Source organism: Nerophis lumbriciformis, linkage group LG18 (genome assembly GCF_033978685.3).
Source record: "Nerophis lumbriciformis linkage group LG18, RoL_Nlum_v2.1, whole genome shotgun sequence".
NCBI lineage: Eukaryota > Metazoa > Chordata > Actinopteri > Syngnathiformes > Syngnathidae > Nerophis > Nerophis lumbriciformis.
Genome location: NC_084565.2, coordinates 8,953,491 through 9,025,579, shown reverse-complemented (window position 1 = coordinate 9,025,579; position 72,089 = coordinate 8,953,491). Strand labels below are relative to the sequence as shown.

General features: G+C 39.1%; 2 protein-coding genes across 3 annotated transcripts; one reads left to right on the top strand and one right to left on the bottom strand.

Annotated features, from left to right (window-relative positions):
* The first annotated feature begins 2,419 nt into the window (after positions 1-2,419).
* On the top strand, positions 2,420-12,683 carry LOC133617575 (tribbles homolog 3-like). The gene is made up of 4 exons (XM_061977617.1): positions 2,420-2,768; positions 5,475-5,738; positions 5,821-6,113; positions 11,722-12,683. Exons 2-4 carry the CDS (start codon positions 5,475-5,477, stop codon positions 12,194-12,196), a joined length of 1,032 nt encoding a protein of 343 aa, XP_061833601.1. The 5' UTR covers positions 2,420-2,768; the 3' UTR covers positions 12,197-12,683.
* Positions 12,684-15,175: 2,492 nt separating this feature from the next.
* Positions 15,176-66,043, bottom strand: atrip (ATR interacting protein). 2 transcript variants are annotated; one of them, XM_061977614.1, is made up of 18 exons: positions 65,760-66,043; positions 61,928-62,205; positions 56,851-56,933; positions 52,850-53,011; positions 52,682-52,794; positions 51,574-51,731; positions 51,396-51,494; positions 46,907-47,045; positions 46,655-46,825; positions 44,007-44,232; positions 43,880-43,930; positions 43,155-43,339; positions 42,758-42,894; positions 39,859-39,950; positions 38,101-38,184; positions 32,345-32,426; positions 32,086-32,280; positions 15,176-15,358 (listed from the first exon to the last, which is right to left on the bottom strand). In XM_061977614.1, exons 2-18 carry the CDS (start codon positions 62,184-62,186, stop codon positions 15,336-15,338), a joined length of 2,259 nt encoding a protein of 752 aa, XP_061833598.1. In that variant the 5' UTR covers positions 62,187-62,205; positions 65,760-66,043; the 3' UTR covers positions 15,176-15,335. The 2 variants fall into 2 exon arrangements, with proteins under 2 accessions (XP_061833598.1, XP_061833599.1); XM_061977615.1 differs by having other exon boundaries at positions 51,396-51,491.
* Positions 66,044-72,089: the final 6,046 nt, after the last annotated feature.

Here is a 72,089-nt window from a genome sequence, read left to right as displayed (position 1 = left end):
CATTTATTTATTTATCATTTATATATATATGAATATGTGTGATATATATGTATATATATGACTACATGTATATATACATATATATGAATATATGTACATATGAATACACGGCATACATATACATATGAATATATGTGTATGTATACATATATATGTATATATAAATATATGTATATGTGTGTATATATATAGGTATATATAAATATACGTATATAAATATTTGTATACATACATATATGTATGAATATATGTATATATACACATATATATGAATATATGTGTATATTTACACATATAAATATACATACCATAGATATAAATATATGTATATATGTATAAATATACATACATATATACATAAATATGAATATATATATCCATATATTTATATATATATATATATATATATATATATATATATATATATATATATATATATATATATATATATATATACAGAGCCGGCCCAAGGCATAAGCGTACTAAGCGCTTGCTTAGGGTCCCGCGGCCACCAGGGGGCCCCCAAAAGCAATTAACAAAAAATTCTTATTTATTTTTTTGCATGTACGAGTCTGACTGATGATTTCTAAATTATCAAAGATATATTATTGTACAAAAACACAATTTTAGGTCAACAGAGTGCTGCTGCTGATCTAGGCCTGTGAGTGATGAATCAGGTGAGGAAAAGACTGTCACCTTACAGTATACATTTCATTTCTTAGTATAAACATTACACCTGAAGGGAAACTAATATAGTCAAAGTATCTCATTAATATATGTGCCTATATGTATTTCATCTTAGGTCCATCTCCATCCTCTACAGTGCTCTCTCACACACCTCCATCCTCTGTGCCTACTGTCCCCTCCATGTCTGAAACCACAGCTGATTTATCTAGTAAGTTAACTGCAAAACACCCTTTATAATTGCTCATTGTACTGCAGAACATTCTGAGATTAATAATTATGTCCAACAGTGCAATTTAATGACCTTATAGGTCCTTCTTTTTTAGTCATTGTCTTTCTTTGGTCACTTCCTCAGCAACTTCCACCACAACGTCCCCTTCACACCATGGACCATCATCAGCTCCGCCAGTTGACCCAGCTGAGTGGCCTTCTTTCCTCTCAGATTCAGACAGGACTGAGCAGGTGATCAGAGGACCACTGTCTATTAAGGAGAACTTTTCATTCCCCAAACGGCATGATGGCCGAAATTTTCATTATCATTATACGTACAGACAGCTAGTAAATGGGAAAAAAAAGTCAAGCGTAGCTGGCTGACTTATTCAAGAAGTAAAGATGCAGTCTGTTGCTTTTGCTGCAAATTATTTTCCAAAAAGTCCTTAAAAGTGGCAGCCGAGGGACAGCGGGATTGGGTCAACATAGGTGCACTGCTGAAACAGCATGAAAACAGTGAAGATCATTGTAGCAACATGGTGATATGGAAGGAATTTGCCTTGCGTCTTTCAAAGGGGAAAACTATTGATGAATTTAACTTCAGTAGACTGCGCTCTCTTTGTACAAAGTAAACATTAAATATGAACAATTAACTAAAAATATAAACTAGTAATTAAAGACTAATATGTACAAGACTGATGAGACAAGATGACACTTTTACTGTAAATACAAAGCTTTATCACTTGGACTATTCAACCCCAGGCCACTCTTGTAGCTGAATGTTTTCTACATTTTAAGATTAGGAACCATATGTGGCACTCTGGACATCATTCATTGGTATTATTTATGTTCTTAACTGGGCCACCCCCATATCTTTATAAATGACATGTCATTTGTAAAGACATGCCAGGCTGACAATAGGATAATGTAAACAATACTGCCAGAGCCGCAATTAGTTTATAGTAGGTGTGTGAATGATCAACAATCAATATTATTGGCAGAAATAGAGGGCCCCAAAATCAAATTTTGCTTAGGGCCCCATGGAGGCTTGGGCCGGCACTGTATATATATATATATACATCCATATATATATATATATACATACATATATAAATATAGGTATATATTTATACACACATATATACACAAATATATGTTTTGTAACATAACTGTCAATAAAATTAAAGTGCATGGCTCCGGCACCCCCCGGGACCCCAAAAAGGACAATCGGTAGAAAATGGATATATGACTTCCACCCTTTCGAGGCCCCCGGGACTAAATCTTTATATTGTGACGGTTTTGAAAATGAAACATTTCTAAACGCTTTAACTTTTCCGTGTGGCCCTCAGTGGAAAAAGTTAGGACACCCTCGTAATAGTACTGCTTTTATTTGTTTGTTATTTTTGTACAACGTATTCACGGGAATAATTGCAGCAACTTCATGAATGTGACGTCTAAAGTCAACTGTACATTCTTCATGTCGTCTGACGAGCGATCGGCTCAGGATTGCAACATCTAAGCCCCGCCCCCTCCGTGACGTCACACCGGAGGAAACCAAACAAAGGCGACGTGACGCCTCATGAGTCGCACTCGCGGCGCCTGAAAAGTTCCGGACGGACTCCAAAACCCGACCGACACAAGTCAAGTCAGTACGGTTGGCGGTTTTTTTCACTCTCTTCGACGCCTCCGAATGCGAAAAAGCCAATTTGTCTCGTTGCGTCAGCTTTGTTTTCCGCCGTCTCCCCGCCGCTTTACGCAACCGAGAAGGAGCCGTCACCGCCGGCCAGTGGAGTCCACAGTGGCCGCTAGCAGAGCTGCTATGGCCGCTTGTTAGGCGTCACGTCCTCGCTGATTCGTCTTCGGGAATCTGCAAGGTAAGACTTTTTAAAAACTTTTAACACCCCAAAAAACATTGGAAATACTTAAAAAAAAAAAGAGTAACAATGTTCCTCAAATGAAAGTTTTTGTCCAATGGACTCAAACTGAAAGCGTTTTTGTCGAAAGTGTTGGACCGACCAGAAACTACTTTTTGACCAAAGTAAAACAACGGGAGGTTTATTTCACTCAAAACAATAACACGCAAATACTTTTTTTTTTTTGGTGAGTAACTTTTTTGCAGAACAACAAATAAAATAAAAAAACCTCACATTTTGTGTTGTGTTCCACTAACTTATCACATTTGTTGTCATTGTGAAAGAGATTGTTTGTGTTTGCCGGGATGTTGTAACCATGGCGACGCTGTGGTGACTCAGGTTGTTTCACCATACCACTGTTGGCCAACACCGAGGAGGAAGAAGGGGTGGGTTTATTATTTAAATGTAGCGCACACGTGTTGGCGTGTGTGACCTGGCGCCCGTGCGGGATATTTTAAAACAGTTAAAAAGTGTAGAAGCGTTGTGCTCTGATGCAACCATCTGAAAGCGCGTGTCATCTTACAGGAAGTTGCATCATGGAGCCTATAGACAACGCTAACATGTCACGGGGGCGCATGTGGGGCACGCCTTACTGTACGCATATATATATATATATATACACATCCATCCATTTTCTAACGCTTATTCACTTTCGGGGTCGCTGGAGCCTATCTCAGCTACAATCGGGCGGAAGGCGGGGTACACCCTGGACAAGTTGCCACCTCATTGCAGGGCCAACACAGATAGACAGACAACATTCACACACTAGGGAGCATTTAGTGTTGCCAATCAACCTATCCCAAGGTGCATGTCTTTGGAGGTGGGAGGGGCCTATCCCCAGGTGCATGTCTTTTCAGGTGGGAGGGGCCTATCCCCAGGTGCATGTCTTTGGAGGTGGGAGGAAGCCGGAGGGAACCCACGCAGTCACAGGGAGAACATGCAAACTCCACACAGAAAGGTCCCGAGCCCGGGATTGAACCCAAGAGTACTCAGGACCTTCGTATTGTGAGGCAGACGCACTAACCCCTCTTCCACCGTGCTGCCCGCATATATATATATATATATATATATATATATATATATATATATATATATATGTATATATGTATATGTGCGAGGGCGGGCGAACATCATTTTGCATTTTCCTGCAAACACAGTTGAGTTCAGATCGCACACGCTCGGGACTTCGGTGGGCCGAGCCCCACCGGCTGGCCCCCCGTTACACTCACCCCCTCATCCGGGTTTCGGCACCACTGTAACCCAGGTGGTTGGAGGCCATTGGTGTCTTCAGGGAGTGAGGTTTACCAACGTGCTCCTAGCCCCCCCCCCGTTACACTCGCCACCCTAAACGTCACTCTGATCCGGGTCACGGCACCACTGTAACCCGGGTGGTTCAACCCCCAGCCTTTATCCCATTCTGCACAAGCACGCGTGAGGGACGAGTGTGCTGACCACCGAGCTAAAAGCCCTTGAAGTCTTCAGGGAGTGAGGTTGACCAACGTGCACCTGGCGCAGCCACACTGGCCGGCCCCTTGTTACACTCACCCCCCCTTAAAACTAATTTTCATCCGAATCACGGCACCACTGTAACCCAAGTGGTTTTAGGCAAGTGTGCTAACCACCGTGCCAAAAACCCTTGAAGTCTTCAGGGAGTGAGGTTTACCTACGTGCACCTGGCGCAGCCACACCGGCTGGCGCCCCATTACACTCACTCCTCAAATCCGGGTTTTGGCACCGCCATTATCCCATTCTGCACAAAGATATAAACCCTGGTCGTTAGCATGAGGGACGAGCGTGCTGACCACCGAGCTAAAAGCCCTTGAAGTCTTCAAGTAGTGAGATTTACTAACGTGCACCTGGTGCAGCCACACCGGCCGGGCCCTTGTTTCACTCACCCCCCTAAACCTCACTCTCATCCGGGTCACGGCACCACTGTAACCCAGGTGGTTGGAGGCGAGTGTGCTAACCACCGAGCCAAAAGCCCTTGAAGTTTTCAGGGAGTGAGGTTAACAACGTGCAGCCACACCGGCCGGCGCCCCGTTGCACGCACTCCCCAAAACCGCACTCAAATCCGGGTTTCGGCACTGCCATTATCCCATTCTGCACAAAGAGGCAAACCCTGGTCATTAGCATGACGGACAAGTGTGCTGACCACCGAGCTAAAAGCCAGTGCTACTCTTGAAGTTGTCAGGGAGTTAGGTTTACCAACATGCACCTGGTGCAGCCGACCCCTTGTTTCACTCACCCCCTAAACCTCACTTTCATCCGGGTCACGGCACCGCTGTAACCCAGGTGGTTGGAGGCGAGTATGCTAACCACCGAGCTAATAGCCCTTGAAGTCTTTAGGGGGTGAGGTTTACTAACATGCACCTGGCGCAGCAACACCGGCCGGCCCCTTGTTACACTCACTCCCCAAAACCTCACTCTCATCAGGGTTTCGGCCCCACTAATCCAGATGGTTTTATCCCATTCCACACGGGGACGTGAACCCTGGTCGTATGCGGTGGTTCAACCCCCTGCCTTTATCCCATTCTGCACAAGCACTCGTGAGGGGTGAGTGTGCTGAGCACCGAGCTAAAAGCCAGTTGAAGTTGTGAGGTGTACTAACGAGTACTAATGTCAGTCTCGGGAGAGAAAAGTGATGTCATTTGTCTGCTCCAATCACAGATGAGTGTGGGCGTGGCTCGGCAGCGCATGAAGAGGTTACTGGACAAGCCGCGTGACGCCTTACCCAAGAGCAAAAGAGTATGTCTGGCGCCACCGCCCCCCGACACCAGCCCGTCGCACCTGAAGGCCAAAAGCCCCTCCCCCAAGCCCAGCCAGAGCCAATCCAAGGTCCGCGTGGGGCCTTACTTCCTGTTTGAGCGCTTGGAAGGGGAGGAGTCGTACAGAGCGGTGCACGCCAGCACGCAGCAGGAGTACACCTGCCAGGTAACGTTGCCGCCGCTTTAGCCCGCCAAGCGTTTGCCACACTCCCCGCACTGAGCCGCCACCGCCGCCGCCATCTTTCCAGGTCCTGCCGCTGCACGGCTACCAGGAGAAGCTGGCCGCCTTCGCCCGGCTGGGTCGCCACGACAACATCTGCGGCCCACTGGACACGGTGATCGGGCCGGACGGCGCGCACGTCTTCCTGCCCGCCCACCACGGCGACATGCACGCCCACGTGCGCAGCAGCAAGCGCCTGGGCGAGGAGGAGGCGGAGCTTCTGTTCGCGCAGATGCTCAGCGCGGTGGCGCACTGCCATCGCCACGGCGTGGTCCTGCGGGACGTGAAGCTGCGCCGGTTCGTCTTCACTGACAAATTTAGGTGAGTGCCTCTTTTTTTTGTGGGTGTCGGCACTAAGACCCGCCTTCCTTCATACTTTGGACCATGTTGGATTTAAAAAGACTTCAAGCAAAGATTAATTTTAATTCATTTACATTTTTACCTCAAAATTCTGAACACAATACCCCATAATGACAAAGTGAAAGATATTTCTTAGACATTTTTGCAAACTTTGTCAAAATAAATAACAACAAAATCAGATAAGATTTTATAGTTTTTTATTTTTAATAAATTTGCAAAAAATTCTAAACATTTTCACACTCTCCTCATGGGGTGTAGAATTTTGAGGACAAAAATAATTGTTTTCTATTTTGGAATAAGGCTGTAACATAACACAATGTGGTAAAGAATTAACTCAAAACTAACAAGTGCTTTTTCTTAGTTTTTTAATTGTAATCGATTTGCAATAGTTTATAATAAAAACTATTTCACATTGTCATTATAGTGTGTGGAATTTTGAGGACAAAAATGATTTTTTTTCTATTTTGGAATAAGGCTGTAACATAACACTGTGGGAAAAGATGAACTCAACTAAGGAATCGCATCACATATTTACATAAGACTTCTTATTTTTTATTTCGTATAAATTTGCAAAAAATTATAAAAAAAATATTTTTTCCTTTTATGGAGTATTGTTTGTAGAATTTTGAGGGAATTTTTTTTTTTCTATTTTGGAATAAGGCTGTAACAACAAAAATGTGGGAAAAGATTAATTTAACAAAGATATCACATCGAATAAGTGGATGTGATTTTATAGTTTTTTATTTTTAATAAATTCGCAAAAAATTCTAAAAACATTTTGACATTCTCCTCATGGGGTGTAGAATTTTGAGGACAAAAATACTTTGTTTCTCTTTTGGAATAAGGCTGTAACATAATAAAATGTGGTAAACGATGAACTTAAACTAACAAGTGGGATTTCTTAGCTTTTTAATTTTTAATACATTTGTAATAGTTTGATAAAAAAAAACTTTCACATTGTCATGATAAGGTGTTGTTTGTGAAATTTTGAGAACGAAAATTATTTTTTTCTATTTTGGAATAAGGCTGTAACATAACACAATGTGGGAAAAGATAAACTCAACTAAGGAATCGCATCACATTTTCATTAAGCCTAATTTTTTTATTTCGAATACATTTGCAAAAAATTCTAAAAAAAATATCTTTTTCTTTATGGAGTATTGTTTGTAGAATTTTGAGGGAATTTTTTTTTTCTATTTTGGAATAAGGCTGTAACATAACAAAAATGTGGGAAGAGATTAATTTAACTAAGATATCACATCGAATAAGTAGATGTGATTTTATAGTTTTTTATTTTTAATAAATTCGCAAAAAATTCTAAAAACATTTTGACATTCTCCTCATGGGGTGTAGAATTTTGAGGACAAAAATAATTTGTTTCTCTTTTGGAATAAGGCTGTAACATAACAAAATGTGGTAAACGATGAACTTAAACTAACAAGTGTGATTTCTTAGCTTTTAAATTTTTTATACATTTGTAATAGTTTGATAAAAAAAACTTTCACATTGTCATTATAGGGTGTTTGTGGAATTTTGAGAACGAAAATTATTTTTTTCTATTTTGGAATAAGGCTGTAACATAACACAATGTGGGAAAAGATAAACTCAACTAAGGAATCGCATCACATTTTTACTAAGCCCAATTTTTTTTATTTCGAATACATTTGCAAAAAATTCTAAAAAAAATATTTTTTTCTTTATGGAGTATTGTTTGTAGAATTTTGAGGGAATTTTTTTTTTCTATTTTGGAATAAGGCTGTAACATAACAAAAATGTGGGAAGAGATTAATTTAACTAAGATATCACATCGAATAAGTAGATGTGATTTTATAGTTGTTTTTTTTTAATAAATTCGCAAAAAATTCTAAAAACATTTTGACATTCTCCTCATGGGGTGTAGAATTTTGAGGACAAAAATAATTTGTTTCTCTTTTGGAATAAGGCTGTAACATAACAAAATGTGGTAAACGATGAACTTAAACTAACAAGTGTGATTTCTTAGCTTTTACATTTTTTATACATTTGTAATAGTTTGATAAAAAAAACTTTCACATTGTCATTATAGGGTGTTTGTGGAATTTTGACAACGAAAATGATTTTTTTTCTATTTTGGAATAAGGCTGTAACATAACACAATGTGGGAAAAGATAAACTCAACTAAGGAATCGCATCACATTTTTACTAAGCCTAATTTTTTTATTTCGAATACATTTGCAAAAAATTCTAAAAAAAATATATTTTTCTTTATGGAGTATTGTTTGTAGAATTTTGAGGGAATTTTTTTTTTCTATTTTGGAATAAGGCTGTAACATAACAAAAATGTGGGAAGAGATTAATTTAACTAAGATATCACATCGAATAAGTAGATGTGATTTTATAGTTGTTTTTTTTTAATAAATTCGCAAAAAATTCTAAAAACATTTTGACATTCTCCTCATGGGGTGTAGAATTTTGAGGACAAAAATAATTTGTTTCTCTTTTGGAATAAGGCTGTAACATAACAAAATGTGGTAAACGATGAACTTAAACTAACAAGTGTGATTTCTTAGCTTTTACATTTTTTATACATTTGTAATAGTTTGATAAAAAAAACTTTCACATTGTCATTATAGGGTGTTTGTGGAATTTTGAGAATGAAAATTATTTTTTTCTATTTTGGAATAAGGCTGTAACATAACACAATGTGGGAAAAGATAAACTCAACTAAGGAATCGCATCACATTTTTACTAAGCCCAATTTTTTTTATTTCGAATACATTTGCAAAAAATTCTAAAAAAAATATTTTTTTCTTTATGGAGTATTGTTTGTAGAATTTTGAGGGAATTTTTTTTTTCTATTTTGGAATAAGGCTGTAACATAACAAAAATGTGGGAAGAGATTAATTTAACTAAGATATCACATCGAATAAGTAGATGTGATTTTATAGTTTTTTATTTTTAATAAATTCGCAAAAAATTCTAAAAACATTTTGACATTCTCCTCATGGGGTGTAGAATTTTGAGGACAAAAATAATTTGTTTCTCTTTTGGAATAAGGCTGTAACATAATAAAATGTGGTAAACGATGAACTTAAACTAACAAGTGGGATTTCTTAGCTTTTAAATTTTTAATACACTTGTAATAGTTTGATAAAAAAAAAACTTTCACATTGTCATTATAGGGTGTTGTTTGTGAAATTTTGAGAACGAAAATTATTTTGTTCTATTTTGGAATAAGGCTGTAACAACACAATGTGGGAAAAGATAAACTCAACTAAGGAATCACATCACATTTTACAAAGCCTATTTTTTTTTATTTCGAATACATTTGCAAAAAATTCTAAAAAAAATATATTTTTCTTTATGGAGTATTGTTTGTAGAATTTTGAGGGAATTTTTTTTTTTCTATTTTGGAATAAGGCTGTAACATAACAAAAATGTGGGAAAAGATTAATTTAACTAAGATATCACATCGAATAAGTAGATGTGATTTTATAGTTTTTTATTTTTAATAAATTCGCAAAAAATTCTAAAAACATTTTGACATTCTCCTCATGGGGTGTAGAATTTTGAGGACAAAAATAATTTGTTTCTCTTTTGGAATAAGGCTGTAACATAACAAAATGTGGTAAACGATGAACTTAAACTAACAAGTGTGATTTCTTAGCTTTTAAATTTTTTTATACATTTGTAATAGTTTGATAAAAAAAACTTTCACATTGTCATTATAGGGTGTTTGTGGAATTTTGACAACGAAAATGATTTTTTTTCTATTTTGGAATAAGGCTGTAACATAACACAATGTGGGAAAAGATAAACTCAACTAAGGAATCGCATCACATTTTTACTAAGCCCAATTTTTTTTATTTCGAATACATTTGCAAAAAATTCTAAAAAAAATATTTTTTTCTTTATGGAGTATTGTTTGTAGAATTTTGAGGAAAAATTATTGTTTTCTATTTTGGAATAATGCTGTAACATAACAAAAATGTGGGAAAAGATTCATTTAACTAAGAAATCACATCCACATATTCGATGTCATTTCTTAGTTAAATTAATCTTTTTTTTATTTTTAATACATTTGAAAACATTTCTAAAATGAACTTTTTCCACATTGTCAAAAACAACGAGGTAACTCATGTATTTAATCAAAAACAATTATCGTTTAATAATATGTAACACAAATAATTGTCGCATCAATCATGGTATTTATTTTCAGCTCCTTTACCTTAAATGTGGTTAGAAAGACAGGGCAGGTCATAGCCTTGTTTCATTCAATATGGGAGAAATACATTTTTTTTCCTCAAAATTCTGCACACAATACCCCATAATGACAAAGAGAAACATATTTCTGAGACATTATGTATTAAAAGTAAACAACTACAAAATCCTGGGATTTTGTAGTTGTTTATTTTTAATACATTGGCAAAACAATGTTAGAAAAAAAATCTCACATTGTCATTTTGGGGACAAAAATGAATTTATTTTCTTTTGGATTAAGGCTGTAACATAACAAAATGTGGAAAAGATCAACTCAACTAATACATTGCATCACATATGTACATGTGATATTTTTTTGTTTTTAATAAATTAGCAAACATTTCTAAAAAAATTTGTAATTGTCATTATTGGGTATTGTGTGTAGAATTTTGAGGAGAAAAATGATTTTATTCTATTTTGGAATACAGCTGTAACATGACAAAAATGTGGAAAAAGATCAACTCAACAAAAAAATCGCATCACATACAGTATTATGCACATGTGATTTCATAGTTTAAATTTAACACATTTGCTAATTTTTCTTAAAAAAATAAAATTCACATTGTCATTATGGGGTATTGTGTGTAGAAAAATGTATTTCTTCCTTTTTTGAATTAAGGCTGAAGCATTACAAAAATTTGGAAAAAGATAAACTCAACTCTAATAAATCGCATCACACATGTGGATGTGATTTCTTAGTTTTTTTGTTTTTAATACATTTGTAAACATTTCTAGAAAAAAAATTGTCGTCATGGAGTATTTATTGTGTGTAGAATTTTAAGGACAAATTAATTTATTATATTTTGGAATAAGGCTTTAACATGACAAAAATGTGGAAAAGATCAACTCAACTAATAAATCACATCACATATTAGTTCTTAATAAATAAGACTAAAAAGATTAACTTAAAGAAATTGCATCACATGCAGAATGTACATGTGATTTCTTAAGTACAATTTAACCCATTTGCAAACATTTCTAAAAAAAATCAAATTCACATTGTCATTATGGGCTATTGAGGCCAACAATGAATGTGTTCCCTTTAGGAATAAGGCTGTCACATAAGAACATGTGGAGTCAGTGTTAGAGTGAAGAGACTGACTTGTTGGCACATTTTACGCCAAAATACTCACTGACCAATAAAATAAGATAAAACAGATTTTTAAAAAAAATGAATAACGTGCATTCAAAAAAGTTCCTGTAGGACATTCGGACAAAAATAGTTCATTTGAATTCTGCAATCCAAAAGTGTGAGTAATCTTCTTAAAAAGCATTTGACATGTTTTGGTTTGTTACCTCCATGAAAAAGACTGATGTGTTCCTCCTGCAGAACCCGGGTGGCCCTCCTGGGCCTCAACGACTGCGTGGTCCTGCAGCAGGACGACGACTCCCTGATGGACAGACACGGCTGTCCCGCCTACGTGGGCCCGGAGCTGCTGGCCAGCGGCAAGGCTTCGTACTCGGGCCGGGCGGCGGACATCTGGAGCCTGGGCGTGTCCCTGTACACCATGCTGATTGGACGCTATCCCTTCCAGGACACGCGCCCCGCCGCCCTCTTCGCCAAGATCCGCCGTGGCGCCTTCAGCGTGCCCGGCTGGCTGTCCCCGCACGCCAAGTGTCTGATCGGCTGCATGCTCAGGAAGTCGCCCGCCGAGCGCCTGGGGGCCTCCGAGCTGCTGGCGCACCCGTGGTTGGGCGGCCAGGGCGCGTCGCTCCGCACGGCCCAGCGTTGCACCGGCCGAGCGGCGCCGAGGAGGCAGGAGGACGACGAGCAGGTGGTGCCGACCTTCACCAAAGAACACTAACGCTCCAGAGAAAGTTACGTCCTGGATTTACTTGACCCCCTCAAGTGCCTTCCGCTCTCTGCAGTTGTTTCAGACCAAGCTCCGCCTCCAGGGAAGGGGCGTGGCCTGAGTACAGTGGAGCCTCCAAATTCCAAACAAATTTCCAACTGCATTGGGAGTCATTTACAACTGATGAGGTCATGTGACTACCTCCGAAGGTCCGCATCAAAGCAGACGGCAAAATAAAAGGATTTAAGCGTCATCTCCTCCCGAAAGTGGCCAAAAACTGCAAGGACCAGCTCAATATGTCCGCCAAATGAATAGTCTACCTCCAAATATTCCTGCTTTATGACGTTCTTCTGTGTTGACAGTGAGCGTGGAAAGTTACTTCGCCGTCAATTAAAGTCTTATTTCATTGTTTTCCTACGGAGCCCCGAAAGGGACATGGGGCAATTTTCTTTTTTTTTTTTAGACATGTATCTCGTGCGCACGAAAAACTTTTTATAAAGTTATAAAAAAAATAAATAAATAAAAAATTATGATTTTTTTTATTTATTTTTTTATAACTTTATAAAAAGTTTCTTGTGCGCACAAGATACATGTCTAAAAAAAAAATTATACCTTTTTTTTTTTCCCCCATGTCCCTTTAGGGGCTCCGTATTTTGCCCCATTAAGGCACCAAATAAGCATGTTATTGACGAATGGAAGCAGCCAATAATGGGAGGCCTACTTGTCAACACGTAACAACTGCAGAGGAATAAACATGTTTCACTCAACTTTGCTCTTTTATTACACATTTGTTACACTTTAGTGGTCAATACGACGTGGGGAAATGTACTCGTATTTACAGCGCTTCACTTTTTTCCACATTTTACGTTACAAGCTAATTCCAAAAGGGAATACATTCGTTTTTGTCGGCACTAAGACCCGCCTTCCTTCATATATTGGACCGTGTTTGATTTAAAAACACTTAAAGCAAATATTAATTCCATAATGTCATAGCCTTATTCCAATATGGAATTCAATTACATTTTTACCTCAAAATTCTGAACACAATACCCCATAATGACAAAGTGAAAGATATTTCTTAGACATTTTTGCAAGTTTTGTAAAAATAAATAATTACAAAATCAGATAAGATTTTATAGTTTTTTTATTTTTAATAAAGTCACAAAAAATTCTAAACATTTTCACATTCTCCTCATAAGGTGTAGAATTTTGAGGAATCACATCACATATTTACATAAGACTTCTTATTTTTTATTTCGAATACATTTGCAAAAAATTATTTATGGAGTATTGTTTGTGGAATTTTGAGGGAAAATATTTTTTTTCTATTTTGGAATAAGGCTGTAACATAACAAATGTGGGGGAAAATGAATTTAACTAAGCTATCACATCGAATAAAGGGGTGTAGAATTTTGAGCACAAAAATAATTGTTTTTCTCTTTTGTAACATAACAAATGTAAAAAAATGAACTTGAACTAACAAATGTGATTTCTTAGTTTTTAATACATTTGTAATTGTTTATGATAAAAAAACTTTCACATTGTCATTATAGGGTGTTTGTGTGTGGAATTTTGAGGACGAAAATGATTTTTTTGTATTTTGGAATAAGGCTGTAACAAAACACAATGTGGGAAAAGATTAACTCAACTAAGGAATCGTATCACATATTTACATAACACGTCTTATTTTTTATTTCAAATAAATTTGCAAAAAATTCTAAAAAAAAAAAAAAAAAGTTCTTTATGGAGTATTGTTTGTAGAATTTTGAGAGAAAATAGTTTTTTTCAAAGCATTTTTGTCCTCAAAATTCTACACACAATACCCCATTGACAAGGTGAAAATGTAATTTTTTTTTACAAATGTATAAAAAATGTTTTTAAATTATATGTACGTAAGTATTCGGTCACTTTGCTCAAGACTTTGTTGATGCACCTTTTGGCAGCAAGTACATTATACGTTTTTTTGAATCCCAGCCACAAGCTCGGCACACTTATCTTTGGGGAATCTGGATGGGAAGCGTCCAAATGTACATCTCTCTCCAGAGAAGAATTCAGTTAAGCTGTACAGGAGCATCTCAAAGATGATCGCTAGAAACAGGATGCTCCTGAGCTCACTTTTGAGCTACATGGCAAAGGCTGTGAATACTTATGTATATATACTTTTATTTCTAATACATTTGCAAAAAAAAAAAAAAAAAGGTTTCGCACATTGTCATAATAATTATGTACATGTGATTACTTAGTTCTTTTATTTCTAATACATTTGCAAAAAAATCAAAAAAATAGTTTCGCACATTGTCATAATAATTATGTACATTTGATTACTTAGTTCTTTTATTTCTAATACATTTGGAAAAAATTATAAACACATTTTTTCACATTGTCATAATGGGTTATTGTGTGTAGAATTTTGAGGACAAAAATGCAATTATTTCATTTTGAAATAATAGGCTGTAACATAACAAAAATGAAGCGCTGTACATGTGCAAGAGGAAATGGATGTGTGTATGTAATCAATATTTTATTGTATTGATCAAGTTGCACTGTGCTTCCGGTCTTTTCTACGTCGCAATTCTATTTCTGACTCTGCGGTTGTCATCACTCTTTTATTGTGGCGTCACAAAAAAAAGGGGGCCAATAAGGCGTGGCCTGATACATCTTTCTTTCGGCACGGTACCAAAACGGAGTCGTGAGTATCATCCAGTACCGATACGATATCAGCACATACATACTTTTAGGGCGCGATCTAGTAATATTAGTCGAACAGAAGTGTTGTGATCACATGACATGCTGGAGCAGGTCTGGGACGGACTCCCTTGTTTTGGACTGGATTTTAGATGCAGGCCAATACTTGCTTTTTGCCGATATCGGACCGGGACGACTCCAGAGTGGATCTTTCAGGTGCTCGGGTCGCACAAGGTAAAGTCGAGGTTCACTCCAGTTTGTGGTGTACAAGGTAAGTTGGGGGATGATATCAAAAGTGGAACTGTGTATCACATTACCAGGATCGTGATGTTTTATTGTTAAATGTTCAAAGACAGTAAGCTCAGTTTTATGGCGTATCATACCGAAGTGGTATCACAACAAGTGTCCATCATGATTGCTCGCTCAATGAATCAATCAGGAGCAACAATCCGTGTCATGGCGGCCGTTAGATTTCCTCCAACACCAGCTCTGATGGATGGGAAACAGGAAAATGTTACAAAAAAGCACTTTTTAATTTAGTTTCAGTCTTTTGACGAAAATGTATTTTAGTTTTAGTCACATTTCCGTCATCGACCATATTTTCCGCACCGTAGAGTGCACTGTTATATAGCGAAGCCACACCCACTACATTTTAGAAGAAAAAAAATAGTTTTCCATATATTAGCCACCGATATATACTTTGTGAAATTAGTTATTTACACAGACATTTTAGTAATGTTTATTTATATTCCTTAATTGCTTCCAAACGGTGTCTGTTACGCGGCAGTAAAACGGCTGATCAAACAAAACAGAAGTAATGGTCATGGACCCACTAGCTAAACAGACTCAATAACTCCACGGTGACGTTTTGGTGAATTTACTGAGGAGTTAACGAAACAAACAATACAAAAAGAATGCCTTTGTAAGGTAATGATACTAACACAGACACTGGTAAACGTGTTAGCATAGTAGCTAATGCGAACGACGCTCGCTTCATTACATTATGATAGCAAGTATAAATATGCAATGAAACACTACTATGTTAGTAAGTAAGAATAGTTTTAGTTATGTTGTAAAACGTGCAAACGTTGTTGGGAGTGATGAATGAAGAATCCATTAGAGTAGAATGGAGGGATGTAGTTGCTAATGTTGCTCTGGAGAGGCAAGTCTGCTGGAGCTGTTGTCCCCGCCCGCTTCAAGATGGATGGATGTATTCTCTTTTTATTTACCATTTACACAACGTGCCAACTTCACTGCTTTTGACTTTTGTAGATCTGCGTACTTGTGTTTTAGATTTGCGTACGTGAGTTTTATATCCGTGTACGTGTGTTTTAGATCCACATACCTGTGTTTTAGAGCCACGTACGTGTTTTGGATCCGCATACGTGTGTTTTAGATCCACATACCTGTGTTTTGGATCCACATACAAGTTTTAGATCCACATACGTGTTTTAGATCCACATACGTGTGTTTTAGATCTGCATACGTGTGTTTTAGATCCACATACGTATGTTTTAGATCCACATACCTGTGTTTTAGATCCACATATGTGTTTTAGATCCACGTACGTGTGTTTTAGATCCACATACGTGTGTTTTAGATCCACGTACGTGTTTTAAAGCCACATACGTGTGTTTTAGATCCACATACCTGTGTTTTAGATCCACATACGTGTTTTGGATCCGCATACGTGTGTTTTAGATCCACATACCTGTGTTTTAGATCCACATACAAGTTTTAGATCCACATACGTGTTTTAGATCCACATACGTGTGTTTTAGATCTGCATACGTGTGTTTTGATCCACATACGTATGTTTTAGATCCACATACCTGTGTTTTAGATCCACATACGTGTTTTAGATCCACGTACGTGTGTTTTAGATCCACATACGCGTGTTTTAGATCCACGTACGTGTTTTAAAGCCACATACGTGTGTTTTAGATCCACATACCTGTGTTTTAGATCCACATACGTGTTTTAGATCCGCATACGTGTGTTTTAGATCCACATACCTGTGTTTTAGAGCCACATACGTGTGTTTTAGATCCACATACCTGTGTTTTAGATCCACATACCTGTGTTTTAGATCCACATACGTGTTTTAGATCCACATACGTGTGTTTTAGATCTGCATACCTGTGTTTTAGATCCACATACGTATGTTTTAGATCCACATACCTGTGTTTTAGATCCACATACGTGTTTTAGATCCACGTACGTGTGTTTTAGATCCACATACCTGTGTTTTAGATCCACATACCTGTGTTTTAGATCCACATACGTGTTTTAGATCCACATACGTGTGTTTTAGATCTGCATACCTGTGTTTTAGATCCACATACGTATGTTTTAGATCCACATACCTGTGTTTTAGATCCACATACGTGTTTTAGATCCACGTACGTGTGTTTTAGATCCACATACGTGTGTTTTAGATCCATGTACGTGTTTTAGAGCCACATACGTGTGTTTTAGATCCACATACCTGTGTTTTAGATCCACATACGTGTTTAAGATCCACATACGTGTGTTTTAGATCCACATACCTGTGTTTTAGATCCACATACGTGTTTAAGATCCACATACGTGTGTTTTAGATCCACGTACGTGTGTTTTAGATCCACGTACGTGTTTTAGAGCCACATACGTGTGTTTTAGATCCACATACCTGTGTTTTAGATCCACATACGTGTTTTAGATCCACGTACGTGTGTTTTAGATCCACATACGTGTGTTTTAGATCCATGTACGTGTTTTAGAGCCACATACGTGTGTTTTAGATCCACATACCTGTGTTTTAGATCCACGTACGTGTTAAAGATCCACATACCTGTGTTTTAGATCCACATACGTGTTTAAGATCCACATACGTGTGTTTTAGATCCACGTACGTGTGTTTTAGATCCACATACGTGTTTAAGATCCACATACGTGTGTTTTAGATCCACATACCTGTGTTTTAGATCCACATACGTGTTTAAGATCCACATACGTGTGTTTTAGATCCACGTACGTGTGTTTTAGATCCACGTACGTGTTTTAGAGCCACATACGTGTGTTTTAGATCCACATACCTGTGTTTTAGATCCACATACGTGTTTTAGATCCACGTACGTGTGTTTTAGATCCACATACGTGTGTTTTAGATCCATGTACGTGTTTTAGAGCCACATACGTGTGTTTTAGATCCACATACCTGTGTTTTAGATCCACGTACGTGTTAAAGATCCACATACCTGTGTTTTAGATCCACATACGTGTTTAAGATCCACATACGTGTGTTTTAGATCCACGTACGTGTGTTTTAGATCCACATACGTGTTTAAGATCCACATACGTGTGTTTTAGATCCACATACCTGTGTTTTAGATCCACATACGTGTTTAAGATCCACATACGTGTGTTTTAGATCCACGTACGTGTGTTTTAGATCCACGTACGTGTTTTAGAGCCACATACGTGTGTTTTAGATCCACATACCTGTGTTTTAGATCCACATACGTGTTTTAGATCCACGTACGTGTGTTTTAGATCCACATACGTGTGTTTTAGATCCATGTACGTGTTTTAGAGCCACATACGTGTGTTTTAGATCCACATACCTGTGTTTTAGATCCACGTACGTGTTAAAGATCCACATACCTGTGTTTTAGATCCACATACGTGTTTAAGATCCACATACGTGTGTTTTAGATCCACGTACGTGTGTTTTAGATCCGCATACGTGTGTTTTAGATCTGCATACGTGTGTTTTAGATCCACATACGTGTTTTAGATCCACATACCTGTGTTTTAGATCCACGTACGTGTGTTTTGGATCTGCATACGTGTGTTTTAGATCCATGTACGTGTTTTAGAGCCACATACGTGTGTTTTAGATCCACATACCTGTGTTTTAGATCCACATACGTGTTTAAGATCCACATACGTGTGTTTTAGATCCACATACCTGTGTTTTAGATCCACATACGTGTTTAAGATCCACATACGTGTGTTTTAGATCCACGTACGTGTGGTTTAGATCCGCATACGTGTGTTTTAGATCTGCATACGTGTGTTTTAGATCCACGTACGTGTTTTAGAGCCACATACGTGTGTTTTAGATCCACATACCTGTGTTTTAGATCCACATACGTGTTTTAGATCCACGTACGTGTGTTTTAGATCCACATACCTGTGTTTTAGATCCACATACGTGTTTAAGATCCACATACGTGTGTTTTAGATCCACGTACGTGTGTTTTAGATCCACGTACGTGTTTTAGAGCCACATACGTGTTTTAGATCCACATACCTGTGTTTTAGATCCACATACGTGTTTAAGATCCACATACGTGTGTTTTAGATCCACGTACGTGTGTTTTAGATCCACGTACGTGTTTTAGAGCCACATACGTGTGTTTTAGATCCACATACCTGTGTTTTAGATCCACATACGTGTTTTAGATCCACGTACGTGTGTTTTAGATCCACATACGTGTGTTTTAGATCCATGTACGTGTTTTAGAGCCACATACGTGTGTTTTAGATCCACATACCTGTGTTTTAGATCCACGTACGTGTTAAAGATCCACATACCTGTGTTTTAGATCCACATACGTGTTTAAGATCCACATACCTGTGTTTTAGATCCACGTACGTGTTAAAGATCCACATACCTGTGTTTTAGATCCACATACGTGTTTAAGATCCACATACGTGTGTTTTAGATCCACATACCTGTGTTTTAGATCCACATACGTGTTTAAGATCCACATACGTGTGTTTTAGATCCACGTACGTGTGTTTTAGATCCACGTACGTGTTTTAGAGCCACATACGTGTGTTTTAGATCCACATACCTGTGTTTTAGATCCACATACGTGTTTTAGATCCACGTACGTGTGTTTTAGATCCACATACGTGTGTTTTAGATCCACATACGTGTGTTTTAGATCCATGTACGTGTTTTAGAGCCACATACGTGTGTTTTAGATCCACATACCTGTGTTTTAGATCCACGTACGTGTTAAAGATCCACATACCTGTGTTTTAGATCCACATACGTGTTTAAGATCCACATACGTGTGTTTTAGATCCACGTACGTGTGTTTTAGATCCACATACGTGTTTAAGATCCACATACGTGTGTTTTAGATCCACATACCTGTGTTTTAGATCCACATACGTGTTTAAGATCCACATACGTGTGTTTTAGATCCACGTACGTGTGTTTTAGATCCACGTACGTGTTTTAGAGCCACATACGTGTGTTTTAGATCCACATACCTGTGTTTTAGATCCACATACGTGTTTTAGATCCACGTACGTGTGTTTTAGATCCACATACGTGTGTTTTAGATCCATGTACGTGTTTTAGAGCCACATACGTGTGTTTTAGATCCACATACCTGTGTTTTAGATCCACATACCTGTGTTTTAGATCCACGTACGTGTTAAAGATCCACATACCTGTGTTTTAGATCCACATACGTGTTTAAGATCCACATACGTGTGTTTTAGATCCACGTACGTGTGTTTTAGATCCACATACGTGTTTAAGATCCACATACGTGTGTTTTAGATCCACATACCTGTGTTTTAGATCCACATACGTGTTTAAGATCCACATACGTGTGTTTTAGATCCACGTACGTGTGTTTTAGATCCACGTACGTGTTTTAGAGCCACATACGTGTGTTTTAGATCCACATACCTGTGTTTTAGATCCACATACGTGTTTTAGATCCACGTACGTGTGTTTTAGATCCACATACGTGTGTTTTAGATCCATGTACGTGTTTTAGAGCCACATACGTGTGTTTTAGATCCACATACCTGTGTTTTAGATCCACGTACGTGTTAAAGATCCACATACCTGTGTTTTAGATCCACATACGTGTTTAAGATCCACATACGTGTGTTTTAGATCCACGTACGTGTGTTTTAGATCCGCATACGTGTGTTTTAGATCTGCATACGTGTGTTTTAGATCCACATACGTGTTTTAGATCCACATACCTGTGTTTTAGATCCACGTACGTGTGTTTTGGATCTGCATACGTGTGTTTTAGATCCATGTACGTGTTTTAGAGCCACATACGTGTGTTTTAGATCCACATACCTGTGTTTTAGATCCACATACGTGTTTAAGATCCACATACGTGTGTTTTAGATCCACATACCTGTGTTTTAGATCCACATACGTGTTTAAGATCCACATACGTGTGTTTTAGATCCACGTACGTGTGGTTTAGATCCGCATACGTGTGTTTTAGATCTGCATACGTGTGTTTTAGATCCACGTACGTGTTTTAGAGCCACATACGTGTGTTTTAGATCCACATACCTGTGTTTTAGATCCACATACGTGTTTTAGATCCACGTACGTGTGTTTTAGATCCACATACGTGTGTTTTAGATCCATGTACGTGTTTTAGAGCCACATACGTGTGTTTTAGATCCACATACCTGTGTTTTAGATCCACATACGTGTTTAAGATCCACATACCTGTGTTTTAGATCCACATACGTGTTTAAGATCCACATACGTGTGTTTTAGATCCACGTACGTGTGTTTTAGATCCGCATACGTGTGTTTTAGATCTGCATACGTGTGTTTTAGATCCACATACGTGTTTTAGATCCACATACCTGTGTTTTAGATCCACGTACGTGTGTTTTGGATCTGCATACGTGTGTTTTAGATCCACATACGTGTGTTTTAGATCAACATACGTGTTTTAGATCCACATACGTGTTTTGGATCCACATACGTGTGTTTTAGATCAACATACGTGTTTTAGATCCACGTACGTGTGTTTTAGATCCATGTACGTGTGTTTTGGATCTGCATACGTGTGTTTTAGATCCACATACATGTGTTTTAGATCCACGTCCGTGTGTTTTAGATCCACATACGTGTTTTAGATCCACGTACGTGTTTTAGATCCACGTACGTGTGTTTTAGATCCACGTACGTGTTTTAAATCCACATACTTGTGTTTTAGATCCACATATCTGTGTTTTAGATCCACATACGTGTGTTTTAGATCTACATACGTGTGTTTTAGATTAGTGTACGTGTTTTAAATCCGCATACGTGTGTTTTAGATCCACATACGTGTGTTTTAGATCCACATACGTGTGCTTTAGATCCACGTACCTGTGTTTTAGATCCACATACGTGTGTTTTAGATTAGTGTACGTGTTTTAAATCCGCATACGTGTGTTTTAGATCCACATACGTGTGCTTTAGATCCACATACGTGTGCTTTAGATCCGCATACGTGTGTTTTAGATCCCCATATGTGTGTTTTAGATCCACGTACCTGTGTTTTAGATCCACATACGTGTGTTTTAGATTAGTGTACGTGTGCTTTAGATCCACATACGTGTGCTTTAGATCCGCATACGTGTGTTTTAGATCCACATATGTGTGTTTTAGATCCACGTACGTGTGTTTTAGATCCACATACGTGTGTTTTAGATCCACGTACGTGTGTTTTAGATCCACATACCTGTGTTTTAGATCCACGTACAGTACGTGTGTTTTAGATCCACATATCTGTGTTTTAGATCAGTGTACCGTATTTTTCGGAGTATAAGTCGCACCAGCCGAAAATGCATAATAAAAAATTAAAAAAACATATATAAGTCGCACTGGAGCCCGGCCAACCTATGAAAAAAACTGCGACTTATAGTCCAAAAAATACTGTACGTGTTTTAAATCCGCATACGTGCGTTTTAGATCCACATATCTGTGTTTTAGATCCACATACGTGTTTTAGATCCACGTACGTGTTTTAGATCCACATACCTGTGTTTTAGATCCACGTACGTGTGTTTTGGATCTGCATACGTGTGTTTTAGATCCATGTACGTGTTTTAGAGCCACATACGTGTGTTTTAGATCCACATACCTGTGTTTTAGATCCACATACGTGTTTAAGATCCACATACGTGTGTTTTAGATCCACATACCTGTGTTTTAGATCCACATACGTGTTTAAGATCCACATACGTGTGTTTTAGATCCACGTACGTGTGGTTTAGATCCGCATACGTGTGTTTTAGATCTGCATACGTGTGTTTTAGATCCACGTACGTGTTTTAGAGCCACATACGTGTGTTTTAGATCCACATACCTGTGTTTTAGATCCACATACGTGTTTTAGATCCACGTACGTGTGTTTTAGATCCACATACGTGTGTTTTAGATCCATGTACGTGTTTTAGAGCCACATACGTGTGTTTTAGATCCACATACCTGTGTTTTAGATCCACATACGTGTTTAAGATCCACATACCTGTGTTTTAGATCCACATACGTGTTTAAGATCCACATACGTGTGTTTTAGATCCACGTACGTGTGTTTTAGATCCGCATACGTGTGTTTTAGATCTGCATACGTGTGTTTTAGATCCACATACGTGTTTTAGATCCACATACCTGTGTTTTAGATCCACGTACGTGTGTTTTGGATCTGCATACGTGTGTTTTAGATCCACATACGTGTGTTTTAGATCAACATACGTGTTTTAGATCCACATACGTGTTTTGGATCCACATACGTGTGTTTTAGATCAACATACGTGTTTTAGATCCACGTACGTGTGTTTTAGATCCATGTACGTGTGTTTTGGATCTGCATACGTGTGTTTTAGATCCACATACATGTGTTTTAGATCCACGTCCGTGTGTTTTAGATCCACATACGTGTTTTAGATCCACGTACGTGTTTTAGATCCACGTACGTGTGTTTTAGATCCACGTACGTGTTTTAAATCCACATACTTGTGTTTTAGATCCACATATCTGTGTTTTAGATCCACATACGTGTGTTTTAGATCTACATACGTGTGTTTTAGATTAGTGTACGTGTTTTAAATCCGCATACGTGTGTTTTAGATCCACATACGTGTGTTTTAGATCCACATACGTGTGCTTTAGATCCACGTACCTGTGTTTTAGATCCACATACGTGTGTTTTAGATTAGTGTACGTGTTTTAAATCCGCATACGTGTGTTTTAGATCCACATACGTGTGCTTTAGATCCACATACGTGTGCTTTAGATCCGCATACGTGTGTTTTAGATCCCCATATGTGTGTTTTAGATCCACGTACCTGTGTTTTAGATCCACATACGTGTGTTTTAGATTAGTGTACGTGTGCTTTAGATCCACATACGTGTGCTTTAGATCCGCATACGTGTGTTTTAGATCCACATATGTGTGTTTTAGATCCACGTACGTGTGTTTTAGATCCACATACGTGTGTTTTAGATCCACGTACGTGTGTTTTAGATCCACATACCTGTGTTTTAGATCCACGTACAGTACGTGTGTTTTAGATCCACATATCTGTGTTTTAGATCAGTGTACCGTATTTTTCGGAGTATAAGTCGCACCAGCCGAAAATGCATAATAAAAAATTAAAAAAACATATATAAGTCGCACTGGAGCCCGGCCAACCTATGAAAAAAACTGCGACTTATAGTCCAAAAAATACTGTACGTGTTTTAAATCCGCATACGTGCGTTTTAGATCCACATATCTGTGTTTTAGATCCACATACGTGTTTTAGATCCACGTACGTGTTTTAGATCCACATACGTGTGTTTTAGATCCACATACGTGTGTTTTAGATCCACATACCTGTGTTTTAGATCCACATATCTGTGTTTTAGATCCACAAACGTGTGTTTTAGTGTACGTATTTTAAATCCGCATACGTGTGTTTTAGATCCCCATACCTGTGTTTTAGATCCACATACCTGTGCTTTAGATCCCCATACCTGTGTTTTAGATCCACATATCTGTGCTTTAGATCCACGTACATGTGTTTTAGATCCACATACGTGTTATAGATCCACATACGTGTTTTAGATCCACATACCTGTGTTTTAGATCCACATACGTGTTTTTTAGATCCACATATCTGTGTTTTAGATCCACAAACGTGTGTTTTAGTGTACGTATTTTAAATCCGCATACGTGTGTTTTAGATCTACGTACCTGTGTTTTAGATACACATACGTGTGTTTTAGATTAGTGTACGTGTGTTTTAGATCCACATACCTGTGTTTTAGATCCACATACGTGTTTAAGATCCACATACGTGTGTTTTAGATCCACATACCTGTGTTTTAGATCCACATACGTGTTTAAGATCCACATACGTGTGTTTTAGATCCACGTACGTGTGGTTTAGATCCGCATACGTGTGTTTTAGATCTGCATACGTGTGTTTTAGATCCACGTACGTGTTTTAGAGCCACATACGTGTGTTTTAGATCCACATACCTGTGTTTTAGATCCACATACGTGTTTTAGATCCACGTACGTGTGTTTTAGATCCACATACGTGTGTTTTAGATCCATGTACGTGTTTTAGAGCCACATACGTGTGTTTTAGATCCACATACCTGTGTTTTAGATCCACATACGTGTTTAAGATCCACATACCTGTGTTTTAGATCCACATACGTGTTTAAGATCCACATACGTGTGTTTTAGATCCACGTACGTGTGTTTTAGATCCGCATACGTGTGTTTTAGATCTGCATACGTGTGTTTTAGATCCACATACGTGTTTTAGATCCACATACCTGTGTTTTAGATCCACGTACGTGTGTTTTGGATCTGCATACGTGTGTTTTAGATCCACATACGTGTGTTTTAGATCAACATACGTGTTTTAGATCCACATACGTGTTTTAGATCCACATACGTGTGTTTTAGATCAACATACGTGTTTTAGATCCACGTACGTGTGTTTTAGATCCATGTACGTGTGTTTTGGATCTGCATACGTGTGTTTTAGATCCACATACATGTGTTTTAGATCCACGTCCGTGTGTTTTAGATCCACATACGTGTTTTAGATCCACGTACGTGTTTTAGATCCACGTACGTGTGTTTTAGATCCACGTACGTGTTTTAAATCCACATACTTGTGTTTTAGATCCACATATCTGTGTTTTAGATCCACATACGTGTGTTTTAGATCTACATACGTGTGTTTTAGATTAGTGTACGTGTTTTAAATCCGCATACGTGTGTTTTAGATCCACATACGTGTGTTTTAGATCCACATACGTGTGCTTTAGATCCACGTACCTGTGTTTTAGATCCACATACGTGTGTTTTAGATTAGTGTACGTGTTTTAAATCCGCATACGTGTGTTTTAGATCCACATACGTGTGCTTTAGATCCACATACGTGTGCTTTAGATCCGCATACGTGTGTTTTAGATCCACATATGTGTGTTTTAGATCCACGTACCTGTGTTTTAGATCCACATACGTGTGTTTTAGATCCACGTACGTGTGTTTTAGATCCACATACCTGTGTTTTAGATCCACGTACAGTACGTGTGTTTTAGATCCACATACCTGTGTTTTAGATCCACATACGTGTTTTTTAGATCCACATATCTGTGTTTTAGATCCACAAACGTGTGTTTTAGTGTACGTATTTTAAATCCGCATACGTGTGTTTTAGATCTACGTACCTGTGTTTTAGATACACATACGTGTGTTTTAGATTAGTGTACGTGTGTTTTAGATTAGTGTACGTGTGCTTTAGATCCGCATACGTGTGTTTTAGATCCACATATGTGTGTTTTAGATCCACGTACCTGTGTTTTAGATCCACATACGTGTGTTTTAGATCCACATACGTGTGTTTTAGATTAGTGTACGTGTTTTAAATCCGCATACGTGTGTTTTAGATCCACATACGTGTGTTTTAGATCCACATACGTGTGCTTTAGATCCACGTACCTGTGTTTTAGATCCACATACGTGTGTTTTAGATTAGTGTACGTGTTTTAAATCCGCATACGTGTGTTTTAGATCCACATACGTGTGCTTTAGATCCACATACGTGTGCTTTAGATCCGCATACGTGTGTTTTAGATCCACATGTGTGTTTTAGATCCACGTACCTGTGTTTTAGATCCACATACGTGTGTTTTAGATCCACGTACGTGTGTTTTAGATCCACATACCTGTGTTTTAGATCCACGTACAGTACGTGTGTTTTAGATCCACATACCTGTGTTTTAGATCCACATACGTGTTTTTTAGATCCACATATCTGTGTTTTAGATCCACAAACGTGTGTTTTAGTGTACGTATTTTAAATCCGCATACGTGTGTTTTAGATCTACGTACCTGTGTTTTAGATACACATACGTGTGTTTTAGATTAGTGTACGTGTGTTTTAGATTAGTGTACGTGTGCTTTAGATCCGCATACGTGTGTTTTAGATCCACATATGTGTGTTTTAGATCCACGTACCTGTGTTTTAGATCCACATACGTGTGTTTTAGATCCACATACGTGTGTTTTAGATTAGTGTACGTGTTTTAAATCCGCATACGTGTGTTTTAGATCCACATACGTGTGTTTTAGATCCACATACGTGTGCTTTAGATCCACGTACCTGTGTTTTAGATCCACATACGTGTGTTTTAGATTAGTGTACGTGTTTTAAATCCGCATACGTGTGTTTTAGATCCACATATGTGTGCTTTAGATCCACATACGTGTGCTTTAGATCCGCATACGTGTGTTTTAGATCCACATGTGTGTTTTAGATCCACGTACCTGTGTTTTAGATCCACATACGTGTGTTTTAGATTAGTGTACGTGTGCTTTAGATCCACATACGTGTGCTTTAGATCCGCATACGTGTGTTTTAGATCCACATATGTGTGTTTTAGATCCACGTACCTGTGTTTTAGATCCACATACGTGTGTTTTAGATCCACATATGTGTGTTTTAGATCCACGTACCTGTGTTTTAGATCCACGTACCTGTGTTTTAGATCCACGTACGTGTGTTTTAGATCCACATACCTGTGTTTTAGATCCACGTACAGTACGTGTGTTTTAGATCCACATACCTGTGTTTTAGATCCACATACGTGTTTTTTAGATCCACATATCTGTGTTTTAGATCCACAAACGTGTGTTTTAGTGTACGTATTTTAAATCCGCATACGTGTGTTTTAGATCTACGTACCTGTGTTTTAGATACACATACGTGTGTTTTAGATTAGTGTACGTGTGCTTTAGATCCACATACGTGTGCTTTAGATCCGCATACGTGTGTTTTAGATGCACATATGTGTGTTTTAGATCCACGTACCTGTGTTTTAGATCCACATACGTGTGTTTTAGATCCACATACGTGTGTTTTAGATTAGTGTACGTGTTTTAAATCCGCATACGTGTGTTTTAGATCCACATACGTGTGTTTTAGATCCACATACGTGTGCTTTAGATCCACGTACCTGTGTTTTAGATCCACATACGTGTGTTTTAGATTAGTGTACGTGTTTTAAATCCGCATACGTGTGTTTTAGATCCACATACGTGTGCTTTAGATCCACATACGTGTGCTTTAGATCCGCATACGTGTGTTTTAGATCCACATATGTGTGTTTTAGATCCACGTACCTGTGTTTTAGATCCACATACGTGTGTTTTAGATTAGTGTACGTGTGCTTTAGATCCACATACGTGTGCTTTAGATCCGCATACGTGTGTTTTAGATCCACATATGTGTGTTTTAGATCCACGTACCTGTGTTTTAGATCCACATACGTGTGTTTTAGATCCACGTACGTGTGTTTTAGATCCACATACCTGTGTTTTAGATCCACGTACAGTACGTGTGTTTTAGATCCACATATCTGTTTTAGATCAGTGTACCGTATTTTTCGGAGTATAAGTCGCACCAGCCGAAAATGCATAATAAAAAATAAAAAAAACATATATAAGTCGCACTGGAGCCCGGCCAACCTATGAAAAAAACTGCGACTTATAGTCCAAAAAATACTGTACGTGTTTTAAATCCGCATACGTGTGTTTTAGATCCACATACGTGCGTTTTAGATCCACATATCTGTGTTTTAGATCCACATACGTGTTTTAGATCCACGTACGTGTTTTAGATCCACATACGTGTGTTTTAGATCCACATACGTGTGTTTTAGATCCACATACCTGTGTTTTAGATCCACATATCTGTGTTTTAGATCCACAAACGTGTGTTTTAGTGTACGTATTTTAAATCCGCATACGTGTGTTTTAGATCCCCATACCTGTGTTTTAGATCCACATACCTGTGCTTTGGATCCCCATACCTGTGTTTTAGATCCACATATCTGTGCTTTAGATCCACGTACATGTGTTTTAGATCCACATACGTGTTATAGATCCACATACGTGTTATAGATCCACATACGTGTTTTAGATCCACATACCTGTGTTTTAGATCCACATACGTGTTTTTTAGATCCACATATCTGTGTTTTAGATCCACAAACGTGTGTTTTAGTGTACGTATTTTAAATCCGCATACGTGTGTTTTAGATCTACGTACCTGTGTTTTAGATACACATACGTGTGTTTTAGATTAGTGTACGTGTGCTTTAGATCCACATACGTGTGCTTTAGATCCGCATACGTGTGTTTTAGATCCACATATGTGTTTTAGATCCACGTACCTGTGTTTTAGATCCACATACGTGTGTTTTAGATCCACATACGTGTGTTTTAGATTAGTGTACGTGTTTTAAATCCGCATACGTGTGTTTTAGATCCACATACGTGTGTTTTAGATCCACATACGTGTGCTTTAGATCCACGTACCTGTGTTTTAGATCCACATACGTGTGTTTTAGATTAGTGTACGTGTTTTAAATCCGCATACGTGTGTTTTAGATCCACATACGTGTGCTTTAGATCCGCATACGTGTGTTTTAGATCCACATATGTGTGTTTTAGATCCACGTACCTGTGTTTTAGATCCACATACGTGTGTTTTAGATTAGTGTACGTGTTTTAAATCCGCATACGTGTGTTTTAGATCCACATACGTGTGCTTTAGATCCGCATACGTGTGTTTTAGATCCACATATGTGTGTTTTAGATCCACGTACCTGTGTTTTAGATCCACATACGTGTGTTTTAGATTAGTGTACGTGTGCTTTAGATCCACATACGTGTGCTTTAGATCCGCATACGTGTGTTTTAGATCTACATATGTGTGTTTTAGATCCACGTACCTGTGTTTTAGATCCACATACGTGTGTTTTAGATCCACGTACGTGTGTTTTAGATCCACATACCTGTGTTTTAGATCCACGTACAGTACGTGTGTTTTAGATCCACATATCTGTGTTTTAGATCAGTGTACCGTATTTTTCGGAGTATAAGTCGCACCAGCCGAAAATGCATAATAAAAAATTAAAAAAACATATATAAGTCGCACTGGAGCCCGGCCAACCTATGAAAAAAACTGCGACTTATAGTCCAAAAAATACTGTACGTGTTTTAAATCCGCATACGTGTGTTTTAGATCCACATACGTGCGTTTTAGATCCACATATCTGTGTTTTAGATCCACATACGTGTTTTAGATCCACGTACGTGTTTTAGATCCACATACGTGTGTTTTAGATCCACATACGTGTGTTTTAGATCCACATACCTGTGTTTTAGATCCACATATCTGTGTTTTAGATCCACAAACGTGTGTTTTAGTGTACGTATTTTAAATCCGCATACGTGTGTTTTAGATCCACATACCTGTGTTTTAGATCCACATACCTGTGCTTTAGATCCCCATACCTGTGTTTTAGATCCACATATCTGTGCTTTAGATCCACGTACATGTGTTTTAGATCCACATACGTGTTATAGATCCACATACGTGTTATAGATCCACATACGTGTTTTAGATCCACATACCTGTGTTTTAGATCCACATACGTGTTTTTTAGATCCACATATCTGTGTTTTAGATCCACAAACGTGTGTTTTAGTGTACGTATTTTAAATCCGCATACGTGTGTTTTAGATCTACGTACCTGTGTTTTAGATCCACGTACGTGTTTTAGATCCACATACGTGTGTTTTAGATCCACATACGTGTTTTAGATCAGTGTACGTGTTTTAAATCCGCATACGTGTGTTTTAGATCCACATACCTGTGTTTTAGATCCACGTACGTGTGTTTTAGATCCACATACGTGTGTTTTAGATCCACATACGTGTTTTAGATCCACGTACGTGTTTTAGATCCACATACGTGTGTTTTAGATCCACATACGTGTTTTAGATCAGTGTACGTGTTTTAAATCCGCATACGTGTGTTTTAGATCCACATACCTGTGTTTTAGATCCACGTACGTGTGTTTTAGATCCACATACGTGTTTTAGATCCACATACGTGTGTTTTAGATCCACATACAAGTTTTAGATCCACATACCTGTGTTTTAGATCCACATACGTGTGTTTTAGATCAGTGTACGTGTTTTAAATCTGCATACCTGTGTTTTAGATACACACACCTGTGTTTTAGATCAACGTCCGTGTTTTAGATCCACATACCTGTGTTTTAGATCCACATATGTGTGTTTTAGATAAATAAATAAATGAGTTGTACTTGTATAGCGCTTTTCTACCTTCAAGGTACTCAAAGCGCTTTGACACTACTTCCACATTTATCCATTCACACACACATTCACACACTGATGGAGGGAGATGCCATGCAAGGCGCTAACCAGCACCCATCAGGAGCAAGGGTGAAGTGTCTTGCTCAGGACACAACGGACATGACGAGGTTGGTACTAGGTGGGGATTGAACCAGGGACCCTCGGGTCGCGCACGGCCATTTTCCCACTGCGCCACGCCGTCCCTACACATACCTGTGTTTTAGATCCACATACGTGTGTTTTAGATCCACATACGTGTCTTATTTTTTATCGTGCTCTGTTTGTGTTGTGTTTGCTGGGTTCTCTTATCTTTTAACCTGCCCATTGTACAGCACTTTGGCTACCCCTGTGGTAAGTTTTAAATGTGATTTATAAATGAAGTGGATTTGATTTGATTTGATTTATGCGTTCTCCACATGAGCAAAATGTAACTGTCTCTGCCTGATTCCTTGCTTTTTGTTCTGTTTAATAGATACCCGGTAGTTTGGTGCTTAAACCTGACAAAATGTGTGGTTGGATATATTCCCAACTTGTCCCACCTATCTACAAGACGAAATAAATAAGATTGTATTTTGTTTCTGTCAACATTCTTGTTGAGTAAAGTGTCAGGTAATTGTGTTATGGTCTCATTTGTTTTGATATTTATCCTCTTATTTTTGTCAGGGGAAAATATAAGCGATCAGTCAAGGAAATGAACATGCGTGTACCGTACTTCACCTTCGCTCTCGCTCAGCTGGGGGACCATCCTCAGCGTGTCCCGCAGAGCCGGGATCACCTGGTCGTACATGTGCAGCAGCGGCTGGCAGCTGTCGTAGAAGCTGGCGTGATGGTGGAGCAGCCAGTGCAGCAGCTGCACGCCTTCCCTGAGCAGGGACCACGGCGGGGAGTTGTGATCCGGGCGTGGTCCGAGGTCTGCGGAGAGGAGTTGACTTCACTGTTGGATACCAGGGGGAGGAGGCGGGGCTTGGAAACTGACCTGACGAGCTGTCCGTTGGCTCGGGAGAGTCCTGGAGGTCCATCCACTGACGATGCAAAACGATCACCACCGTCTGAACCAGCTGACACACATACACACTTGCATTTCTGATGAACGTGTGAGTGCACATACCTTTAAGTCCACTACTTATATTATAATGCTGATAAAACGTATCAGGCCCGCAAGATCAGTTTGCTAAATATAAAGGTGAGCTGCATTTTTTTATGAAATAAACTGCTGTTTTAAATGTGTCCACTGGATGTCGCAATAGCAATTCAAGTGTAATATGTTTGGAGGAGCAAAGGTGAGGCCTTTAATCCCAGGAACACCATCCCTACCGTCAAGCATGGTGGTGGTACACTGCAAAAAGTGAAATCTAAGTAAGATGAAATATCTCAAATAAGGGTGATATTTGCTTATTTTCTGTCTGATAAGATCATTCTTCTCACTAAGCAGATTTTATGTTAGAGTGTTTTACTTGTTTTAAGGGTTTTGGTCCTAAATGATGTGTCAGTAAGATATTACAGCTTGTTGCTGAGATTTGATGACCTATATTGAGTAAAACATGCTTGAAACTAGAATATCAAAGCTGTGTCATCAACACTCACAAGTATAAAACTACTTTTTTAAAGTACCGTATTTTTCGGACTATAAGTCGAGGTTTTTTTCATAGTTGGCCGTGGGTGCGACGAATACTCCGGAGCGACATATGTGTGAAATTATTAACACATTCATGTAAAATATCAAATAATATTATTTATCTCATTCGTGTGAGCGACGAAGAAAATGTCAGCAATCGTCACTCACACGCCAACCAATAAGAATTCGGCGGGGGCGAGTCATGGCAGAAGTGCATTATGGGCCATGATATGCTAACTGCTATATGCTATACGCTATTGCCGGAGCTATTAAAATGGATCACATCAACAATCGCGGTAACTTATTGTCATAGTCTTATTCCAATATGGAATTAAATTACATTTTTACCTCAAAATTCTGAACACAATACCCCATAATGACAAAGTGAAAGATATTTCTTAGACATTTTTGCAAGTTTTGTAAAAATAAATAACTACAAAATCAGATAAGATTTTATAGTTTTTTTTATTTTTAATAAAGTCACAAAAAATTCTAAACATTTTCACATTCTCCTCATAGGGTGTAGAATTTTGAGGAATCACATCACATATTTACATAAGACTTCTTATTTTTTATTTCGAATACATTTGCAAAAAATTATTTATGGAGTATTGTTTGTGGAATTTTGAGGGAAAATATTTTTTTTCTATTTTGGAATAAGGCTGTAACATAACAAATGTGGGAAAAAATTAATTTAACTAAGCTATCACATCGAATAAAGGGGTGTAGAATTTTGAGGACAAAAATAATTGTTTTTCTCTTTTGGAATAAAGCTGTAACATAACAAATGTGGTAAAAAATGAACTTAAACTAACAAATGTGATTTCTTAGTTTTTAATACATTTGTAATTGTTTATGATAAAAAAAACGTATAACTTATAAAAACTGAGAAGGACTGAACTAAAATGGCACCAAAAAGGAAATCATATACTGCAGGTTACAAGCTGGACGTAGTGACATATGCTGCAGAGAACAGCAATCGAGCAGCAGAAAGAAAGGACGCTAGTGGGACGCATACCAGAGGTGACACAGAGGAAAAAGATTTCATGGGATTTAGCGATTAGGAGTGACAGATTGTTTGGTAAACGTATAGCATGTTCTATATGTTATAGTTATTTGAATGACTCTTACCATAATATGTTACGTTAACATACCAGTTGCTTATTTATGCCTCATATAACGTACACTTATTCAGCCTGTTGTTCACTATTCTTCATTTATTTTAAATTGCCTTTCAAATGTCTATTCTTGCTGTTGGCTTTTATCAAATACATTTAACCAAAAAATGCCACTTATACTCCAGTGCGACTTATATATGGTTTTTTTCCTTCTTTATTGTGCATTTTCGGCCGGTGCGACTTATACTCCGGAGCGACTTATACTCTGAAAAATACGGTAATAATTTCTTATTTCAAGCATGAAATGTCTCATAATTAAAACAGATGACAGCCAAATGGACTTTGCTGTTTTATTTTCAATGAAACAATAGAAAATATGTACTCATATAGTAGTACAGTTGGCACAGTACAGTAAACTGACAGTTAATATTTAAACATTTAACATATGACATTTCTAACAATTTTGAACAGAAATAGATCATGCACATTCAGATAAATTCTTCAAAATTACAATTAAAACAATTTTGTCCGGGGGCCGGGCTGTATATATGCACACTAATTGACTGAAAGAACACACACTTGGCGCGATGATGTCATGTTATCCATGGAAAAATGCATTTTTAGACAATATGATTTGCCTGAGCGGCTAGGAGACCCCGAGAGTAACAAGCGCTTGCCTTGTTGCCTTTCCATTAAGAACAATAAATGAGTTTTTAGTATAAGTTTGCTGCTTTCAAGAAATGTAATGCCTAGCGCATATCATTATGTCAAGATAATGGCACTCGTATTTACTTCATTTAGGAATATTTTTCAACATATTGAGCAAAAAGGTCTATTTTTTTTTTCTACCAAGAAAAGTGCACTTGTTATTAGTGAGAATATACTTATTTTAAGGTATTTTTGGGTTCATTGAAGTTAGCTAATTTGACTTGTTTTGGAAAGTCTTGACAAGCCAAATTTTCTTGTTCTATTGGCAGATAATTTTGCTTAGTTTAAATAAAATACCCCTCATTTTTGTATTTTTTTTCATTGTTTTTGAACACTGACTTTTTGCAGTGAAGTAATTGTTGCGTTTTGGACCAGTTGTTCCTCCCAGGGAATTCAAGTCACAAGTCGCTCCCCAGCTCTTTACGACACTTAAAGCTCAGTTGAAAAACCACCAGAGACAGAATAGGTATTTTGTAATATATTTGCAAAGCTTTGCATATATATATATATATATACATTTAGACCAGTCCAGTATAGAACATTCTATCGCGCCGCCAAGATGGTCCCCCCCCACCCCCCACCCCCACCCCGACCAAAACCCCTCTCCTCTTAAGTCTCTCTTCCTCCCCCCCTGGCAGTCATGTCTCTCAAGCCAAAACAAATGCTTATTATCGCTCTCTCTAACATTCCTCACTTCAAGGTTAAGCACACAGTTTTGCAGACAACCAAAAGACCACATTTGGAAGAAAAACACTAGCTGTTTTGTAATATGACAATGAAATAAAAAGAAGTAACACTTAAATTCGGATATATGTAAATATCTGCCTCCGACATATTATTCTCTGGGCCTGTTTTGCTGCCAATGGAACTGCTGCTTTAAATGGGACAATGAAAAAGGAGGATTAGCTCCAAATTGTTCAGGACAAGCTGAAATCATCAGCCCAGAGGTTGGGTCTTGGGCGCAGTTGGGTGTTCCAACAGGACAATGACCCCAAACACACCTCAAAAGTGGTAAAAGAATGGCTAAATCAGGCTAGAATGAAGGTTTTAGAATGGCCTTCCCAAAGTCCTGACTTAAACGTGTGGACAATGCTGAAGAAACAAGTCCATGTCAGAAAAGCAACACATTTAGCTGAACTGCAGCAATTTAGTGGTCAAGTGGTCAAGCAGAAGCTTGTGGATGGCTACCAAAAGCGCCTTATTGCAGGTAAACTTGCCAAGGGACATGTAAGCAAATATTAACATTGCTGTATGTATACTTTTGACCCTCACATTTTCAGTAGAGCCATAATAAATTCATAAAAGAAGCAAACTTCATGAATGTTTTTTGTGAACAACAAGTATGTGCTCCAATCACTACATCACAAAAAAATAAGAGTTGTAGAAATGATTGGGAGCTCAACACACCCATGACATGATGTTCTTTACAAGTCTATGTAAACTTTTGACCACGACTGTACGTTTAAGTCCACTACTAATATTATGATGGTGATAAAACAGAGGTGTCATTTTTTAATGAAAGAAACTGCTGTTTTAAATGTGTCCACTGGATGTCACAATAGCAATTCAAGTGTAACCCCCGTCCCACATGAGGTGTTTAACAATGACCTATCAGCTGACTTTAAGCGCCCTCTGGATTGGCTGCCGCTACTCCAATCAGCGCAGGTGGAAGCAATCAGCTGCTCCTGTTGTGGCGGCAGTATCATTGTCAATTATCCACTCAACGGATAAAATAACGAAATGGTAAGATGCAAAGACTTAAATAAACTTGTCCAACATCTTTTTAGTTAGATTTCCATACAGCGCTAGCAATTGGTTGACTGCACGATGCGCACCCTGGACTCCATTGTAAAAATGTGTGTTTCTCCATTTGTTGTATTTGTTCTATTTTATTTTATGCTTAAATCTATGTTTCCTGGATTTGGGCTACGATGTCATTTTGATATCTGTTTTGTTCATATTGTACCGTATTTTTCGGAGTATAAGTCGCCCTGGAGTGTAAGTCGCACCGGACGAAAATGCATAATAAAGAAGGAAAAAAACATAAATAAGTCGCATTTTTTGGGGAAATGTATTTGATAAAAGCCAACAGCAAGAATAGACATTTGAAAGGCAATTTAAAATAAATCAGGCTGAATAAGTGTACGTTATATGAGGCATAAACAACCAACTGGTATGTTAACGTAACATATTATGGTAAGAGTCATTCAAATAACTATAACATATAGAACATGCTATACAATCTGTCACTCCTAATCGCTAAATCCCATGAAATCTTATACGTCTAGTCTCTTACGTGAATGAGATCAATAATATTATAATGTGTTAATCATTTCACACGTAAGTCGCTCCTGAGTATAAGTCGCACCCCCGGCCAAACTATGAAAAAAAACTGCGACTTATAGTCCGAAAAATACCGTAATTGTAATATTTGAATGATGATAAATGAACGTGTTGTGGCATTTGTGGATTTTACCAATGTGGTGGTTTGAGGAAACCGCTTGGTTGCTTTTCCAAACGCTTTTAAAGGTGAACTGCCAACGTGAGAATCCTAAACAGGAAGAGCTTAAAGTTTAATGGCTTTGTAAATAAAATTGTTAAAACAAAGTCTAAGTTCATTTTGTTCTGACTACAATACTCTTAATTCAATGACGAATAATGTAAGAACAAGAGTATAAAGAAGTCATACTGTTCCATTACCTTTGTTCATACTATCGTCACTACTCAACTGCCAAAGAACTGTAGACACCTTAATATTTGTTGCTTCCTATACTGTAATACTATTTGATCTTGCACTGGTACTGTATGTGACTACTGTACTTCTACTTGTACTGATACCTCTACCATAACTACTGTAACTTATTGTCTTGTACATCAGAGCTATTCAAATGTTTGTATTTAGTGTATTAGATTCTGCTACTAGTGTTTGGATCCCACTGTATGCAATATCTGAAGAGCATTTGACTGTGGTGTACTCTGCATGTGACCAATAAAACTTGAAACTTCTTCATGGTGTTTTTGAAACTGCACCAATTTTTTTCTTGGAATTTGAAACGAACTTGAAGTACTATGCCAAGAGGACTATTTGTAATGTGTACATTTTCAGAATGTGCTTGTTCTATTTTTGGCCAAAGTAAGACAAAGAAAAAAATCGGAAGTTGTCTTTATTTTTAAGTTTTAATGCCATACTTTTACCAGCCCGGAATAGATTTTCCTCCCCGCGGCCCCTGAGCTAAAACGAGTTTGACACCCCTGTGATAAAACCCCCAAATAGTGCTGGGCTTGACCTACCTCAGTGTAGCACTGACAGCTGCCGCACTGCCTGCTGATCCAGCTCTCTGCGGTCTGCGAGAGTCGCCTCAACAATCGAACCACCTGAACCAAAACCAACACCAAATTAAACACCTAGTCCAGGGGTCCCCTAACTACGGATCCGGCCCGCCAGCGTACAAAATCCGGCCCGCGGGAAGTCCCAAGTTAAAAAAAAAATATATTTTTTTAAAGTCTGTCCTTTCTAATTAATTTTCGACATCCCGGCCCTCGGCTAGATTTTCTTAACCCAATGCGGCCACCGAGTCAAAAAGTTTGGAGACCCCTGCGCTAGTCCTTCTATAACGTTATCAAAGTGCAGTTATCAATCACAGTTTTTCGATCATTTTAATTGAATACAGTAACACTAACAAAGAGTCCTGTCGTGGTAATTATTACTAGCGTTTATTTGTAGTACAAACGCCCGCAGCTGCTGCGAGGACGGGCCGTTCTGCCACTTACACTTAGACAAACTTTATTGATCCACAAGGGAAATTGTTTCGACACAGTAGCTCGGTTACAAAGGATGGAAAGTGTAAGGGTGGAAAGGATAATGCAGGTACAAAGTAGACTAAAAATGTAGCAATATAAAATATCACATATATGTAACATTTACATATTATATATACAGTATATAATAAATACTGATATATTATATTATTATATAATATATACCAGTGTTTTTCAACCTTTTTTGAGCCAAGGCACATTTTTTTCTTAAAAAAAATAGGGAGGCACACCACCAGCAGAAAAGGTTAAAAAATGAAACTCCACCAGGTCGTCGTGCCTTATTTTGAGTTTGTTGTTGTTTCCTGCGTGTAGTGCTTTAGTTCCTGTCTTGCGCTGTTATTTTGGTGACTTTTCCTGTTTTGTTGGTGTTCTCCTGTAGCAGCTTCATGCCTTCCTTTGACTGCTATTGCCCGTACCTGCTTTGTTTTGGCAATCAAGGCTATTTAAGTTGTGCGTACGCTATCCTTCTTTGTGGGGACATTGTTGATTGTCGTGTCATGTACGGATGTGCTTTGTGGACGCCGTCTCTGCTCCACACGCTGCAAGTTTTTGCTGTCGTCCAGCATTCTGTTTTTGTCGACTTTGTAGCTAGTTCAGTTTTACATAGCCATCCCTATGCTTCAGTGCCTTTTGTTCATTTTTGGTTTAAGCGTTACATACCTTTTTTTACCTGCACGCTGTCTCCCGCTGTGCTCTGCATATTGGGATCACGACAAACCATCCTTGACGCGTTCCGACTTCTACAAAGCAATGAACTACCTGCTGCCACCTACTGATATGGAGTATTACATGGTTACCCTGCCAAGCTCTACACAGCACAGGCACTAGACAACGGCACATTATTATGATTATTGATTTGCAAAAAATATTTTTTGGACCAATTAGGTGAAGTTGCATAGTTTTCCACGGCACACCAGACAATATCTCACGGCACACTAGTGTGCCGCAGCACAGTGGTTGAAAATCACTGATATATACAATATATAACAATTACCATGTACAATATTACAGTATATGTAACAGCCGCAGCATAAAATAGAGAGTAGATCCGACAGAAAAGATACATTATAAACAAAGAGAGGTAGCGAACATAGAAGCCATCAGGTTATAGACAGATATCAACTTGCAGCCCATGACAACGCATGCACACGGCGGTTAATTCATTTTCATTTATCGTTTGGTTAATTGACTTCCTGACTATCGGCCCAGGTCTATGTGTGTGTAGCTCACCTGCAGGTCCAACAAGATGAGCTGAGGCTGTAACGTCAGCTTGGCTGGTCTGTTTCGCACGTACTGCAGCAGCCTTAGGATCACGCAGGGCTCTGCATACAAGCGTCACATGATCACCAATTGTTGGATCCATTCACATTTATCATGAAGTAACTTTTATAACAACAGCGCTTATGCTGTGCACTCGCAATGAACCGTGGAGGCTGACAAGTGCGCACTATTTGACAGCAGCCAGCAGATGGCGCAATTGACTCACGCCTAAACCAGCGAAATCTGTGGCGTTCCACCAGAGCAGGGGTCGGCAACCCAAAACGTTGTAAGAGCCACATTGGATCAAAAATACAAAAAACAAATCTGTCTGGAGCCGCAAAAATTTAAAAGCCGTATATAAGTCTTATATTGAAGGCAACACATGACTTAAGTGTCTATATTAGCTGTAATAGCCTACTATCAAGATGACTACCGTATTTTTTGGACTATAAGTCACAGTTTTTTTCATAGTTTGGCCGGGGGTGCGACTTATACTCAGGAGCGACTTATGTGTGAAATGATGAACACATTAGCGTAAAATATCAAATAATATTATTTATCTCATTCACGTAAGAGACTAGATGTACTGTATAAGATTTCATGGGATTTAGCGATTAGGAGTGACAGATTGTTTGGTAAACGTTGAGCATGTTCTATATGTTATAGTTATTTGAATGACTCTTACCATAATATGTTACGTTAACATACCAGTTGGTTATTTATGCCTCATATAACGTACACTTATTCAGCCTGTTGTTCACTATTCTTTATTTATTTTAAATTGCCTTTCAAATGTCTATTCTTGCTGTTGGCTTTTATCAAATACATTTCCCCAAAAAATGCGACTTTTAGTCAAGTGCGACTTATATACCTATGTTTTTTTCCTTCTTTATTATGCATTTTTGGCCGGTGCGACTTATACTCCGGAGCGACTTATACTCCGAAAAATACGGTATGTGTCGCGGTCTGAAGCAAATCTTCGTTGACAGAAATGTTGAAATGTAATATTTGTTTGCCACATTTTTACAACATTAGAAACCATTAGTAAATCAGAGGCTACTCAGAATGTGAGATAACCCCTGGAAATTACTGGCTTTTAATGGCCAAAGGTATAGATGTGTGTTTCCAAGTTAAAGGAAACGGCAGGCTTCATTCTTTGAATAGATTTATTACAATCTTTGGCAAGCTAGTTAATGTTTGCTGTGGTCTGGAACAACATGGCACACAAACAACTATCTGAAATGCAGCCAATATTACATACAGATAATGTGTCATTAGAAATGCAAAAGTAAATTAAAGCTGCAAGCAGCGTTGGTCGGGCCCGCGTATTTGGCAGGTGATAGTCCTAAGTGTCCCAATACCTTTGTCCAGTTTTAGTCCCAAGTGTCCCAATACTTTTGGCAAGTTGTAGTCCTAAGTGTCCCAATACTTTTGTCAAGTTGTACGGTAGTCCCAAGTGTCCCAATACTTTTGTCCAGTTTTCGGCCTAAGTGTCCCAATACTTTTGTCCAGTTTTCGGCCTAAGTGTCCCAATACTTTTGTCCGGTGGTAGTCATAAGTGTCCCAATACTTTTGTCTAGTGTACCTACCTTGTCTGCATTGTGTAGGCACGCTGGTGCTTCCTGCTTTTAAGCAGCCATCTTAAAAAAACAGTAGCGCAGCAGCATCAGCGCAGCGGGTCTTTGAAGGGTCATAAAATCAAAACCGGAGCAGGTATTAAAACGCTGTTCTGTTATTTTATACACAAGGGTTTAATCTCTCTCCTGTGTTAGTTTGAAGCCGAAACGACAAACGCACTCAGAGGACATAGTTTTTGAAGGAAGGTGACCGGTTTTTACAAAAAATTTGTTTTGAAGGGGGAATAGCAAACTTCCTGCTGATTTTTGCTGGGGGTTGTCAATTTATGAAATGTAGGTCTAAGTGAGACCTACATAGAGGTTTTTGTTTCATGTCTCTCCGACCTTCCCAGTGGGAGTTACAGGCAGTTTTGTCAGTTATTTCATCCGAGGAGCAGTTTTTGTGCGTTTTATTAAAAAATTGCGCTAGAGCACAATTTTGAGATTTGGGGTTAGGTTTTTTTATTAAATCACAATTTTTGCCAGTCCTGATGTGTGGGTCAAATATGGTGAGTTTTGAAGCATGTTAAGTGGGTCAAATTACAGTTTAATGTGGCGGCGGAAGAATAAAGAATAAAGAATAAAACCTTACAAATTCAATAGGTCCTTATGTCCCATTGCATAAGGACTCCCTTTGGGAGTCCTTATACAATGGGCCATGCGGGCCCTAATTATATACAAAGAGGATAAAAGCAAACGATATTAAATGAGCTCAAATATAGCTACAAACGATGCATAATAATGCAATGTGTACATACAGCTAGCCTAAATAGCATGTTAGCAGTCATGCACTGACCAAATATGCCTGATTAGCACTCCAACAAGTCAATAACATCAACAAAGCTCACCTTTTAGCATAACATTTTTGGTGGACAAAATGAGACAAAGGAGGAGTGGAAGATTTTACATGTAAACAAACTGTTGCGTCACGATGGTGAGTTCAAGAACGGCCAAAATTAATAGGACAAAATGATGTTCACCAAATACTCTCATTAGTGACGCATACACACAAACATATTAAACAGTGGGATGTCTAACAATTGGGAAGGTTTGTGTCATGTTTGTCCTCAAACAAAAAACATACTAAAACAGAGAAATATTCCACCCCCCCATCTTTTTCCATTTTAAAAATGCTCCAGGGAGCCACTAGAGCGGCACTTAAAGAGCCGCAGTTTGCTGACCCCCGCACCAGAGTAATAATACCCACAAAAAAAAAAGAGCATAAATAAATCCCGATAAGAAGAGAATCTCACCGTGCTGGGAGCAGAGCTGCTGAGTCAGCGCGGCGTGGTCGCACAGGGACAGGAGGACTAAAACACACTCTGTGAGCGCACGTGGATTGAGGTCAGAGGACAAGGACGCGCACAGCGCCTGCAACACACACTGCAACCTGGGAGAGACATAAGCAACTTTATACCAAAATCTATTTCATCTTTTGACATTTTCAAATGAGCATACAGGATTAAAAAAGGCATTTGGGTCAAATGCAGAGAATCATTTGGCCACACCTCGTGTGTGTGTGACAATCATTGCTACTTTAAATCTAGAAGAGGTTATTTGAAACAACAACAGCAGCAAATGAACACTAGGCGGCCATTAGATTGGGCACACCTGCATAAACCTGACATAATGTCTGCCACAACAACGCACCGGTCGGCGTGCGTGCGCGCCGTCCTCGCCGCCAGGACTCGCACTGTCTTCAGGGCGCTGACGACCAGCTCCTCCCGGTGTGTGCTGCTGCCATCGCCGCCAACGCCGGCGCAGCAAAGGCGCAACACGGACTGCAGCAAGGCATTGTGGGAGTGAGGGACCTCTCTTGCTGTGGGTGAGCCAGCCTGGGACCAGAAGGGGAATGTTTGATGTGTCAATAAATAAATCCAATATGACAAAATGCAGACAGCAAAAATATTGGGACAGAAGGTTGATGTAAACGCCTCTATTTACTGTAATTTCCAGACTATAATCCGCTATTTTTTCCCCCCACGCTTTGTACCCTGCGGATTATAAAACGGTGCAGCTAACTCCTGGATTTTTTTTCGCTGACGGCCCTAATGCAAATAGTTTTCATTAACACATGCAAAGTCACCTCTTAACTTTTGGGGCGGCATAGCTCGGTTGGTAGAGTGGCCGTGCCAGAAATTTGAGGGTTCCAGGTTCAATCTCTGCTTCCGCATCCTAGTCACTGCCGTTGTGTCCTTGGGCAAGACACTTTACCCACCTGCTCCCAGTGCCACCCACACTGCTTTAAATGTAACTTAGATATTGGCTTTCACTATGTAAAAGCACTTTGAGTCACTAGAGAAAAAGCGCTATATAAATATAATTCACTTCACTTCACTTTTGCTTTCAGCACAGTCCTGGATGTTTTCAAATACCTGGTTTTCTGTGCTGCGTTCACTCTGCGTTGAAAGAACCGCCTGGACCACCTGCGGAGCATGAAGCATGAGGTCGTCACACATTCTGTATGGTGTCTATCACGTGCTGATGTCATGTCACACACACCTCGTCACTGTGGGCCAGCAACAGGTACAAGAGCCTGAGGGCCAAGAGTCCGACGTCTTCCAGGCTGAAGCCCGCCTCGTCCGGCCTCCCTGGTCCCGCAGCAAGGGCGCAGCTCTCCGGCAGAGCCTCTGAGGCGCCAGAGGTAACTCCTGGTACATCCAGAGCCTCACAGAGGCCAGATAAGTGCAGGTCCAGCAGAGGGAGAAGAAGCACGGCGCCAGGAGACCTATATATACACACACACACACACACCTCGTTTGCACACTCATTTTTCACGTGTGTGAGCAAACGCAAAGAACTCCCTGACTAAATAACAAGTTACAGTTCTTATTATTAGAATCAAATGACAGCAGTCATTTCCATGAGATTATTTTCTAATATTAGTGTTTTGGGCCACTTACAATGACAATTACAAAAAATATTGTTTTTCATGAGCTGTGTATTAGTATTGTATGTCTGGGTGGGGGTCCTGCTTGGGAAATCATTTCTACCCTTTCAAAAATCACATTTAGTTCCTATTAAAACATTCACACGTTGCACAATGAGATGTAAGCATGGGATCATGTGTACATTCCTGTAACTTTCTGTTTGTAAAATATATCTTTTTATTAGTATTTACTTAATATAATAACAGCATTTCATGATTAATATTTATAAATTAAGATTATTTGTTAGAATAATTGTATCTAAGTTATCACAAAACTTTGTGTTGCCATGAGTTCCCGGCGAGAAGACAAAAGCGGTCTTTGAACCTACCAAGAAGAAGGCTTGTAAAACTCCACTGTGTAGGATGGGAAGCAACATGAAGGTGTTCTGTTTCTTTGATGTGTTGTAATCAACAGAAATATATTGTCTTGACCCGAGAACTACAAAGTGAAGAGGAAGCAGGACCCGACTCCCCTCCGGGGACCTTTTCTTTGAACTGTTTTACGACCTTTTCTTTGAACTGTTTGTAATCAAAGGTGATGGCTGTTTACGACCCCCTCCCTTAGAAACAGCTGTTGCCATGTAATCAGGGAAAGTCCAAATAAAAGAGGAGGCGCACAACCTTTCGCCAGAGCGTGGTGAGACTGTACAAAGAGTACAGTCCAGACGTCTCTCCTCAGTTGAGCCAAATTTAATTCTGTCTCTGTTTAATTCCTTGCTTCTTGTCTTGTTTAATAGATGTCATCAGTGTTTGAACCTGACATTCTTAATCCCCTTAATGACAGTACAATATGCACACATTTTTTTGGTAAATCTTAGTGTAACGACCTGGAATTACAGATTATGTATGGTGTGTTGCAGTTGTCCGACTTTTTGGGTGGCTGTAAACGCATCACCGGCCAAGTTCCTTATGCGCATGTGTTGGAGCAAGTGAGAAAGAGCGAGTGGCTGCTGTTGATATGACAAAGTTGGTTTTGGTCTGGTTTGTACAGCAGAAAATGACCAGTTTTGCTACATAGAAACTTTTTTACCAATGTTTCGGTCATGTGTTTATGGCCGACAAAGAGTTTTGCTCAATAAAGTGACGTTACATTAATTGAACAGTGATGACGAAAACTTTTTTCTCTGTTGTGACTGTCAGTTACATTGAAAATCGTTGTGCGCTTGTTTTTAGATTAGATTGTCCAAACTTTTTCACTGTGGGGCATGCAAAGTAACTATATGTATAAATATGATTGCATATTATTATAATAATATAATGGATATGTAATTAATAATTATTATAATTGGTTATTAAGAGTATGTGAAAATTCAATGCTTACCTTGTTTACTTCCGTGACGACCTCCTTAAAGTTGTTTAATCAATGACAAATATCAAGCAGCTAAAATGTGCCAAACATGGATAAGTGTGGAGAGTGTTTTGCATTTTCCTCATCATCCCTTGTAATGGATTTAAAAGGGTGTAGTTTTGATTTTTTTCATGCTGATTGGATGTTTTTTTATAATATCCACAAAGTTCAATGAGTAGGATGTTATGTGTGATCATGTTTGTTGATTTTTTTGTGCTGGTTGAATTTTACTTTCTGCATCATGACTAGGGTAGGTTGTTTGGGTTGGGTCATATAAGTATATGTTGTGCACAAAGTCACATTGATGTACAATTATTTGCCATTGACTCGAGTTACTATCGTTGGCCACCACATGGTGACAAAATGGTATAAATGTCTGTAATGACAATGTCAATGAGGGATTTTTAATCACTGTTATGTTGAAATTGTTACTAGTATTGATACTGTTGTTGATAATATTCATTTTTGTTTCACTACTTTTAGGTTGTTCTGTGTCAGGTTTGTGTGTCCTCTCAATTGCTCTATTAATTGCTATTCTGGATGTTGCTGGGTCGGGTTTGGTTTTGGAAGTGGATTGCATTATTATGGTATTGTTGTGTTTCGTTTTGTTGGATTGATTAATAAAAGAAACAACTTTGTATATTATATGAAAATGCCGCGCCCGGCCAAATTTCTTATTGGAGCGCCAAATTGAAGACGCAAACGGGCCATAGTTTGGACACCCCGGTTCTGCATGTTTAAGACTGTAGTTAAATGTGCAATTTGTGGGGGGAATTTTCTAAATAAAAGATGAAGGGTGACCCAAACTTTGTCAACAGGACAAAAAAAAACGGGCAGTTCATATTGTGTGGCAAACTGAGTAAAATGCTGCACCTGTGTTCTGTGGTGTTGGCCGAGGCGCCAGCTCGACTTTGACTCAGCATGTTGAGTCCTGTGACCGCCAGACTTTGGACAGGACTGAGAGCAGCTTGGGGAACTCCGCCTCTACGCCCGCTGACGCCGGCTGCAGGAGCGTTTTGGCGAAAAGAGCCAGCAGGGAATTTGCTGGACACCAGCACAAGAAAGGATAACACGTTGGTCAGCTTGACAAAAAATGTTCTATTTAAGTTAGAAATTGCATTTCACCTGAAGTCCCAATGGGATGCAGCGGCATCTCGCTTGGCTGACGAGCAGACGTCAGTCTGGCTTATAGACAGCAGGTGAGAGAGGCAGAGGCTGCTGGGAGATAAACGCTGCTGTAGCAACAAGCCCAACAAGACGCCACCTAGGAAATCAATAGTTTTCAATAACATTGGGTGCCAGTTCTATGATTAACGACATTCCTCCATAATATTAGGCTTTTCTAGTTTTTATTTTTTTTAATTTAATTAAAAATTTTTAATTTACTTATTTTTTATTTTTTTTATAAACTGTAGCACTTTGAGGTTGTTTGCTCAATGTAAAGTGCTTTTACAAATAAAATCCATTATTATTATTATTATTAAAATAAACAACTCTGATCAAGTTTTATGTTACTTTAAAGAAAACTGGTTTTGTTTAATTAAATTCTAGCCGAAGATTTAATAAAGTCAAATACAAATAAGGCAAAAATAATACTGGATTAGATTTATATAGCGCTTTTCTACACACTAGACCAGGGGTGTCAAACTCATTTTGCCTCAGGGGCCACACGGAGGAAAATATGTTCCTAAGTGGACCGGACTGGTCAAATCACGGCATGATAACTTCAAAATAAAGACAAGTGTCATTAAATAGTTGTCCAACTTTTGTTTCAGAAATGAAAATAGAAAAAATGGTCCGAAATGTGTTTTTTGATTTGCATTTCAGAATAGGAAATAGTATGTTTTAGTCATTACATTCTCTTCAAGAATGGGAAATGAAAACAAAAAAAACGATTGGTTTATTTAAATTTTATTTTCCATCCATCCATCCATCCATCTTCTTCCGCTTATCCGAGGTCGGATCGCGGGGGCAGCAGCCTAAGCAGGGAAGCCCAGACTTCCCTCTCCCCAGCCACTTCGTCCAGCTCCTCCCGGGGGATCCCGAGGCGTTCCCAGGCCAGCCGGGAGACATAGTCTTCCCAACGTGTCCTGGGTCTTCCTCGTGGCCTCCTACCGGTCGGACATGCCCTAAACACCTCCTTAGGGAGGCGCTCGGGTGGCATCCTGACCAGATGCCCGAACCACCTCATCTGGCTCCTCTCAATGTGGAGGAGCAGCGGCTCTACTTTGAGCTCCCCCCGGATGACAGAGCTTCTCACCCTATCTCTAAGGGAGAGCCCCGCCACCCGGCGGAGGAAACTCATTTTGGCCGCTTGTACCCGTGATCTTGTCCTTTCGGTCATAACCCAAAGCTCATGACCATAGGTGAGGATGGGAACGTAGATCGACCGGTAAATTGAGAGCTTTGCCTTCCGGCTCAGCTCCTTCTTCACCAAAACGGATCGATACAGCGTCCGCATTACTGAAGACGCCGCACCGATCCGCCTGTCGATCTCACGATCCACTCTTCCCTCACTCGTGAACAAGACTCCGAGGTACTTGAACTCCTCCACTTGTGGCAAGATCTCCTCCCCAACCCGGAGATGGCACTCCACCCTTTTCCGGGCGAGAACCATGGACTCGGACTTGGAGGTGCTGATTCTCATCCCAGTCGCTTCACACTCAGCTGCGAACCGATCCAGTGAGAGCTGAAGATCCTGGCCAGATGAAGCCATCAGGACCAAATCATCTGCAAAAAGCAGAGACCTAATCCTGCAACCACCAAACCGGATCCCCTCAACGCCTTGACTGCGCCTAGAAATTCTGTCCATAAAAGTTATGAACAGAATCGGTGACAAAGGGCAGCCTTGGCGGAGTCCAACCCTCACCGGAAACGTGTCCGACTTACTGCCAGCAATGCGAACCAAGCTCTGACACTGATCATACAGGGAGCGGACCGCCACAATCAGACAGTCCGAAACCCCATACTCTCTGAGCACTCCCCACAGGACTTCCCGAGGGACACGGTCGAATGCCTTCTCCAAGTCCACAAAGCACATGTAGACTGGTTGGGCAAACTCCCATGCACCCTCAAGGACCCTGCCGAGAGTATAGAGCTGGTCCACAGTTCCACGACCAGGACGAAAACCACACTGTTCCTCCTGAATCCGAGGTTCGACTATCCGGCGTAGCCTCCTCTCCAGTACACCTGAATAGACCTTACCGGGAAGGCTGAGGAGTGTGATCCCACGATAGTTAGAACACACCCTCCGGTTCCCCTTTTTAAAGAGAGGAACCACCACCCCGGTCTGCCAATCCAGAGGTACTGCCCCCGATGTCCACGCGATGCTGCAGAGTCTTGTCAACCAAGACAGCCCTACAGCATCCAGAGCCTTAAGGAACTCCGGGCGGATCTCATCCACCCCCGGGGCCTTGCCACTGAGGAGCTTTTTAACTACCTCAGCAACCTCAGCCCCAGAAATAGGAGAGCCCACCACAGACTCCCCAGGCACTGCTTCCTCACAGGAAGACGTGTTGGTGGGATTGAGGAGGTCTTCGAAGTATTCCCTCCACCGATCCACAACTTCCGCAGTCGAGGTCAGCAGAACACCATCCGCACCATACACGGTGTTGGTAGTGCACTGCTTCCCCTTCCTGAGGCGGCGGATGGTGGTCCAGAATCGCTTCGAAGCCGTCCGGAAGTCGTTTTCCATGGCTTCCCCGAACTCCTCCCATGTCCGAGTTTTTGCCTCCGCGACCGCTGAAGCCGCACACCGCTTGGCCTGTCGGTACCTGTCCGCTGCCTCAGGAGTCCCATGAGCCAAAAGAACCCGATAGGACTCCTTCTTCAGCTTGACGGCATCCCTCACCGCCGGTGTCCACCAACGGGTTCTAGGATTACCGCCACGACAGGCACCAACTACCTTGCGGCCACAGCTCCAATCAGCCGCCTCGACAATAGAGGTGCGGAACATGGTCCACTCGGACTCAATGTCCAGCACCTCCCTCGTGACATGTTCAAAGTTCTTCCGGAGGTGGGAATTGAAACTCTCTCTGACAGGAGACTCTGCCAGACGTTCCCAGCAAACCCTCACAATGCGTTTGGGCCTGCCAGGTCTGTCCGGCATCCTCCCCCACCATCGCAGCCAACTCACCACCAGGTGGTGATCGGTAGAAAGCTCCGCCCCTCTCTTCACCCGAGTGTCCAAAACATGAGGCCGCAAATCCGATGACACAACTACAAAGTCGATCATAGAACTGCGGCCTAGGGTGTCCTGGTGCCAAGTACACATATGGACACCCTTATGCTTGAACATGGTGTTCGTTATGGACAATCCGTGACGGGCACAAAAGTCCAATAACAAAACACCACTTGGGTTCAGATCCGGGCGGCCATTCTTCCCAATCACGCCTCTCCAGGTTTCACTGTCGTTGCCAATATGAGCGTTGAAGTCCCCCAGTAGAACGAGGGAATCACCCGGGGGAGCACTCTCAAGTACTCCCTCGAGTGAATCCAAAAAGGGTGGGTACTCTGAGCTGCTGCTTGGCGCGTAAGTGCAAACAACAGTCAGGACCCGTCCCCCCACCCGAAGGCGGAGGGAAGCTACCCTCTCGTCCACCGGGTTGAACTCCAACATGCAGGCTCTGAGCCGGGGGGCAACAAGAATTGCCACCCCAGCCCGTCGCCTCTCACTGCTGGCAACGCCAGAGTGGAAGAGAGTCCAGCCCCTCTCGAGAGAACTGGTTCCAGAGCCCTTGCTGTGCGTCGAGGTGAGTCCGACTATATCCAACCGGAACTTCTCTACCTCGCGCACTAGCTCAGGCTCCTTCCCCCCCAGCGAGGTGACGTTCCACGTCCCAAGAGCTAGCTTCTGTAGCCGAGGATCGGACCGCCAAGTGCCCTGCCTTCGGCTACCGCCCAGCTCACATTGCACCCGACCTCTATGGCCCCTGCTATGGGTGGTGAGCCCATTGGAGGGGGGACCCACGTTGCCTCTTCGGGCTGTGCCCGGCCGGGCCCCATGGGGACAGGCCCGGCCACCAGGCGCTCGCCATCGTGCCCCAACTCCGGGCCTGGCTCCGGAGGGGGGCCCCGGTGACCCGCGTCCGGGCGAGGGAAATCTGAGTCTCGGTTCTTGCATTTCCATAGAAGTCTTTAAATTTTATTTTGAAAAATTAAAAATAGAAAAACAAGGCTTTTTTTGTAGTGTCAAAACGCAAAAAATAAATCTAAAAAAAAACCGGGTTTATTTTAATTTCATATTTAATATAACAAAAATGAAAAAAAAATTGTTAGCAGAAACATAAAAAAAAAACTACGACACAAACTACTAATTTCATACATAAAAACATATTGAGCAATGATCATTTAGTTTTTCTGACGCAGGATACAAGACCACACTGCTTTTTTCATGTCTGCTGACTGGTGATTTTTATTTTTGTTACATGATATATCAAATGAAAATAAAACCATATTTTAGATTCAGTTATTGCACTTAGGAAAAGATGAAAGATTTGCTTGTCCATTTTACATTTTGTGTTTCAAAATAAAATTCAACTAAACCAATGCTTGTCAATTCCCATTCATGAAAAGGAAACCAAAACATACAATGAATAACATACAACTCACTCACCTTGATGGTGCTGGTGTGCAGGTCTGACGGCCTGGAATGGGTCAGGACTGACTACTTCCTGTGTGTCAGTTGATCTCACGCACGATGGCGGTCGGTCTGCTGGAACACAGTTGCAATAAAAAAAACATGAATGGCGGTGGGTTTCAAACTCCCAAGGCCTTGACGTCACGCCACTCACCGTCCCGATGTGCCTTGCTAGTCTTGGCGGGGGTTTTGACCGGCGTGTTTCTGGATGGGACCTGAGCCGTGAACATTTCCTTGGTGATGAAACCGTGGCCTGTTGGAGAGGAGGAGCCGCTGCCACCCAGCTGGCCAAGGCCATTGAGCAATTTGGGGCTGAGCAGAGTGAGACAACGCTTTTATCAGCACAACTCTAGTAAACTAAAGACAGTGGAACCTCAACATTTGATTAGCTAAATAGCTGGACAAAATTATTTTTACACTTGCATGACAGTACCGTAATTTCGGTGCTATAATCTGCTACTTTTTTACTTTAAAACATTTTTTCCCCCCCGCTGTTGGCCATGATGCAAATAGTTTTGAAATCAAGCAATAACATTGAAAGGGTGTGTTTGTGTTATGGCGCCCTCTTTTGGATGAGTTTGCTCACTGCAGGTCCTGCTGTGCCCTTCTGTTTGGAGCTTTAAACCTGAAGTACAAGTGCTGTTCCTTCTTCTAATAATAATAATAATAATAATAATAGATTTTATTTAAAAGCACTTTCCATTGAGCACACAACCTCAAAGTGCTACAGTGTATTAAAAAAATAAAAATAAGTAAAAAGATAATAAAAACAAATAAAAATAAAAACTAGAACTAGCACGCATATATCTAAAAAAAAAGGCTTTTTTTAAAAGAAGGGGTTTTAAGCCTTTTTTAAAAGCATCCACAGTCTGTGGTGCCCTCAGGTGGTCAGGGAGAGCGTTCCACAGACTGGGAGCGGCGGAGCAGAAAGCCCGGTCTCCCATTGTTTATAGCTAGTCCTCCATAACTTTTGTGCTCATATAGATTCTTCATTCATCACTCCAAGCAACGTTTGTAAGTTTTACAATATAACTACAACAATTCTTACTTACTAAACCGTCCCATGTGTGATGTCTGCAGGAGTGTTTTCATGCACATTTGAACGTGCAATAGTAATGTAATCAAGCTAGCGTCGTTAGCATTAGCTAATATGCTAACACGTTTACAAGTGCCTGTGTTAGTATTCATAACTTACAATGGCGTTCTTTTTGTGCTGTTTTAGTTTCGTAAATTCACCAAAACGTCATTGTGTAGTTACTCACCTTTTTCTATGCAGGGGAGACGCAATCTTGTTTCGCTCGGTGCTCAGCAGTTTGCTCTTCATCTCGTTGATCTCCGATTCTTTGAACTGCAGCTCCGTCCGCAGCGACTGAACCTGCACGCAAACATTAGCCGGGCGCCCGTCCTGAGGCTCACGTGTGCTCGCTTGCCTTCTTGTTGAGTCCCTTCTCCCGCTCGCTCTGCTCCCGCTGCGTCTGCGCCTCCAGGAGGACTACGTTCTGTCTCAGGACCTCCTTCTCCTGCTGGACTCCTCTGAGGGAGTCCCTCAGGACCCGGATCTCCCCGGTTTTCAAGACTATCTCCTCCTCCAGCTGTCAAAAACCACATAACAAACACGGTTGTGTTAGAATAATGGTTTCTAAGCTGTCTTTGGAACCTACCAAGAGTAAGGCTCGTAAAACTCCACTGTGTAGGGGGGAAGCAACATGAAGGTGCTCTGTTTTCTTTCATGTATTGTAAACAAACAGAAAGATATTGTCTGACCCAAGCACTACAAAAGCGAAGAGGAAGCAGGACCAGACTCCCCTCCAGGCAACCTCTTTTTGAACTCTTTTTGGACTCTTTTACGACCTTTTCTGTGAACTGTTTACGACCTTTGTCCTTTAGAAACAGCTATGGCCATGTGGTTAGGGAAGGTCCAAATAAAAGAAAGAGGCGTGCAATCTTTTGGCAGAGCGTGATGACACTGTACAAGGGTCCAGATGTCCACGTTTCTACTCACTGAGCCAAATTGAATTCTGCCTCTGTTTGCTTCTTGTCTTGTTTAATAGATGTCATCAGTGTTTGAACCTGACAGCTGTTATTCGGGGTTTTTTCCCCACATTGATGTTAAAAATGTTCATATTCAGAACCAAAACAAGAGCAAACTGAACCAATTTTTAAAGGAAAACCGCACCTTTTGCGAGTAGAAAACACATTTATTCCTCTTTTACATGCATTCTAAATATTGAAAAACTGCTCGTACGAGGCGGCTAACAATGCAGGTAACGTGATTTATCCAGTCCGCCTACGTAGCCCTCTTAAAAACATCACAAAACCACCAACAATGCTCCTCTTACATTAGAATTAACTGGACGCAGTGAGCCCTCTTTTTTTAGTAACAACAATTAGGAGGGAAAAAAACATGAACATTGTCGATGGGCAATATGAGCCAACCAACATAGACGATGACAACAAAAAAGGACTAAGACATTTGACTTAGTTTTTCCAACTAGGAAAAAAAAATGCACTTAAAGATGTTATTTTTGCTAACAGAAATTAGTTCATTTTATTGTTTTGTTTTGATTATTTAAGATAAAGTTATTTACCTTCCAATTACAGTAGATTGTTAAACAATTAAACAGTAATGAGAAATAAAAGTTTATATTTTTTTAAATGGTTACTTGCATTATCACTATATATAATGTTTACATTATAAACACTGTATAGTTTTTATTGGTTATTTCTTCAGTTTAAGAGCATGATGTAGACAAATGCTCTGAGTCTGTCTGCATAAAGCAAAATATTTTTTAAATTATTGCACATTGTTCTAATGCACAGCCGTCAAACTCAAGGCTCGGGGGCCAGACTTGGCCCGCCACGTCATTTTATGTGGACCGCGAACGCCTAGGAAAATATATTTTCTTACTAAATGTAATAGTTACTTTCATTTTGACAGGAAAAAATACATGTACTGCATTAAATTGCATACTTTTTATGCTGTATTATTATCCAATATCCAAACATTTTGTCTTGTTAAAATAAAAATAAATACTTCAATATCTACTTTCAAAGCAAATTATCCATCAAAGTGTACGCTGTAAAAAGGACAATAGATTTTACGGTAAAAGCATATAACTGTAAATTGAAAATAACTCTACCTCAGTTTTTACTGTAAAATTCTGGCGACTAAACTGACTTTTTTTTTTTACTGTAAAATCTGCGGTTTAATGATGTATTACTGTAAATGTTAAAACGGTACCACAGTTTTTTTTAATAGTAAAAAACTGACAGCTCAGTTGCCAAAAATAAAAAAAAACAATGGTACAGTTTTTCCCTTTACAGTAATAAGTTGTAAAAAAAACATTGTAAATTGTAACGTAAAATTCTGGCAACTAAGCTGCCAGTATTTTACTGTAAAAAACAGTGGGTACTGTTTTTCCATTTACCGTAATATATTGTAGAATAAATCTGTATATTTTACAGTAAAAAACTGGCAACTCATTTCCCAGATTTTTTTACAGTGTACATAAAATATATAATAAAATGCCTAAACAAATGAATATATGGCGGCCCTCTGAGGGCAGCCATACCTGCGATGTGTGGTCCTCAGTGAAAGCAAGTTTGACAGTCCTGTTCTAATGTGTGGCACCTTGAGACATTAATATATTGACTGACAGTCTAAAAGTAACATGTCTTTCCTCTTTTGCTATTTTCGCAGTTTTATGTATTTATATGTATAAAATATAAAAAAAATCACAAATCGAATTGCAGTCTTGAGAGAGATACATTGCAATTAGGGTTATTATTTACTAAAATCGTGCAGCCCTGATTGCGAGGAAGCATGTTTAATCTGAGGAGTGAAGTTTAATTTGAATTCAGCAGCTCAAAAAATAAACATCCATCAATCCGCAACTCAGTGCACTGCAAAAAGTGAAATCTAAGTAAGATGAAATATCTCAAATAAAAAATAATAATTCTTCTCACTAAGCAGATTTTATGTTAGAGTGTTTTACTTGTTTTAAGTGTTTTGGTCCTCAATGATCTCAGTAAGATATTACAGCTTGTTGCTGAGATTTGATGACCTATTTTGAGTAAAACATGCTTGAAACTAGAATATCAAGTGTTGCAAAGCTGTGTCATCAACACTCACAAGTATACAACTACTTTTTTAAAGTCATCATTTCTTATTTCAAGCATGAAAAAAAAAATCATGACTTTGACACAATTGTGTCTCATAATTAAAACAGATGACAGCCAAATGCTGTTTTATTTTCAATGAAACGATAGAAAATAGGTACTCATATAGTAGTACAGTTGGCACAGTACAGTAAACTGACAGTTAATATTTAAACATTTAACAAGTGACATTTCTAACAATTTTGAACAGAAATAGTTCATGCACATTCAGATTAATTCTTCAAAATTAAAATTAAACATTTTTTGGCCGGGGGCCGGGCTGTATATATGCGCACTAATTGACTGAAAGAGCACGCACTTGGCGCGATGATGTCATGTTGTCGATGGAAAAATGCATTTTAGACAATATGATTTGCCTGAGCGGCTAGGAGACCCCGAGAGTAACAAGCGCTTGCCTTGTTGCCTTTCCATTAAGAACAATAAATTAGTTTTTAGTATAAGTTTGCTGCTTTCAAGAAATGTAATATCATTATGTCAAGATAATGGCACTAGCATTTACTTCATTTAAGAATATTTTTCAACATATTGAGCTAAAAGGTCTTTTTTTTTCTATCAAGAAAAGCACTTGTTATTTAGTGAGAAATTGAATATACTTATTTTAAGGTATTTTTGGGTTCATTGAGGTTAGCTAATTTGACTTGTTTTGGAAAGTCTTGACAAGCCAAATTTTCTTGTTCTATTGGCAGATAATTTTGCTTAGTTCAAATAAAATACCCCTCATTTTTGTATTTTTTTCTCTTGTTTTTGAACACTGACTTTTTGCAGTGTGAGAGTGGCCATTCTACATCACGGTTTCTTATTTGAAACTTTTAGCGTGTAGCAACAACCGTGAAATGAATGCGCCCCGGAAATGCCTTTAGTAATCTTAAAATGAGCAAAATACTGTAAATATTACATGTTATCAGGAAAGTGCCTGTTACTAGATTCCATATACTTACAGCATGTATATATAACGGTATTGTTTTTTTTAAAATGGGTCTTAGAATACCCATTACCCGCATTGTTAGCTGCCTCTTACTAGCAGCTGTTTAATATTTAATACGCATAGAAAAGCGTTCTTGTCTCACATAAGGATTGTGGATGATGGGCAATATCCCCAAAAAAGTGCAGTTCCCCAAAGGTGCGTGGGATTTTGACACAGAGCAAAAAGTACAGCAAGCTCTTGTTTTATTATTTGAGGGTGTTATGAGTAGCCAGATTGTGTTGCTATTATAGTTTTAGTGTTGCTTGGTTCTGTGTGAGCATGGATCACCTTCCTCTTGAGCTCTGCATGCTGAGCCACCAGCAGGCTGTAGGGGTTCTCGCCGTCTGGCCCAAACTGCTGCTGCCTGTTTTCTGAGAAACAACACAGGAACACAACATATCTTTGAAAATAATCAACATTAATATAATCTAATATTGCAAGTCCCTATGTGGAGTTTGCATGTTCATTCCATGCATGTATGGCAAAGGTTCTCATTGAGGGCCACAGAACAGTAACGGCTGCGTCCTTTTTTCAAATGAATACAAATCACGCGTGCTGGTTAGGGTTAACCCTAACCCTAAACTGTGATTAATTATGCATTTGACTGAAAAAAACAACATTTGACAGCACTAATATACATGTATAATCACTAGAGCTGTGAATCACACGATTCGATTCGATTCTTGGGGGTCACGATTCGATTCAGAATCGATTTTCATTCAAAAATATTCTCTATTCAAAATCAATACATTCTAATAACATTGGGTGCCAGTTCTATGATTAACTACATTCCTCTGTTAAAAAAAAAGGCAAACAGTTGTGATACATTCCTGTATTAGTTAAAAGAAAACTGGTTTTGTTGAATACAATTACTCCCAAACATTTAATCAATCAATCAATCAATCTTTATTTATATAGCCCTAAATCACAAGTGTCTCAAAGGGCTGCACAAGCCACAACGACATCCTCGGTACAAAGCCCACATACATATATTAATAAATAAATAAATCAAATAAACAAAGTCAAATACAAATAAGGCAACAAGAGAAATATCCAACACTTCTCTTTTCTAAAGTAAATGTGCACAACAGATATAGATCATCTACATCTACAATATGATTTGTCTGAGTGGCTGGACAGGACAGATAAATTTAAAAAATATATATATATATATATATACATATATATATATACTTTATATATATATATATATATATATATATATATATATATATATATATATATATACATATACATATATATGTATATATACACATATATATACACACACGCACATTCATACATACATATATACAGGTAAAAGCCAGTAAATTAGAATATTTTGAAAAACTTGATTTATTTCAGTAATTGCATTCAAAAGGTGTAAATTGTACATTATATTTATTCATTGCACACAGACTGATGCATTCAAATGTTTATTTCATTTAATTTTGATGATTTGAAGTGGCAACAAAAGAAAATCCAAAATTCCGTGTGTCACAAAATTAGAATATTACTTAAGGCTAATACAAAAAAGGGATTTTTAGAAATGTTGGCCAACTGAAAAGTATGAAAATGAAAAATATGAGCATGTACAATACTCAATACTTGGTTGGAGCTCCTTTTGCCTCAATTACTGCGTTAATGCGGCGTGGCATGGGGTCGATGAGTTTCTGGCACTGCTCAGGTGTTATGAGAGCCCAGGTTGCTCTGATAGTGGCCTTCAACTCTTCTGCGTTTTTGGGTCTGGCATTCTGCATCTTCCTTTTCACAATACCCCACAGATTTTCTATGGGGCTAAGGTCAGGGGAGTTGGCGGGCCAATTTAGAACAGAAATACCATGGTCCGTAAACCAGGCACGGGTAGATTTTGCGCTGTGTGCAGGCGCCAAGTCCTGTTGGAACTTGAAATCTCCATCTCCATAGAGCAGGTCAGCAGCAGGAAGCATGAAGTGCTCTAAAACTTGCTGGTAGACGGCTGCGTTGACCCTGGATCTCAGGAAACAGAGTGGACCGACACCAGCAGATGACATGGCACCCCAAACCATCACTGATGGTGGAAACTTTACACTAGACTTCAGGCAATGTGGATCCTGTGCCTCTCCTGTCTTCCTCCAGACTCTGGGACCTCGATTTCCAAAGGAAATGCAAAATTTGCATGGTTGGGTGATGGTTTGGGGTGCCATGTCATCTGCTGGTGTCGGTCCACTCTGTTTCCTGAGATCCAGGGTCAACGCAGCCGTCTACCAGCAAGTTTTAGAGCACTTCATGCTTCCTGCTGCTAACCTACTCTATGGAGATGGAGATTTCAAGTTCCAACAGGACTTGGCGCCTGCACACAGCGCAAAATCTACCCGTGCCTGGTTTACGGACCATGGTATTTCTGTTCTAAATTGGCCCGCCAACTCCCCTGACCTTAGCCCCATAGAAAATCTGTGGGGTATTGTGAAAAGGAAGATGCAGAATGCCAGACCCAAAAACGCAGAAGAGTTGAAGGCCACTATCAGAGCAACCTGGGCTCTCATAACACCTGAGCAGTGCCAGAAACTCATCGACTCCATGCCACGCCGCATTAATGCAGTAATTGAGGCAAAAGGAGCTCCAACCAAGTATTGAGTATTGTACATGCTCATATTTTTCATTTTCATACTTTTCAGTTGGCCAACATTTCTAAAAATCCCTTTTTTGTATTAGCCTTAAGTAATATTCTAATTTTGTGACACACGGAATTTTGGATTTTCATTTGTTGCCACTTCAAATCATCAAAATTAAATGAAATAAACATTTGAATGCATCAGTCTGTGTGCAATGAATAAATATAATGTACAAGTTACACCTTTTGAATGCAATTACTGAAATAAATCAAGTTTTTCAAAATATTCTAATTTACTGGCTTTTACCTGTATATATACACACATACTGTACATACATATATACAGTACATACATATACATATATATGTATATACACACACACACACACACACACACACACACACACACACACACACACACACACACACACACACACATTTTATATATATATATATATATATATATATATATATATATATATATATATATATATATACATACACAGTACAGGCCAAAAGTTTGTACACACCTTCTCATTTCAATGTGTTTTCTTTATTTTCATGACTACTTACATTGTAGATTGTCACATCAAAACTATGACACCTGTGAAGTGAAAACCATTTCAGGTGACTACCTCTTGAAGCTCATGGAGAGAATGCCAAGAGTGTGCAAAAGTCATCAAAGCAAAGAGTGGCTATTTTGAAGAAACTACAATATAAAGCATGTTTTCAGTTATTTTACTTTTTTTTGTTAAGTACATAACTCCACATGTTCATGTAGATTGTCACATCAAACATTCATAGTTTTGATGTGACAATCTACAATGTAAATAGTCATGAAAATAAAGAAAACACATTGAACGAGAAAGTGTGTCCAAACCTTTAGCCTGTACTGATTATATATATATATATATATATATATATATATATATATATATATATATATATATATATATATATATATATATATATATGTATATATATATATATATGTATTTATGTATGTACTGTATATATATATATATATATATATATATATATATATATATATAAATCTCCTGACGATTGAGGGTACCCCCCCCTCATGAAACAGGCCTGTAGAGATGAAATAGTCTTGTGATTTTTCCCCCACACATACATATATATATATATATATATATATATATATATATGTCTTAATTAGATTATCCAAGAAATAGTGCTCGATACCGTGGTAGAGCGCAATATATGTATGTGTGGGAAAAAAATCACAAGACTACTTCATCTCTACAGGCCTGTTTCATGAGGGGTTCCCTCAATCATCATCAGATTTTTTTTTTCAGATGATTGAGAGAACCCCTCAGGCAACATGCCTGTAGAGATGAAGTACGGTAGTCTTGTGATTTTTTCCCACACATACATATATATATACATATATGTATGTGTGGGAAAAAAATCACAAGACTACTTCATCTCTACAGGCCTGTTTCATGAGGGGTTCCCTCAATCATCAGGAAATCTCCTGATGATTGAGGGAACCCCTCATGAAACAGGCCTGTAGAGATGAAGTAGTCTTGTGATTTTTTTCCCCACACATACATATATTGCGCTCTACTACGGTATTGAGCACTATTTTTTGGATAACCTTATTAAGACATATATATATACATATATATATATATATATATATATATATATATATATATATATATATATATATATATATATATATATATATATATATATATATGTATATATATATATATATATATATATACATACATATATATATATATATATATATATATATATATATATACAGTATATATATATATACTGTATATATATATATATATATACACACACACACACACATATATATATATGTATATGTATATATATATATATATATATATATATATATATACATATATGTATATAAATGTGTACACACACACGCACACACACACACACACACACACACACTATTAGAGTGCTAAAACTGCCAAGAGTTCATCAATAATCAATATACTAGTGTGTAGCTTTTTAAACATCACAAAATGCTTTTCTTTTAGAGGAAGTTAATTTGTGTTTTGTTTTGTTTTCATTGCTGCTATTTTAACATTTTTGAATACACAAACAAGATTAATTTAACTTTGCCTTTCTTTTCTTTTAAATGGACAACATTTTATTAGTCATTCTAATTTGTTGTAACAGCTGAATGAGCAGCACAGTTACAGTATAAATAAATATTCATGAATGAATTAGCCATCTTCATTGTTCCTAAGCACACGCCTAAAATAACTAAATCTGCATTAAAAAGTTGATATGTGTGTACGCTTTATTATCTGACGAGTCGACTAATCGTGAAGATAGTCGTTGACTAACCGGCTATCGAAATAATCGTTAGTTGCAGCTCGACCTCCCACATTCCAAAACATGCATGTTGGGCTAATTGTCCATAGGTGTACATTTGAACAGGTGTTTAAATACACCTGCCCTGTGATTGGCTGGAGACCAGTCCGGGGTGTAACCCGCCTACCACCCAAAGTCAGCTGAGACAAGCTGGAGCAAGTGAATGAAAATGTAAGGCAGGACAAGCAAATAGCAAAATGCATCCTCAACTTGAATGAAACATAACTGATGTCACTGCTAAGTGCTAACGCCTGGTTCTTATCTTACAGTGCCAAAATGACTACTGCGGTAAAACATATGATCAATTATTGATACATGTGGATTGTTCCAAGATGGAGTGTTACGAGTTTGTATGAAAAGGAAAGCAGATGTACCCACCAAGAGGCTCTCTGCTGGGCACCCCCAAATCTCCTCTCTTGCCCCCCATCTTCTCTCTCCCCAACGGTGCGCTCGGCCAGGTGGAGGCATGGAATCCTGGCCGCTCCCCCGCTTTTGGACCCCCGCAGCTGATGGCCTGTGAGGCGATGGTGTCGATCTCATCCAGGTCGTCCTGGGTGAAGTCGTCGTCGTCGAAGAAGTCCACCTTGGGGACGTCCGAGTGGTGGCTTCTGAGGCGCTTGCTGGGAGGGCAAGTCATGCTGTGTGTGTCCAACCAACTGTGGCGGGAGATGAAGAAAGCTTATTTGCAGACTTAGTGGGGAGCAGGGAGGAGAGTTTGTGCATTTTTTTTAAATAAGACCACGGCTTAATTGCATATTATATTTTGATAGTTTCAATAGTTCATAAAAATATCAATAATTATTAGATATCCCATAATAGCTTTTTTGCCAATATCCAATATCCCGATATTGTCCAACTCTTAATTATCGATTCCGATATCAACCGATACCGATATATACAGTGGTGGAATGAACACATTATTATGCCTAATTATGCCTGGATGCATTAAACAATGTAACAAGGTTTTCCAAAATAAATCAACTCAAGTTATGGAAAAAAAATGCCAACATGGCACTGCCATATTTATTATTGAAGTCACAAAGTGCATTATTTTTTTCAACATGCCTCAAAACAGCAGCTTGGAATTTGGGACATGCTCTCCCTGAAAGAGCATGAGGAGGTTGAGGTGGGCGGGGTTGAGGTGGGGGTGTATATTGTAGCGTCCCGGAAGAGTTAGTGCTGCAAGGGGTTCTGGGTATTTGTTCTGTTGTGTTTATGTTGTGTTACGGTGCGGATGTTCTCCCTAAATGTGTTTGTCATTCTTGTTTGGTGTGGGTTCACAGTGTGGCGCATATTTGAAACAGTGTTAAAGTTGTTTATAAGGCCACCCTCAGTGTGACCTGTATGGCTGTTGACCAAGTATGCTTGGCATTCACTTGTGTGTATGTGAAAAGCCGTAGATATTATGTGATTGGGCCGGCACGCAAAGGCAGCGCCTTTAAGGTTTATTGGCGCTCTGTACTTCTCCCTACGTCCGTGTACACAGCGGCCTTTTAAAAAGTCATACATTTTACTTTTGGAAACCGATAACGATAATTTCCGATATTACAATTTAAAGCATTCATCGGCCGATAATATCGTCAGTCCGATATTATCGGCCATCTCTAATAATTATCGATATTGACCAATTAAAGAAGTTTTCAGGGTTATCGCCCAGCCATATAAAACATGTCAAAGTTATGGTTATGGTATAAAATAAATACATTATCAGGGTTAAATAACTGGGTTACAAAAAAGATCAGTTAGAATTAGGGATGATTTTTGATAAGAAATTATCGAGTTCGAGCCTATTATCGAATCCTCTTATCGAACCGATTCCTTATCGATTCTCTTATCGAGTCCAGATAGGTTGTTGTATATGGAAAAAAGTAAAAGTGTTGGTCATGTGTTTGTACCCTGCTCAAATCTCTCAGTAAAGTTATTCATTGGATTATACCTTTTGTTTTGACCTTTATTACACCTTGGAGCGCTTTTTCCTGTCCATTTTTTTCCTGCTTTCCCTATCTGCGCCTAATGACTGAGCTACGTGACGTCATTTCTTGTGATGTCTCACGGGGCATTTCTGGTCGGGACGGGATTCGTTCTGAGGGATTCGAATAAAGAACCAACTCTTTTTCTTTACTATAGTGGTCTCGATAACGGGTACCGGTTCTCAAAAAGGGATTTGAGTCCGAGGACTCAGTTCTTTTCTTATCGAACAACCGGGAAAACCGGTTTCGAGTATCATCCCTAATTAGAATAATACATAATGTTGGATATAGAGAAAACCCTTTATTTATTACCGTATTTTTCGGACTATAAGTCGCTCCGGAGTATAAGCCGCACCGGCTGAAAATGCATAATAAAGAAGGAAAAAAACAAAAATAAGTCGCATTTTTTGGGGAAATGTATTTGATAAAAGCCAACAGCAAGAATAGACATTTGAAAGGCAATTTAAAATAAATCAAGAATAATGAACAACAGGCTGAATAAGTGTACGTTATATGAGGCATAAATAACCAACTGGTATGTTAACGTAACATATTATGGTAAGAGTCATTCAAATAACTAGAATAGAACAGAATAGAATAGAATAGAAAGTACTTTATTGATCCCTGGGGGAAATTCAGCACCACAGTTCGCTCACAATAGACAGGAATAATAAATAATATAATATATATAATATCTTATATATATAATATATATATATTCTACATATACTCTACATATAACTATATAGAACATGCTATACGTTTACCAAACAATCTGTCACTCCTAATTGCTAAATCCGATTAAATCTTATACGTCTAGTCTCTTACGTGAATGAGATAAATAATATTATCTGATATTTTACGGTAATGTGTTAATAATTTCACACATAAGTGGCTCCTGAGTATAAGTCGCACCCCCGGCCAAACTATGAAAAAAAACTGCGATTTATAGTCCGAAAAATACGGTAAATTCAACAATTTGGTGCATTTGCAAACAGCTAAAATGATGTACAAAGCAAACTATAACCTGCTACCCAAGAATGTACAACAATTATTCTCAACAAAAGAGGAGAAATATAACCTTAGAGGAAAATGTAATTTGAAACATTTGTACGCACGTACAACACTTAAGACCTTTAGCATATCAGTATGTGGAATTAAATTATGGAACGGATTAACCAAAGAAATGAAACAAAGCACCAATATGATTAATTTTAAGAGACTTTTCAAACTACAAGTGTTCACAAAGTACACAAAACAAGAATGATGATGAACATCTCGAACCCTTTTATTGTTATTGATACAACAGTTAGTTATGTATTTAATATGTGCATGCTTACTGTGGTGTATTATTTATTTGTTCACTGTTCTGTTACAGAGAACAAGGAAATGGTATAAAATAGCTATGGTATGAAAAGGGGTAGGATTAAATAAGCTCTGCTTCTTCCTACTCCTTTTCGGACGTGCTGTAATGAAACAACTGGAATTGTGTGATGCATGACATCGTATCGTATATACTTGTTACACAACTGAATAGGAGCTGAGCCGGAAGGCAAAGCTCTCAATTTACCGGTCGATCTACGTTCCCATCCTCACCTATGGTCATGAGCTTTGGGTTATGACCGAAAGGACAAGATCACGGGTACAAGCGGCCGAAATGAGTTTCCTCCGCCGGGTGGCGGGGCTCTCCCTTAGAGATAGGGTGAGAAGCTCTGTCATCCGGGGGGAGCTCAAAGTAAAGCCGCTGCTCCTCCGCATCGAGAGGAGCCAGATGAGGTGGTTCGGGCATCTGGTCAGGATGCCACCCGAGCGCCTCCCTAAGGAGGTGTTTAGGGCATGTCCGACCGGTAGGAGGCCACGAGGAAGACCCAGGACACGTTGGGAAGACTATGTCTCCCGGCTGGCCTGGGAACGCCTCGGGATCCCCCGGGAGGAGCTGGACGAAGTGGCTGGGGAGAGGGAAGTCTGGGCTTCCCTGCTTAGGCTGCTGCCCCCGCGACCCGACCTCGGATAAGCGGAAGAAGATGGATGGATGGATGGACAACTGAATAATTAACTTTGCTTCTTCCTACTCCTTTTCAGATAGGCGTTGATTTCTGCAAAAGTAACCACCTGATGCTATTTTATGTAACTTGCTAAAAGTTTCAGAAGCAAATAAATTACAAGTTATAATTTATAACTGTAACTGGTTTTGCTAAAAATGAAGAAAGAAGATGTCATTGTGAGAAATGAAGATGTACCTGAGAGTCCAGTGCTGATGACGTCACAATCACCTGCAGTTTAGCACCTCAGTTAGCATCTGCTATTATGAAGGAAGTTAGCATGCTAAGCTAAGCGTGCCAAACGTATCGAAAGAGAGGTTTGGCCGGCGTGTAAACACGCTGTTGAGGATAGTTTTCCCGCATCAGTCACGAAGCGCCTGTGTGGCAAAATAACACATTGCTCAATCTGCCATTTTGTGCGTAAAAAGAGACGAAATGTTGTCAGCAAACAAAGTGTTTCAACCCGCAACATAGGTCTGCTAGTCTGACCAATCACAACAAAGCTGCTACGTTTCGACCAATCACAACAAAGCTATGACGTTTTCGACCAATCAGAGGAGCGCTTGACTACGGGTCTTCGGTGAGGACAAACTGCACGGAATGCAACTGCGGTAACTTTTTATTTATTTATTTATTTAGTAAACAATTAAAGATTAAGCCACTTTAGATTATTTCCTATCCAATATTTCTATTTTTTTCTCACCAATATTTTTCACCAGTTTTAAGCAATTTACTCGTCCGTTCCCTATTCGGATGTACGGAAACAACAGGTAGGAACTAAAGTACAGCTAGGGCTGTATAAATGAAATAAATAAAAAAATACAACAAATGCGCTATTTTAAAATACCAATTTCGTCCAATAATATTTCAATAGTAATTACTACACAAAATACACTGATTTTCATATTTAAGTAAGAATATCAGACCAAATTAAATGTTACACTGGTTACGCAACTTCCTTGCAATTTACATAGCAATATAATATACGAATAAAAACGTGTTAAAGAAAAGTAAATATAAGTGACGAATAAAATATGTACAATAAGAATGTGGCTCATTTAAAACAACTTAAATGTCATCCAATAAAGATAATAATTAAAGGTATTTTGTACTTTTTACCATCTTTCAAGATTGAAATAGATGAAATCTTTTAAAAAGCGACTTTTGTGTATAAAAAAAAATAGCTTGCAATATACTAATATTATCAATAATTTGTAGGTGTTTATATTTTGTAAATAGGCCAATTGTAATGTGTTCTATAGGGGACATCGCGATACTTTTGTCTTTCAGCCTCCTTCCAAAATAAATGTACAGTATCACATTCCAGGAATAAAAAAGTCATAACATGTGGGCTTTGTACCGAGGATGTCGTTGTGGCTTGTGCAGCCCTTTGAGACACTTGTGATTTAGGGCTATATAAATAAACATTGATTGATTGATTGATTGAACTTCTATAGAATCACAGATATAACAGTTGTCAACCATAATTAGTAGATCATATTGCATTAATAATTTTACATTGTATTTCTTTAACTTTAGCAAGAACACAATATGTAATATATTGTGTCCTTGTTTTCCCTATTGTAAACTATTTTAGAATAAACTGTCTTTGAATTGTACTTTCAAAATATATATTTGTTAGAACATTCATCATTATAAAAAGTAACATCTTCAATATAAAGGTTTCTCAGACGAGGAGTCGTGTTTGAACACGTTTTGAGTCGCCAAAGATTTGATCTTCTCAATATGACTCCTGGTATCAGAGCCGGCCCAAGGCATAAGCGTACTAAGCGCTTGCTTAGGGCCCCGCGGCCACCAGGGGGCCCCCAAAAGCAATTAACAAAAAATTCTTATTTATTTTTTTGCATGTACGAGTCTGACTGATGATTTCTAAATTATCAAAGATATATTATTGTACAAAAACACAATTTTAGGTCAACAGAGTGCTGCTGCTGATCTAGGCCTGTGAGTGACGAATCAGGTGAGGAAAAGACTGTCACCTTACAGTATACATTTCATTTCTTAGTATAAACATTACACCTGAAGGGAAATTAATATAGTCAAAGTATCTCATTAATATATGTGCCTATATGTATTTCATCTTAGGTCCATCTCCATCCTCTACAGTGCTCTCTCACACACCTCCATCCTCTGTGCCCACTGTCCCCTCCATGTCTGAAACCACAGCTGATTTATCTAGTAAGTTAACTGCAAAACACCCTTTATAATTGCTCATTGTACTGCAGAACATTCTGAGATTAATAATTATGTCCAACAGTGCAATTTAATGACCTTATAGGTCCTTCTTTTTTAGTCATTGTCTTTCTTTGGTCACTTCCTCAGCAACTTCCACCACAACGTCCCCTTCACACCATGGACCATCATCAGCTCCGCCAGTTGACCCAGCTGAGTGGCCTTCTTTCCTCTCAGATTCAGACAGGACTGAGCAGGTGATCAGAGGACCACTGTCTATTAAGGAGAACTTTTCATTCCCCAAACGGCATGATGGCCGAAGTTTTCATTATCATTATACGTACAGACAGCTAGTAAATGGGAAAAAAAAGTCAAGCGTAGCTGGCTGACTTATTCAAGAAGTAAAGATGCAGTCTGTTGCTTTTGCTGCAAATTATTTTCCAAAAAGTCCTTAAAAGTGGCAGCCGAGGGACAGCGGGATTGGGTCAACATAGGTGCACTGCTGAAACAGCATGAAAACAGTGAAGATCATTGTAGCAACATGGTGATATGGAAGGAATTTGCCTTGCGTCTTTCAAAGGGGAAAACTATTGATGAATTTAACTTCAGTAGACTGCGCTCTCTTTGTACAAAGTAAACATTAAATATGAACAATTAACTAAAAATATAAACTAGTAATTAAAGACTAATATGTACAAGACTGATGAGTCAAGATGACACTTTTACTGTAAATACAAAGCTTTATCACTTGGACTATTCAACCCCAGGCCACTCTTGTAGCTGAATGTTTTCTACATTTTAAGATTAGGAACCATATGTGGCACTCTGGACATCATTCATTGGTATTATTTATGTTCTTAACTGGGCCACCCCCATATCTTTATAAATGACATGTCATTTGTAAAGACATGCCAGGCTGACAATAGGATAATGTAAACAACACTGCCAGAGCCGCAATGAGTTTATAGTAGGTGTGTGAATGATCAACAATCAATATTATTGGCAGAAATAGAGGGCCCCAAAATCAAATTTTGCTAAGGGCCCCATGGAGGCTTGGGCCGGCACTGCCTGGTATAACAACATTGGAACTTTTCACACATTCATAAACTGTTTCACCACCGAGAATCCTATAGTTTGATTCTTCCATATATATGATTTTTTATCCTAACTATAATGTAACATTGAATCCATATAGGTGCATTGTGAGGGGGAAAAAATGTAAACAATAATTTCTAGTAAAGTAGGTCCATTCATCCATCCATCCATCCATCTTCTTCCGCGTATCTGAGGTCAGGTCGCGGGGGCAGCAGCCTAAGCAGAGAAGCCCAGACTTCCCTCCCCCCAGCCACTTCATCCATGGTTATTTAATGATAATATATAATAATAATAATGGATTAGATTTTATATCGCGCTTTTCTATTATTAGATACTCAAAGCGCTCACAGAGAAGTGGGAAGCCATCATTCATTCACACCTGGTGGTGGTAAGCTACATTCGTAGCCACAGCTTCCCTGGGGTAGACGGAAGCGAGGCTGCCAGTTTGCGCCTACGGCCCCTCCGACCACCACCTATCATTCATTCATCATTCATTCACCAGTGTGAGCGGCACCGGGGGCAAGGGTGAAGTGTCCTGCCCAAGGACACAACGGCAGTGATTTGGATGTCAAGAGGCGGGGAGCGAACCTGCAACCCTCAGGTTTTCTGGCACGGCCGCTCTACCCACTTCGCCATACCGCTCCATATATGGTCACTTTTTGCATTTGTACCAAACATCACTCATCAGCTCCTCCTACTGGCAAGAGGCAGAAGTGCGTCAACATTAGTTAAAGCCATAAGGCCGTGAAAGTACATTTTGTCCCTGTGGGACTCTGCGGTCCGATGCTTTTGCCGAGAGTTTTGCCGTTGAACAGAGGTAGCGAACGGTTGATTTGGACATGAACAAGTGCAGCATTCTCCTCTGTGAGCATGAAGGAGGACAGCATCCTCCATCATGCTCACATCACGCTCTCCTCCGTCATCATAACGGAGAGCTTTCATGCAGCTTCTCTCTCAGCAACAGCAAGTGTGAGTTCCATTTTTAAAAATAGACATCAATGTGTGTGTGTGTGTGTGTGTGTGAGAGATACATGCATGCATGCTCTCTCCCCGCCTCCGTTCTTAACATATAAATGGCAAGGCTCAGCTAAAGACATGATGATGCATTGCAACACACACACACACACACACACACACACACACACACACACACACACACACACACACACACGCACACACACACACACACACACACACACACACACACACACACACACACACACACACACACACACACACACACTGGTTATCATTTGGAATGGGGACCAGGTTTTTGATCATCACCCTTTCTACAGGTTGTGGAGGCCTAAAAAAAAAATGGTGTAAAATGTCCACTGCCCTTTTAGCTCATACACGTCTTTAAATCTCTGGCTTGATGAAGTAATGTGCTGATCATTCTTACTGGGGACCCTGGGGAAAAAGAGTTAATATGGTTCATGGGGACCAAATTTAAATAATTTTGCATAATTCACAGAAATTTGTACGTGACTACTGAGGACCAATTAAAAAAAAAAAAAAAAAAGTTGTTACTGCTGTGCAAATGTCTCACACTCAAACTAACCAGTAAACATGTTTTATGGGCCAAAGCTTAAAAATCCCTTAGGCATCTTCAGAATTAGAAATGTCCGATAAATGCTTTAAAATGTAATGTCGGAAATTATCGGTATCGTTTTTTTTTATTATCGATATCGTTTTTTTTTTTTTTTTAGTTTTTTTTATTAAATCAACATAAAAAACACAAGATACACTTACAATTAGTGCACCAACCCAAAAAACCTCCCTCCCCCATTCACACTCATTGACACAAAAGGGTTGTTTCTTTATGTTATTAATATTGTGGTTCCTACATTATATATCAATATATATCAATACAGTCTGCAGGGATACAGTCCGTAAGCACACATGATTGTGCTTGCTGCTGCTCCACTAATAGTACTAACCTTTAACACTTCATTTGACTCATTTTCATTCATTACTAGTTTCTATCTAACTGTTTTTATATTGTTTTACTTTCTTTTTTATTCAATAATTTTTTTTAAATTTATTTAATTTTATTTTATTAATTTTGAAAAAAAAGGACCTTATCTTCACCATACCTGGTTGTCCAAATTAGGCATAATAATGTGTTAATTCCACCACTGTATATATCGGTATCGGTTAATACCAGTATCGGTAATTAAGAGTTGGACAATATCGGAATATCGGATATCGGCAAAAAAACCATCATCGGACATCTCTATTCAGAATGGATCTGACTAACATTTAAAAAGGTTTCCCTTTAAGGGGACCTGTTTTTTTTGTCCCCATACCATCAGAGGTCCCCTAAAGGTGACCGTGTAAACAGAGCGATGTTCCCATTAAGTAAGCATTACCAGAACACACACACACACACACACACACACACACACACACACACACACACACACACACACACATACACACACACACACACACACACACATACACACATAATCATCTTAGCGACCATTTTGCAGCACCACAGAATTTTCCAGTCTTCATGTGGAGAAGAAAATTGAGTGAACTGAGAAAAAAGACACACACACACGCACACACGTGCTCAGTTGGTAACCATAGCAACTAAGGCACCGAGGAAGGCCGTATCACCGGGCAAATGAGATGGAAGTCTCGGTGCACACGAGTGTGAAGTGTAACAGCGAGAGCGTTACTATGGTTATGTTGTCAGGGCAAGAAGTAGATGTACGACTTTTCCCTCTGTTTGAAAAATGTCCACCTTTGGAGATCCCATCAGAGGTGTGACAGGTGAGATGGCGTGTAAGGCAGGGGGTTCTTCACTTTTTTCACCTCAAGTGCCTGACTTTTTCACTACAGAGGGGCCGGCCAGCCATTAAAAAAATAGACCTAAAAATGAGCGATCAACAATCTTCACCAAGACGTGACTTTGGTCACTTGATTGACATTCACGGCACCTGAGGGTCTTGTGAGATGACGCTGGCTGCTGCCAGATCATTATTAAGAAAAAACGACCGACAGGAAGGCGAGAAACACTTTTTATTTCAACACTCTCGCGCCGTACCTGCTGTCAAAACTCTAAATTCCGATCGCACAGTTCCTGTCTTCACAATAAAAGCAAACACTTTCATGTGGTATTTACGGAGCCCCGAAAGGGACATGGGGGAATACTTTTTTTTAAATAATATTTTTTTTAAAATATTTTTTTAGACATGCATCTCGTGTGCACTTTTTATAAAGTTATAAAAA

What these genes read in the sequence shown, in the direction of transcription:
- LOC133617575 (XM_061977617.1), top strand. Translation starts at nt 5,475, where the DNA reads ATGAGTGTGGGCGTGGCTCGGCAGCGCATGAAGAGGTTACTGGACAAG. An exon ending in AGCAGGAGTACACCTGCCAG is followed by an intron (nt 5,739 to 5,820) that starts GTAACGTTGCCG and finishes CCATCTTTCCAG; the next exon opens with GTCCTGCCGCTGCACGGCTA. An exon ending in GTCTTCACTGACAAATTTAG is followed by an intron (nt 6,114 to 11,721) that starts GTGAGTGCCTCT and finishes TTCCTCCTGCAG; the next exon opens with AACCCGGGTGGCCCTCCTGG.
- atrip (XM_061977614.1), bottom strand. Translation starts at nt 62,186, where the DNA reads ATGACTTGCCCTCCCAGCAAGCGCCTCAGAAGCCACCACTCGGACGTC. An exon ending in ATGCAGAGCTCAAGAGGAAG is followed by an intron (nt 53,012 to 56,850) that starts GTGATCCATGCT and finishes GGTTTTTGACAG; the next exon opens with CTGGAGGAGGAGATAGTCTT. An exon ending in TCATCTTGTTGGACCTGCAG is followed by an intron (nt 38,185 to 39,858) that starts GTGAGCTACACA and finishes GTTTTGGTTCAG; the next exon opens with GTGGTTCGATTGTTGAGGCG.